This window comes from Perna viridis, chromosome 4, assembly GCF_037379345.1.
Source record: "Perna viridis isolate PV_CMFRI_1.1 ecotype Kerala chromosome 4, ASM3737934v1, whole genome shotgun sequence".
NCBI classification, from domain to species: Eukaryota; Metazoa; Mollusca; class Bivalvia; order Mytilida; family Mytilidae; genus Perna; species Perna viridis.
The window spans coordinates 9167022-9224246 of NC_142448.1; the positions used below are offsets into that span (position 1 = coordinate 9167022).

Below are 57225 nucleotides of genomic sequence, written 5' to 3' on the forward strand. Positions count from 1 at the left end.
TATAGGAAATGTGGATTTTTATTAATTACACAGGTGTGCTTTTACAGGTAGGAAAATATATAAAACAAGGACATCTATGAGCAATATTTTGGAAGAAATTTTATTAATAACCATACGCAAACAGAATGTACGTATCTGAAGATTTTCAGTGAACAGTGTATACTTTACAAAAATAAAAGGGTTTTCTAGTTAGTGTTTTGTTGAAATGAAATGCAAATAAAAATCTAATTTTATTTCAATTATAAAAAAATACATTTCCTTCAAATAGTATCATATTCCAAGTATATACCATGTAACTATTATTCTTGATAATTCAAACGGGTATGGTATCTCCTAAAACACCTATCAACACAAAGGCCGGCTTTACACTAAGGACACCACCACTGGTTACGGGATTTCCTGAAACCCTCATATCCGGAGGAGCATACTATGCATTTTTTATGTTTTCCGTCGGTTATTTTTTCTGGGAAATGCTTCTCCGAAATGCGACTGATGTTCCTGTGTTCCAAACGAACAGGTCTCAGTAGTTGATTTTTAGACCCTTCTCTGTGATCACCGATAAGTTCCTGTCAAAGCTTTTGATGAAACCTCAAATTGTCTAGGTCGGGCTGAACCACAAACGAATCTGGGTAGCATATGTAGGCATTGGCTAAAATTGTAAAAATGGAACACAATAAGGTAGAAACTACAAAAGTGATATAATTAAGGAACTGCTCTAATCGAATTTACCAGTTTGATTCAGGGTATACCTATAGTAATGTATACAATGTGAGGCTCCCCGGAAAGACACCAAATGATTACTGATCTGTAGCAAAGATAATATGGGAGGCCTAAGAAACATCCAAAACGGTTAAAAACATATTCAGTATCATTTTGTTCCCGAAATTTTTCACCTGACGATTTCAAACAAAATGTAGAATTAAATAAATGTCTGTAGACTACATGTATTATTTTCTGTCAAACAAAACGCATGTATATACTGTTAGTAGAAATTAAATAAGCATTATAATTAAAACTTTTCTGAGTACAATATTCGTGAATGTGATTTTACGCACCACTGAGAAAAAGATCACTAACGAAAAAACAGACAGCCATAGGGAATCATAAATACATAAAATTTTAGCAAATCGGATTTAAAATGAAGTATAAATAAATGTACCTGTAGCTGCAGTAAAAAATTGAACAACATCTTTCTCCAAATCTTTAAACTGTTGAACTGAGGTTCAAACTGCTGAATCATCTCATCCCCTACATCGACTCCACCCATCGTGTAATTGTATGTCTGAGTTGCTGCTGGTATGGATATATCTGTCCCTCGGCTGTTTGTAGTATCAATCATACTAAAGTTAAGATTCGCATGCAGACCAACTGAGTCCATCATACAATATAATTATCCAATGATCAGGTATAGTAATCCGGAAAAACATACAAGATGAAAATCTTAATACCTTAAAGCACGATAAACAAACGCTTCTATCGTGCATTTAAAGGCAGGATATACGAACGCTCCTAGCGTGCGTTTAAACGCACGATAAACGAACACTCCTTGTGTGCGTTTAAACGCACGACAGATGAACGCTAACAGCGTGCGTTTAAACCACGATAGACGAACGATTTAAAATAATAATATTTACAAATAATAACGAAAGAAAAAAAAATAGGAAATGCAATGAATGAAATTATATATATTTATAATAGCCAAACATATAAATAACAGTTAAATCGAGGAAGTAATCAGAGTATAAAAATAAACGAACGCTTCTATCGTGCGTTTAAACAAACGATTCTATTGTGAGTTTACAGTGCGTTTAAACGAACTCAAAACTATGTGTAAAAGCAAGATAAACGATGCACGAACGCTAAAATGGGAAAGGTGAACATTTTTAGGAGTGTAGCATGTAGAGTAACTGAATTCCTCCTACAATGGTCAGAATTAGAAATAAAAAATAGTAAAATAAATTTCAAAAACATCAACACACAGTATTTTAATTTTCTTATTTAATCATGTCAGTCCCACCTCTCAGTACCTTACAGTTGTTAAAAATGTTTTTATGTGTAAAAGACTATCGCTATTATATGGAAATAAATGAAATATGGACTACATCTGTTTGTAACAAAATCTCACTTGAGTCAAATGGAACCTAGCATATCATCAAATGAAAAGGACTTTCAGATCTTCAACTTGATACTTGCAATAAGGCAGATTTGACAAGACATAAAGTTACCAATCATTGTACAAGAATATTACCTCGCACCAACCGTTGATGAAAGAACTGTGACAAGTCCACGATCTGGTCATAACATTGCCATCACTGGAACTTGCAATTTCACAATCATTTCTCCTTTTGGTAACCGGGCATTCCTGAGACTTTGGGACATTCCCTTCCTACTTTTTATAACAGTTCCCGTGCATAACATATCATTGTCCTTCCGGTCATGAACAAGTTTGGGACTAGTGAAAAACTTATCTACTGTTACATGGTGACATAATCTAAGTGTGGGGTCATTAAGTCCATGACAACCTGGTATCCCTGAAATTAAGACACATGCTAGTAGTCACTACATCCACTAGGACAGAAGAAAAACAATCTAAATACAAATATATAGTTTTTGGTAGAGATTCCTCATACTTTGTAAGAAATAATTCCAAATCATCTTCCAAATCTACAGAGGACAATGTCTACAAAATGCTGGATTTTTTTTTATCGACAACATATTTGTCCAGTGTGGTGGACGTGTTTTTCAACAAACAGTCGGCATTTCAATGGGAACAAATTGTGCTTCTGTACTTGCTGACCTATTCCTTCACTCTTATGAGGTTGACTTTATAACTGATCTGATCCAAAAGAAAGAATATCGTTTAGATAGATACTTTAATCTCAGTTTCCGCTATATAGATGAAGTTTTATCTTTAAACAATCCCAATTTCGGGGATTTGACAAACGTGATGACTTTTTATTCAGAATTGTCAACTTTTCTTTCATTAGTGCCAACATCCCTTCGGTACCTGTTCATATCACAACTCATACGTTATTCAAGAGCTTACCGAAACTATGCAGACCTTTTGTATCGCGCTAGAATTCTAACAAATAGGCTTCTGGAACAGGATTATGTTCAAGATTGAAGTCATCACTACAGAAGTTTTATGGTCGTCATCATGAACTCGTGGATCGTTATGGTGTATCCATCAGCGCCATGAAAACTGATTTATTCAACGTGTCATAGTTTTCTTTTCCTTTTTCGTCTACCCCGGACTTGACTTTTTATGATCAACTCGGTGGGTCTTTCTAGAAAAGCAGAGGACGCTCACCCTACCGGTGCATCTGGTCTATGTTCCAAGTTTTAAGTGGAGTCCGAGTTGCACATTTGAGTTTGTTACTTTGTAAGTGTGATTTTAGTTACTGTGTTGTGTACGTATGTTTTCCATGTCTGGTCTTTGTCCCTGGATTACATTCTTTTGGTTACCGCTATAACCTGGGCTCCCTTGATTACTCTTTAAAACATTAGTTATAAATATAAATAAATATTTTTTGAATAGATGTGAGACATAAATGTTATGGCGAATATGTCGCAGAGATAACAACCCCACTGCAATGAAAAATGTAAGCTAATACTTTAATGGAACTAGTCAACATATTCTCTTTATAAATCAATCGACAGTAAAACACATGTAAAAAAACTAAAAAGTTGAATGTTCATTCAAAAACTGTTGTCGTCTTCCTATAAAACATACAGTAAATATGTTTTATAGACAGAATTCGTTATAGGCACATATATCAGGAAAATCGTAATTAATAGGCCAAATATTTTAGAAAGTTTCTTTATATGTATAAATATAAAATATCTTATTAATCACAAACACGAATTGATTAAATTCGTAACATGTATAACTTGCTATTGATAGAGATATGGTGAATATGGATGGGAAAGTGGTTAAATCCCCCGCACCAAATAGAAGATCTGTAAGTATCAATTAAGTTACAAAAAAATTGTTTTTCCTTTTCAGGGAGAGATATAACTGTTGTTCTGGATATTCACCTTTTCCATACCGTTACTGTTAAGTATTGAATAAGAGAAAAAAAATCTTGATTATTAGGCAGCTTATATATGCATACATGAAACAACTGATGCAGTATTTTGCAGCAGATTTGATAATCTGTAAATAATGTGTATTTTTTATGTCATTTCAAAAGCTTTGTAGAGAAATACATTGACAGAGCATTTTTCCTACGTCGAATGAAATTCACTGTCGTTAAAACATATTTATGTGATCTTTGCATATAAAGGTCATTCAAGAAATGTAATATGTAATATGTAACTTCAATCGTTAGACAAATGTTTATAAAAAATATATGAAATTAATTTTGAATGTAATACGGATTCAAAACTACATATTTTGATAAAGCAAAACATATATAAGAGTAATCAAGGGAACCAAGTTTATAGCGGTAATCAAAAGAATGTAGTCCAGGGACAAAGACCAGACATGGAAAACAGACACACACAACAAAGAACATAAAGTAACTAAAATCATACATACAAAGTAACAAAAGTAAATGAGCAACTCGGACTCCACTAAAACTGGGAGTATGGACCAGGGGCACCGGTAGGGTAAGCGTCCTCTGTTTTCTAGAAACACCCGCAGAGTTGGTCATAAAAAGTCAAGTCCGGGGTAGACAAACGAGGAAAGGTAAACTATGACACATTTTCATGGTGCTGATGGATACATCATAACGACCCACGAGTTCATGATGACGACCATAAAACTTCTGTAGTGATGACTTCAATCTTGTAGCAACATAACCCTGTTTCAGAAGCCTATTTGTTAGACTTCTAGCGCAATACAAAAAGTCTGCGTAGTTTCGGCAAGCTCTGGCATACCGTATGAGTTGTGATATGAACACTCCATAAGCAGGAGCCGAAAGGATGTTGCCACAGATGAAAGGAAAGTTGACAATACTGAATGAAAATTCATTACGTTTGTCGTAAAGTTTGGTCAATAGTTTTCCTTTACCATCGATTTCTAAGTGTAGGTCAAGATATGAGGCTGACTTCATAGTGTCTGTAGTATCCTTTATCTCAAGTTCTTTTGGGTAGATGCGATGTATCAAATCCCCGAAATTAGGATTGTTTAAAGATAATAGGTCATCTATATAGCGGAAACTGAGATTGAAGGATCTAGCCCAACGATATTCTTTCTTTCTGATCAAATCAGCTATAAATTCAGTCTCATATGAGTGAAGAAATAGGTCAGCAAGTAAAGGAGCACAATTTGTTCCCATTGGAATGCCGACCGTTTGTTGAAAAACACGTCCACCACACTGGACAAATATGTTGTCGATTCGATTAAAAATTCCAGCTGTATTCCTCTGTATATTTGGAAGATGATTTGGAATTATTTCTTACAAAGTATGGAGGAATCTCTACCATGAACTATATATTTGTATCTAGGTATACCATCTTTTTTGGAAAAACAACGATGTATAATGTTTTTAAGTCGGGATTTTAACTGAGTATGGGGAATAGAAGTATACAGTGTTGAAAAATCATAGGTTTTAAGGTTATAAGAAACAAAACTGGCACGTCTAAACGTGTCATTAGTTCAGACAGATACACAGTACTTCGTTTGATGATCAAAACGCAGAGAAATGTAGAGAAGATTGATCCGATTCATAATTTCAATCAATGTATATAAAGGTACGAGATCAGAATTATCTGCCCTTAGCTTTTCGTTGTATATGAATATAGTTCCTATTTTAATAGGGTATTTTTTAAAAATTATTCAGACAACCTTACCTTTAGAATTTAATATTCTTTTTTTGGTTCAATTGAAAGAAGAATAATGGAAATAATTTAATAGATGTCTTGAATCAATAAAACATACTTATAAAGTGTGATTTGGTGAGGTCAGAAAAGGCAAATTTTTTGGCCTTTGGAAGCCATTTTGGGTAAAATTTGAGGGGTCTCTGTGTTGAGGTAGTTAAAATTGAAAATGATGGTGAAAATTTCTGATTTTTTTTGTGGAAGTTTAGGTAAGAAGGTTTATTCAGCTCCCAAAATATCATTTGATTAGAAGCGGTAGATTTTTTTAATTTGAAAAATGCTATAATAAACTCTGTGTGAAAATTAATTGTGTCCTCGTACCTAATAGAGGAGTGTGTTTACATATAAAATCAGCTGTTATTGCTCCAGTACTGATTATTTTTGTATTTGTTTTTATATTTCTGTGTAGATAATGCATTTGGGTACTGAAATATATAAGAAGAAGATTATTCTTCTGAAATTCTGGCTATTTTGGGGGAAATTGGATTAGATTTCTAATTTATTTTAATTTTTTTTTGTCAAAGGGGGTTTCAAATTGAAGTTTAGGGGTAAATTCCTACACACCCATGATGACAGTTCATTTCAGCAAAATGGAGGCATTTTATCAAAAGTACAGCATAAAACTACAAGATAAATCAGACCTTGGAGAGAACAGGGAATGTATTGTATGGACAGGAACTTCAACACCCAATGGCAAATATGGGATAATAAATTGTAGATTTCCTGGTGCCGTTGGGTGGAAATCAGTTTATGTGCACAGGCTAGCATACATGATAGAGCGTCAATCTGCTTATTTACCTGCATTTGATGTTTCTCACTTGTGCCACAACACTAGGTGCATTAATGTTGCCTATTTGGTGTTAGAACCTCACGGTTTTAACAACAGTAGGCAGACATGCGTGTCGAAAGGGGAATGTGTTGGTCATATTGCCCCATTGCCACCATGTTTAGTAGCCCTCAGGATGACAGACACTGATTTAGGTATTTTTGACAAATTACGGGAGGAGGGAGAGCAGGCTAGGGGAAGGCAGTCTTTATTTATTTTATTTTTTATTTTTTTTTTTGCATCAACTAAGAATATTTTTGTAAGATTTAGGTGGTCCTTAAAAGGACCTTTATGTTTGATTTTCAACTTTCATCTCTGGGGCATCTTCTTTTTGCAGTAACTGCTATGCTGCAGCAATCCTGGTACAGAATCTAGTTGGCTCTTTTTGTTGTGCTCTTTGTAGGCCATGTCATCTTTTTTTTTTTTTACCTCAGGACGTTTTCCATACTGCTGGTGGTAAACAAAGTCTTTGTCCATCTTTTCGAAAAGAGTGTTACAGTCATTTTAAATCTCTATTCAAATTCTTGCTCTTTTTTATTGCTGATGTACCAGGCCTGTTGTTGTTGCGATGAACTGCAGAATGTAACCTCACCTCCATATTTTTGCTATGGGTTACATTTTTAGGTAGGCTTACACTCAGTGCACGGTGGAAACCTTCATTCTTGTTCGTCGTGGGATGCATTTTCGTACTATTGATTTTTTCCTCACTTAGTATCATCTTTACCAGCTCAGTGACTAATTTTTTGTCTGTTTTGTTCATTTTTAGCATAGTGATGTTATAGCAGCTGAGGTAGTAGGATCGCAACCACCAGTTACTTGTTTCTGTTCCAACACACACCACAGAATCCCTGAAGCAAGATGAACAGTCCCCAAAATAGCACTTTAGAATAGCAGTTACAATTGCAGGTAAAATTTTACCAATTTTTTCTATATTTCTTTCATGATCAGTTGGTTTAAAATCATCGAACATCGACATCTCAAATCAAGGCTAAATTTCTGTTTCAATTCTTTATTTTCCACCTTTGTTTTACCGTGAAACATGGTCTCACTAAACTCGGCACGTAATCCTGTACGAAACTGATGTTGGCTCAGGTGCACCGGGTCAGCGAGTCTCTGCACTTCCGACAAAGGGACCAAGGCTTGGATAGCATCTTCAACTCCTTGCGCCGACCCGGCATCTCTATCAGTAGTAACATACCGAATTAAAATACCCTGTAGTGCTAGTTGGCTTCCTACATCCTTTCGCATCTCATTTTCTGACACAGGTGCCAATCTTTTGTGAGATGCAGTACATCCTTCATGGCATCCAGGACACACTACTTCAAAACCATCCTCGTCCTCGTAACAACGCTCCCTTCCAAGATAATAGGTTTTGGGACACTGCGACAATTATGTATTTTCTGTCTATTTTTTTCTCTATCACCAACATCTGTGTCTGAGAAGTGTTAAGCCCTGTTCTTTTTCGGCTTGAGCGGCTTGAACCAGGATATCGACCATCTAGTGTCAAATCTACAAGATTTTCAGGATTTTCCTTACTTCTGTTATCAGCTTTTACTAGTTCTGCTTTCTCCTTCATGTCTTCTATATTCAGGTCTATCATCTCCTTTGCTACTATAAGTTTCTCTGCATGATACTTATGCTAGGTGGTGGAACATTCAAACGGGCCAAAATCTCTCGTGTCTTCCTGTTTACTATATTCTAAGCCTACTGATGCCAATCCAACATTTGAAGTTGAAGGATTCGGTCCCGGCTGGTTGTTTTCGATTTCTTTGTTGAACTTCACTACTTCATTGGACACAAACCAACAGTTCTTGCATTTAAATTTGTGTATAATGTATCAGGCTTTCGTAAGACACAAATACGGAAGTCGTTTCTAGGATTCCTTAGTTATTTATTGAATGCTAAATTTAAACACCAACTACAAAGAAACAAAAATATATATAAATATAAGCATGTATTCATATATTGTCATAATACATAGACATTAGGTATAAATTATATCAAATTAATAACTTTGAAAATGAAATATGAAATCATTTCAGTTATAACAAATACTTGTAAATTCTGATGGAAATTTACAGATCTTCTCATATTACAATTATACATATTATACGAAATTCATTTAAAACAATAAGATAAGGAATAATATAAAGCATATCGTACCATCCGTGTGACGAAGTGAATTAGCGTAATATATGCGTCATGGATTTACATCATCTCTAAATACACAGATCCAATATAATCCTATGTAAAAGAAATCCTATGTCTTACTGTTAAACAAAACAAGCATTTACAGAATAAACAATTCAGACTAAATAAACATTAACACTTTATATTCAGTAGCAATATTTATACAAAGTACTATATAAGAACTTTAGCCATTGCTATTGAAATACATAAAGCATTTATCTTGCTAAATTAAAATCCTGAAATTATTTTATAATAAAGTTACAAAAGTTACAAAAGTTCAAAATAAGTACTTACAATCACAGTAACAGTATATTCCAGAAAATAGTAGTTTATTAAACAGATCCAAAAAAGGCACTGATACAAGTTTTAAAAATGCACAGTTTATAAAGCAAATACAAAAACCAGATAGAACTAGATATTTTACATAAGACTACTCAAAATGTCTTAATATTAAAATTAGAAAAACTGACCATGTCTATATATGGTTATAACCTTGAGGTTTATAAAAATAGCCAAAAATTATTCTCAAATAAGGATAAACAGAAGACAGGTTAAAGTGTTCTAATTAGAATAACACTAAACATACAAAGTGAAAAACAAGGATGAAAACAGCTCACGAACTCAGTCAACTACGACCAAGTTTACCTGCAATTAAATGTAGTATTAATTATCTATGTGATATAAAATAATAAAGTAATTAGTTTGCTGAAATAAAGATAAGAATGATTAATTTACAAATCATATAAAATAATCATAATCATTCTGAAATATGATAAAACAATTGTCAAGAAAAGAACACATATGTATGATAATATACATGTACATGTATGTACATATAGAGGCTGCAAATTCAAAGTTTAGTTAATAATCTGAAATGGAATTGTACATTTCAAATGCAAATAAATATTTATTATATCAATGATACGAGAATTTGAACTTAATGTTGTCTGTGTCTTGTCTCTTTTCAGGTGAAGTGGTCGCAATATCATCCTCTGAGAATTGTAAACAGCAGTATCATCATCATTTCCAGACTGGGAACAGCTGTCACTGCCAATGGTATGCGGTTCTTCTATATCAGCTTCAACATGCTTATCGTCTTGTTGGTGACCTTGCAAATTCATTCGGTTGTAAGTTTTTGAATTATCTTCATCTGGTGAAACTGCATTCTCAAACACAAGACCTTTTTTTTCAACCACGCAGTATGACTTTTCTTTTTTTTTCTAATATTTATATTATTCTCAAGAATCAATTCATTGTTACATTATATACATATACATACTGTACATGTTACAAAATATGCACATACAAATATAAATTTAAGTTATATGCTTTTCCAAACTAAATGTTATTTACTGTTTTACAAGTTTAACTCTACAATTTCATGATAGAATTTTCAACGATATATTGTCACAGCATATAAAGTTATCATAGTAATGACCCAAGGTAACAATGTTCTGATTCTTAAACATTTTCTGATTCTTAAACATCCCTTCGGCTCCTGCGTATGGAGTGTTCATATCACAAATCATACGTTATGCCAGAGCTTGCCAAAACTACGCAGACTTTTTGTATCGCGCTAGAACTCTAACAAATAGGCTTCTGGAACAGGGTTATGTTCCTACAAGATTGAAGTCATCACTACACATCACTACAGAAGTTTTATGGTCGTTATCATGAACTCGTGGATCGTTATGGTGTATCCATCAGCACCATGAGAACTGATTTATTCAACGGGTCATGGTTTTCCTTCCCTCGTTTGTCTACCCCGGACTTGACTTTTTATGAGCAACTCGGCGGGTGTTTCTAGAAAAGCAGAGGACGCTTACCCTACCGGTGCACCTGGTCCATGCTCCCAGTTTTTAGTGGAGCCCGAGTTGCTCATTTACTTTTGTTACTTTGTATGTATGATTTTAGTTACTTTATGTTCTTTGTTGTGTATGTCTGCTTTCCATGTCTGGTCTTTGTCCCTGGATTATATTCTTTTGATTACCGCTATAACCTTGGTTCCCTTGATTACTCTTTCACACCACTGGGTCGATACCTCTGCTGGTGGATTTTGTCCCCGAGGGTATCATCAACCCAGTAATACAATTTTTAAAATTAATGGTTTTAACAAGAGTAATGAAAGAAAAACTGGCTCGGACGTCGCCCAGTATAAAAAGGTCCGAACCTGACAGCAGATCGGACAGTCTGTTGTCTTGTAAGTATGTGGTGTCCCCAGATGGGAATCTTAGCACACTCACATCTGGTATGGAAAGTGCCCCGACCAATTCAACTGAAAGTACCCAATCACACGTTCAGTCTGCAGACCATCTATTCCAGTACAAAAATTCTGACCATTTTAAAATTATCAAACCATGTTCCATCACTTTAAACGATATATTTGACTACAACGATGACGAACCACATTGTACCATATCAAAATGTGGTATTAAAAATTGCAAAACATGCAACATTCTTATAACCGACCCTTACTTCTCCAGTTCCCTTACAAACAAAACCTTCCATACAAGAAGTCACGATGACTTAAATTGCAAATCAACAAACTTAATATATGGATTAGAATGCAACTTATGTGGTTTAATATATGTCGGAGAAACGCAAGAACGATTAAATAAAAGAATGTGCGGTCATCGTTCGGGAATTAACACCACCAAATTCCCGACAATTTATCAACAGTTTAATCAACAAGATCATTCAATCCTCTCCATGAAAGTTCGTATTTTAGAAAAAAATTTACCATCCTACGAACAGTCCCGTTCTAAGTAAAAACTATCGTAGGGAAAGAGAGGAGTACTGGATACGCAGACTAGGTACTGCAATACCTTACGGATGCAATGACAACATCAAAAGCATATGAAACCTTTCAAGCCAATATTACAATAACATAAATGTGATGAATTTATTTGACAAAAATCCAAGACAGGAAAGGAGTCATGGCCATCTCCACTATACGTCACCTAAGTTACATGATGTCTCCATAGATGGTCTCCTTCCTTTCATACAAAAACGTCTTGGAGTTCATCACATTGGAACCAAACTTAATTCTATACCTCTCACTCTACTACACTCCCTTTACAAAACAAGACTTGACACTCCTGTTTCTGACCCCACCTCATCATTATACAGACTTGTTGCCATCATTTTGGATATTGGTTTCCACAGACTCTTTAAACCAGTTTGTGTGAAAAGTCAAGATGAAGAAAAACGATCATTTCTTCCAATGTCAACAAATGTATAGGTGCAATTAATTTGGCTAACATACTCCATCATAAAAACGTTACCAACAAAATTCCCCCATATTTCAAAGACAAATCCATACCAATTATTTCATATTCCTATACTTCACCCATCGCATCCAAAATTTTCAATTATAAAAGGCTATTGCAGAACCTCGAGATTGAGGACTTCAACGCTAAATCACCTGACTGTTCTTGCAAAACCTCTCCATTCAAATATGGTCCTTCTGGTCACGTCGTTACGGGAGATTTAACCATTATCGACAACGAATCTCTGCGTAATATCCTTTCTTCAGGTCACAAGTACCGTGAACTACGCTCCATAAATTCGAATTATAACTTTAAAGTTCTTATGGATGCCGTCGAGGACTATGCAAGAAAATGGATAAAACGAGAACAAGAAGACATTGATTCTCTGTCAGAGTGATTAAAGGCCGTGAGGTCTTTAATTTTGAAACGAATGAAAGTTTTAAGTAGGTTAATGACTGCCAAGGCTACATCATTTTTCAAAGACCCCGATGTAGCAAAGAGTAATCAAGGGAACAAAGGTTATAGCAAAAACATTGTCTACGAAACATGACAAATATGTTGTCGTACCAGCAGACAAAGCCCAAAACAACATTGTTTTTGTCTGCAAAACGTTTTATATCCAATATTTATTATCAGAGGTAGACGTAGAAATAATAGCAATGATAAGACCTACACTGCTACCACTCTCTCCAAAGAGGAGATTGTGGAAAACCATAAATCTGTGCTATCCTCTTTTGGTCTCTCTACCAAGGACGATGATTGTGATTTACCGTCTATGTACTGGATTCCTTAACTTCACAAGAATCCATACAAACAACGTTTCATAGCTGGATGTGCAAAATGTACCACCAAACCTCTTTCAAAACTTTTAACTTCTATACTCACAACTGTCAAAGAGGGTCTGCAGTCCTACCACAACACTTGTTTCACCCGTAGTGGTATTAATTCAATGTGGCTGCTGAAAAATTCTAAAGATCTTTTTGTGACATTCAGTTCAAGACTATTATCTGAATATAATAGCATTAAAACCTATGATTTTTCAACACTGTATACTTCTATTCCCCATACTCAGTTAAAATCCCGACTCAAAAAATTATACATAGTTGTTTTTCCAAAAAAGATGGTACACCTAGATACAAATATATAGTTCTTGGTAGAGATTTCTCATACTTTTTAAAGAATTATTCCAAATCATCTTCCAAATAAACAGAGGAAGATGTTTACAAAATGCTGGAATTTTTAATCGAATCGACAACATATTTGTCCAGTGTGGTGGACCTGTCTTTCAACAAACGGTCGGCATTCCAATGGGAAAAAATTGTGCTCCTTTACTTGCTGACCTATTCCTTCACTCTTATGAGGCTGACTTTATAGCTGATCTGATCAGAAAGAAAGAATATCGTTTGGTTAGATCCTTCAATCTCAGTTTCCGCTATATAGATGACCTATTATCTTTAAACAATCCTAATTTCGGGGATTTGATACATCGCATCTACCCAAAAGAACTTGAGATAAAGGATACTACAGACACTGTGAAGTCAGCCTCATATCTTGACTTACACTTAGAAATCGATGGTAAAGGAAAAGTATTGACCAAACTTAACGATAAACGTGATGACTTTTCATTCAGAATTGTCAACTTTCCTTTCATCTGTGGCAACATCCCTTCGGCTCCTGCGTATGGAGTGTTCATATCACAACTCATACGTTATGCCAGAGCTTGCCAAAACTACGCAGACTTTTTGTATCGCGCTAGAACTCTAACAAATAGGCTTCTGGAACAGGGTTATGTTCCTACAAGATTGAAGTCATCACTACAGAAGTTTTATGGTCGTTATCATGAACTCGTGGATCGTTATGGTGTATCCATCAGCACCATGAGAACTGATTTATTCAACGGGTCATAGTTTTCCTTCCATCCTTTGTCTACCCCGGACTTGACTTTTTATGAGCAACTCGGCGGGTGTCTCTAGAAAAGCAGAGGACGCTTACCCTACCGGTGCACCTGGTCCATGCTCCCAGTTTTTAGCCCGAGTTGCTCATTTACTTTTGTTACTTTGTATGTATGATTTTAGTTACTTTATGTTCTTTGTTGTGTATGTCTGCTTTCCATGTCTGGTCTTTGTCTCTATATTACATTCTTTTGATTACCGCTATAACCTTGGTTCCCTTGATTACTCTTTGGATACCATAAAACAAAAATAAATCATTCGGGGAAAAAAAAGCAAAAAGAAAAAAAAAAATAAAATGAAGAAAAAATAACAAAGAAGAATAGAGAGAATGATTTTTAATAGTGAAGAAGAGAAACCTGATGATGAAATTTCTATAATTGTTTGTTTCCATGCGATGGGTATTTATTCTATCATGATATTTTACATAATATATAATCTTATATAATAAAATTGAAACAATTCCATAAATTATCAAAATCTTCCGGTTTTTTGTTTCTTACTGCGATTGTTTTTTCAACCATGTATAAATCTTTTAAAATATTTTGTACTGCAGAGAGGGATAACCGTTTTTTGAAATATTTGGTTGTATAGATATATTGTTTTGTTTTGAGGAAAATAAGATTGAATACCTTGCTCTTTGGTCCTCTAGAAATATCCCCAAACAGGAAGTTCTTTTTAGTTAATGGAATACTTATTCCATTGATCAAAAACCATGAATAAATTTCTGTCAGTAGATCTTGAATCTTATCACAATTCCTAAGTAAATGTTCTAAAGTCTCAATTTCCTCTCCACAGAAGGTGCAATTATCATCGTCTGTGGCATTTATTTTTTTTAAGAAACTTATTTGTTGCCAAAATTTAGTGGTTTATCCTATATTGGAGCCACTGCAATTTTGTTATCTTGGTGACCAAAAATGGAAGTTTGAAGAATTCCCCCCATTCGGATTCATCTACATTTAATATCTCATCCCATTTTCTCTGTCCATTTGGAACAAGATAATTTTTTATCAACACTGTATACATATCTTTTGTTCCTTTTGTGCTTTTCAAAAATAAAGCTATAGATGTCGGAATAAAAGGACAAAACGTGTTGAAATTTTCAGAAATAAATTGCATTTTGGCTTTACCTAAGGCAGACAATAAACTGTTATATTTCATAGTGTCGACAATTATATCATATTTTGCTGTACTTCTAAACGGGAAAAAATTTTTCCATCATCCTTTAAAATATCATTGACATAACATATACCCTTTTCAAACAGCTCTTTATAAAAGATGCAATTATTATCAACTGTGATTTTTGTATTATACCATAATGGACTTCGAATAAAATATTCCCAATTTTCATGTCCATCAATATCAATAACAATATTCCATGCTTTAAACACATCGTTCCAAAATTTATTTTTACAATTTACAGTCATTGCATATTTACTTCCACATTTCAACAAAATGTCTTTATTTACAGAATTAAATAGTATGGTGAGCATGTGTTAATCAGGGATCTTATATTTGTAAGTTTAGCATTGTAATTCATATCAGGCATATTTTCCAAGTTAACATCAAAATTAATTCCCAATAATGTGAAAGAAGTATTACCCCAAGAAAGCCTTCGCCCTGGACATAATATGTCCTCACTAAATTTTTTGCTACCCATCCAAATGACTTGAGTTTTATTAAAGTTTATCTTTAGTCCAGAAACATTTGCATACCAATCAAGTTCTTCCATGGCAGCCTTTAATGACTTTTCACTACCATCTAATATCAAAGATGTATCATCTGCATATTGTGACAGTTTGTGTGTCACTTGTGTGACTGTAATACCTGAAATATTCTCATTTCCCCGAACCTTTATGGCTAGAATCTCTGCACAAAGGATAAATAAATAGGGTGACAGAGGATCTCCCTGTCGACATCCCCGGCTTATATTAAAGAAATCAGAGATGTTTCCCCCTTGGACAATGGCTGACTTTATATTTTTATAAAATACTTTAATCATATTTATAATTGAATCACCAAAAATCAAAGAAATTCAAGACATTAAATAAGAATTTTCATGAAATTGAATCGAATGCCTTTTCAAAATCTATCAATAGTAAACGACCTGGTATATCATTCTCTTCTGTATATTGAAGCATATCATAAATCATTCTAATATTGTCTCCAATGTATCGACCACTTATAAAACCTGTTTGGTCTAGATTGATAAGTTTATCTAGGAATTTGTTTGTTCTATTAGCAATTACCCCAGAACCAATCTTATACACAGTATCCAGAAGAGTTATAGGAACTGTCTCGGTTTGTTATCTTTTGGCAGACAAGTTATTATACCCTGTCGTTGTGTTACAGAAAGTTCACCTTGTCTAACTCCATAATTCAATAATTATACAATAAATACCTTCAAGTCCTTAAAAAATTTAAAAAAGTCCGCTGAAAACCCATCAGAACCTGGGGATTTATTGTTTTTCATATTTTTCAGTCTCACTAGCTTCAGACATTGTTATCTCCCCTTCCAAAGACATTTTTCCTTATCAGATAATTTGTTAAAAGAGTAGTGCTCATGATCACTGTTAAGATCTTGAAAATCATAATAAGTTAATGTACTGTCTTTACATGTGTAAAGATCTTCATAAAATTTCTTAGTTTCATCTAATATATCAAACTGTTTTATTATAAGACTACCATCCTTCTTTTCAATTTTTGGTATGATTTGAAAAATTTCTAGACTCAAGACCACAAAAGTATTTCGATGGCTTTTCCCCTTCCTCAATTCATTGTGCTCTAGCACGAATCAGGTTACCTTTCAATTTTTCCTTTCTCAAATTTTCCAACTTTTTGTTGTCTAATTCATGTATTAAGTCATCAGTTGACTGTGACTCTATTCGTTCAATATCATCAGTAAGTGGAGGGGACCAAAGCAACATCAATAGAAAAAAAGATATGGGTTGCAACATCTATGAAATGGAAAAAAACATATTTGATTTAGAAATTTTCTTAGTGTTTTCATTAAAAACATGTTCTAAATTTGCCTTCCTGAATTTTATTTCCAAATAATGAATAATTTTGGCATTTTGTTTACTTTTTTCATCATTTTTCTGTGTAAATGTAACAAAATGTGATAAAACCATCTTTTTTTTTTATTAAAAACATAAAGGAAAAGTCAATTTCTTTTAATTTTGTCTAAAGAAAATGTCGAATTATGCAAATGTCCTGTAGAGCAAGCCAACAAGTTGTGAACTTCTAAATCATGGGTTTTTGCTCAAATCAGCTGTTGTGAATAATATTTATTTACACAGGGGATAATAATTTTGTCCCCACTTTTTGAATTGTTTCTGGTTTTTGTATCATTTTATTTTTTTATTACAATTTTATATATTTTTTTTTATATCAAAGAAGTACTTTAAAAATTGCTTTTATTTGTTGTAATTGTGTTTTTTTTTCCACATTTTTACCATATTAAGAATTAGATAATTCATGCTTATTTTCTAATGAGTGTTTTTGTTGAAGCAGCTTTTATTACTGATAAGATAATTATCTAAGAATAATTACCACTTTAGATTTTGAGAAAATCTTTGTTTAGAAGAAAGTTTGAGAAGTTTTTTTTATATAAGTGGTCATTTTTAGATTTTTTCTAGTATAAGAAGGTAGTTAAGCAAGGATCACAGTGGATGTGCTTGAATCCAATTTGCCGGATCAAAAGTTGCTGGATTTAACCGAAACTTGTCGTCAGAATGATGGCATATATATCAAAATTGTCAAAAAACTTCTTTATTTTGAATTCCAGAACTTGACCGCAACTAATAGGTACGAGATCACAATTATCTGCCCTTAGCTTTTCGTTGTATACGAATATAGTTCCTATTTTAATAGGGTTTTTTTTTTAAATTAGACAACCTTACCTTTAGATATTATCTTTATTTTTTGGTTCAATTGAAAGAAGAATAATGGAAATAATTTAATAGATGACTTTAATTAGTAAAAAATACATATAGGGTGTGATTTGGTGAGATAAGAAAAGGTCAACTTTTTGGCCTTTGGAACCCATTGTTAGGCAAATTTGAGGGGGTGTATGTGTTGAGGTAGTTAAAATTGAAAAATGATGGTGAAAATTTCTAATTTTTTTATGGAAGTTTAAGGTAAGATAGTTTATTTAGCTGCCAAAATTTCATTTGATTAGAAGCGGTAGATTTTTTTTAATTTGAAAAATGCTATAATAAACTCTGTGTGAAAATTAATTGTGTCCTCGTACCTGAAACTGTAAATTGTTTATTTTAATAAACCTAGCTGACCTATCACTTAGACATACAACAGTCGAAAGCGGAAGAAAATATGTAAGAGGTATACGAAATGTTCAAATGCAATCGTACAGAAAAACGTTTTGTGTCAATTGTAGAGGAGGAAAATTTTCCAAAATGTTGTAGATCTAAGATTTTTAAAACATTTCAACAAGCTTTGTTTAATTGTGTTTTAATTGATTATTTATGATTTCTGTAAAAATAAATCTGTACAAATCAACAAAATAACAAGCAATTGCAGATTTCCAAGGGAAATAGTGCGCTGAACCCTTGTGAAATATTTTTACCCTTATTTGCAACATTATGCAATGTTTTTTGGTTCATATGCACTTATTACGTATATTTACAGTTTTTAGCATAAGTTTTAACGATATTAATCGGCATGCATTTTATATGGGTTTAACATTTACTTCTTGATTAATCTTTACAAGAAGTTATTGAATTAAAAAAAAACCGGCTTTCGGATTAGATAAAACATATTGCTTATAATCTAATAGACTAATTTTTATTATATGACTGTGACGTCATCAATCTTTTATTGGGATTGATCTTATTATCAAATTTTGATACTGAAATTAAACATGAAGAATGGCTATTTATTAGTTTTATCTCTTTTTATGACATTTCACACACTGCCGTCTTGCAAACCTGCAAATAACCCGTAGTTCCGGGTATTGTCATTAATCTGTTTTGACTTGATTGGACCATAAGTGTTAAAGCCAAGATCACAAATAATTTTGAAACCAATGCACAGATAAAAAGTGTATACATCTTCCATATATTATAAAATGGAGATCAGTTACTTTGAAATTGAAAATAAAGGAATTTTAGGAATTCTTAATTTCATTATAAAGTTTTTTTAAGTTACATTGAGTTACGATTTAAATGGAACCTAACATCTCCTTAAAACTTATTTGGCTCATTTTATTTTCTTGAAATTTTATTAAGTGTTTGACTTTGATGAAAAAAAGCAAAATATATAGATTTGAAGAAATCTTACGCATATTTTTCATTGGAATAATTGTAAGGAACATATAGTAGCTTGTTCAACAAAATTATTTATCACTAAGATGTCTTGAGTTTGATATCAGAATGTCTTAAAATATTTTTTTTTCTGATTTCTACCGAGTTATTCCCATAGGTTTTGTGTTTCCCTTTCAAAGATTTTAGTATACTCAATCGATTGGAAGTTTACGTCCCCTCAAATTTAAAAATACCATAATTTATACACGGATACAACACGGATACAACACGAAGTGTAGTAACGGTAGCATTGTTTAAAAACAACAAAAATACCTTGACTAAATGTGATGTATGATAGAGTGAGATACTCATAACAACATTAAAATAAATTGATAGCCGGCTGTTAGATTCTTTCTTTCATAATAACGATGGTATCCATATATTTAATGGAAACCGCAAGTACAGATTAAATTAGCTCGTTTAATAGTGATACTCTTAAATAATTGGAGAAAACCATGGAAATAAGTGGATGACAAGTCAAATTTATCATAATTCGTAGATTTTGGCTTTTTAGTTGATAGATTTTCCTATATCTTCTTTCTCAAAGATTACATTGAACGGACACACTGAAAAATTGTAAGACATAGGTCACCGAGCTTAGTTTCGAGATTAATGAGCCTAAATAAAGGCGATTTAGACATAGGTCACCGAGCTTAGTTCGAGATTAATGAGCATAAATATGGGCGATTTAAACATAGGTCGCCGAGCTTAGTTTTGAGATTAATGAGCCTAAATAAAGGCGTTTTTTGCATTTGAAATATATTCTGTAGGGAATTGTCACTGTTTTGCTTTCTGGTGAATGAAATAGTTCAACAGTTGTATACAGAACACTTATCTAAATTTATTTCATATTCTGAAAAAAAAATTAGGGTAGCTTAACTTTTTTCTTGTAATATTAAAACACCTAAATCCCATTTCAATAGAACATGTTCGCGCATATAAAGAGGGTTTATAAAATCAATGTTTGTAATTTTACATTTGGTTTATTCCGAATAGCCTTTTTGAATAATTAAAATAAAAAAAAGAAGTTTTTTTTCACTTTTTAAAACTTTATTTAACATTGAAAATACATACTTTTTTTATTTTGCAAGATGACATAAAAATGCCTCGTGCAATAGATTTGATCGAACTTAAGTGCAAATTATTAAAAAGAGAAAAGCGTTGGGAAAAACGAAGCAAATTAAGAATAGTTGATGCATCAGATTAAACTCGATGGTAACTTTTGCTATTAAATTTTATTAGAAATCAATGAAAATGTTTTCATTTGTGGGTCGTCCTAAGAATGATGTATGAAAACCAAATCGCATATATTTTTTAAAACAAAAAATAAATAAGTGAAACTAAGAGGCAATATCCAAAAAATGTGAAAAATAAGCAAATATTGTTGAAACTTTTGCGGGTAATGTTTCAATTAAAAATTTCAGGTTAGAAGTTTTAAGATGAAATAATCAAATTGGACTTTTGATAAAACATGATAATTTGAATTTCTCCATAAAAACAATATAGGTTATTGTGACTTTTTCGTGTTTCAGCTGTTGCAACGGACTTACACTTCTAAACAATGCTTGCAACGAGTCTAATTCGTCCGATATAATAAGGTACCGTACAGGTGGTTCACGTAATAGTGGAGAGGGATCTTGTTCATCTTCTGGAAATTGTACTGTCAGGATGGTTTTTACCAATCTGGAGGACAATGCTGAAGTAAATATTCAATGGTCTTTTCATTTTTCTGATAGTTTCAACGATTAAAGCCAAACACGTACAATATATATATATATATTTTCATGCAGACCGGTACCATTCCATGATGAAAAAATCAGTTTCTCTTTTTTTTTGTGTATTTTGAAAAATAAAGAGGTTGTTTAAAATTTTAATTTCTTTTTTCTGTACGCACCGTCTAACCTCAGCTGACTTTGATTACATAACTTTATGCATATATTACAAACGTAATGTTCATAGCTAAGATCAATGGTAATTTCAAGTTTACGCTATACATCGTTTTTTGTAATTACTCGATTATAAATACCACCCAAAGATTAATACAAAACTCAGTTGTTAATAGTAAGGACACAATACTATTTATTGTTCATGTATCACTGAAAAATATATTATTGGAATAATTTTTCAAAGTTCTTTAAATGAGACAGCTTAAATTTTCTACTATATTTACTATAATAAGTTTAAGTACCTTAAAAACCATATGTATTCCTAATTACATTTTTACTGTTCTTTAGTTTGTCCAAGTATTTCCAATCTTAACCATCGAAGGTGTATCTCAGTAAGTGATAACTATTGTGAATGGTGTCAGTACGAGATAATGGCCAAGAGGTACTACAGAGGGTATACACGTAATTATGATGGTGCCATGAAACACAGTAGAAGTAAGTCAAAGAATGTTTTGTAAGTCATAAACTGATTAAATATATAAATGAAAGCGACACAATATCCAACATAAAAACAAACAATCAAAACAAATGATAGAAGATAAACAAAGAAAAAAGCATAAGGAACATGCATCCAAGACCAATCATGCTTACCAACAAATTTAAAAAAAATCGACATGTTCCATTTTGTTTATTAAAATACAGTTGAACATGTCTAATTTGAACCCTAAAAATAAAACATGGTAAAACCATACTTTTCAATGGCCCATTCTGTCGATACACACACACACACACACACACACACATATATATCCACGAACATCTGTCTTCACTTTACATGTTTAGTCGCAAGGTTCCCTGTATATGATAATTGCACATTTAGGTCTATCAGAACTGGGTATGATGCCATTTCAATTTTAAAAGAAACAATGTGATATCACTAGCTTTTCAATTGTTATTGCTGTAAATAAAATAAACATAATGTATTGAAATATCGTTGTAAAATCTCATTTCAGAGGCTTGTTTATGGAGATCAGATAGCACCCGATGTTATCCAGGAAACTGTACAAATGAAATAGTAGAATCTTGCTCTTGTATCTCTGGCTTTGGAGGCAATCAATGTGATGAAAGTATGTTCGCAGTTTTCTATGAATCGTTGTCTCACACCATTCTTACCATTCTTATACTAATTAAATTTCGTATTATTTATATGCTATTGACGTACAAGCCATTCAATGAATGAGGAGGAGATAATACAGTTTGTATTAACTTTTCCTTATCACCATAGTTTTAAGGGTAACATAATTCTAATTTAATTTGTGTGGACTTTAACAAGTTACTAGTAATCAATTGATGAAGTCCGATCCGATAAGATTATTGTTCAGTCCTTGTATGGTAAACAGAACCCTCTATGTCAAGTTTATACTTTTACGCCCTCGGATTGAGATGCGTGTTTATGTATTGTTGTTTCTTGTATTTTGTTTACTTCACTCACTTAACCATGATTTGATTGGTAGCACGGCTTTTAGAAAGACGTTTTGCTGGTATATGTTCCAATACAATATAATTCTATGTAATTGATAACTTTTGTTAACCTCTCAAAATTATTAAATGCAATAAAAACCTTACCACCCTCTTAGCAACGGAGTTATTTTAGCTATACCATATATAAAATGGTTGTAGTCGAAGCAATAATACACAGAATATATGAATAATAATGAAAAATGAGAAATAGTATAAATATTATAAATTGTAATTATATCAAATTATCACATGACATTTTTTATATCACATGTATTATTAGCACAAGGTTTGATATTGGCCCAAGAGCGATAGCACGTTCATATCACTCACAGTTTTACGTTTTGTATTATAATATTCTTCATAGACTCTATACATTCCATGGCATCGTCAATCTCCATTTCCATCCTACTAGGTTGTTCGTCTGCTTCGTCGCTAGACGCGATATTGTAAACAAATACGATAATTGCCGAGCCTTTAGGGAAAGGGGTGTAATATCACTTACGGAAAGCCATGTAATATCATTCCGAAGCATGTAATAACATTTTGATATCAGCTCCTTAGACAATCTTGAAAAATATCAAATTTTGGCCCTACAACTTGCTTTATTATACAGTAAAAAACGAGACTTATTTTCTATAAGTATATGATAAAACTGAATACTTGTCATCAGCGCGGGACTGACTGCGACCTATGGGACGAAAATGAGCCCTATCCTAGTCCTTAAACAAACAAACCTTTATGTATCTATATAATAATACAAGTATACAAATACAATAATATTACTGGGTCAGTGCATGAATACTGGAGAATATCATCCGAGTAGATATTTATATTGCACGAGTTTACGAGTGCAACATACATTCTACGAGGGATAATATTCCCCGGTTTTGTTCGTGATTGATCAATAATCCTTTTAGAGCGTACTTCATCAGTTGGTTAACCGAGTAGAAGTTTATACTGCACGTGTTTACGGGTGCAATATACACTCTACGAGGGATCATATTCCACAGTTTTTAAACAATAATAGCAATATAATGTAATCTTGTTTAAAATTAAATTTTGTCATGGATAACGTCATAAATTTATAAATTTAATTAATTTATATTTGCACTTTAGCAATAAGGAAATTTATTGCACGCTGACTTTGCATTGCTTTCTATGGGGAAATCATATTTCCATTCAATAAAACTATAATACACTGTATTTATCGCGCAAGAAATTACTCAGACGGATACAAATAAGCATGAAAAGACATCTGAGTAATATTCAAGAAATGACGAGAGTAAAACGTTTTCGTAGCCTTTTATTTATATCTTACATAGATATGATTTCTTAAGCTTTGAAAAATCACTAATACAAACATAACTTATGATTTTCTTGAGAATCAAACCTACCTGAAATTGTAATTTTCAATTATCCACCACTGATGTAAACATACAACTAAAGTTATTATTATGTTACAAAACAGTTACAGAAGAAACATCAATCCTATATGCTGAGATAAAGTTATATAATCCCTCTCAAGAAACTGTGATGACACCGACAGATCCAAGTGAGACCGGTCCACAGCCGATGACACCGATAAGATTATTGTTCAGTCCTTGTATGGTAAACAGAACCCTCTATGTCAAGTTTATACTTTTACGCCCTCGGGTTGAGATGCGTGTTTATGTATTGTTGTTTCTTGTATTTTGTTTACTTCACTCACTTAACCATGATTTGATTGGTAGCACGGCTTTTAGAAAGACGTTTTGCTGGTATATGTTCCAATACAATATAATTCTATGTAATTGATAACTTTTGTTAACCTCTCAAAATTATTAAATGCAATAAAAACCTTACCACCCTCTTAGCAACGGAGTTATTTTAGCTATACCATATATAAAATGGTTGTAGTCGAAGCAATAATACACAGAATATATGAATAATAATGAAAAATGAGAAATAGTATAAATATTATAAATTGTAATTATATCAAATTATCACATGACATTTTTTATATCACATGTATTATTAGCACAAGGTTTGATATTGGCCCAAGAGCGATAGCACGTTCATATCACTCACAGTTTTACGTTTTGTATTATAATATTCTTCATAGACTCTATACATTCCATGGCATCGTCAATCTCCATTTCCATCCTACTAGGTTGTTCGTCTGCTTCGTCGCTAGACGCGATATTGTAAACAAATACGATAATTGCCGAGCCTTTAGGGAAAGGGGTGTAATATCACTTACGGAAAGCCATGTAATATCATTCCGAAGCATGTAATAACATTTTGATATCAGCTCCTTAGACAATCTTGAAAAATATCAAATTTTGGCCCTACAACTTGCTTTATTATACAGTAAAAAACGAGACTTATTTTCTATAAGTATATGATAAAACTGAATACTTGTCATCAGCGCGGGACTGACTGCGACCTATGGGACGAAAATGAGCCCTATCCTAGTCCTTAAACAAACAAACCTTTATGTATCTATATAATAATACAAGTATACAAATACAATAATATTACTGGGTCAGTGCATGAATACTGGAGAATATCATCCGAGTAGATATTTATATTGCACGAGTTTACGAGTGCAACATACATTCTACGAGGGATAATATTCCCCGGTTTTGTTCGTGATTGATCAATAATCCTTTTAGAGCGTACTTCATCAGTTGGTTAACCGAGTAGAAGTTTATACTGCACGTGTTTACGGGTGCAATATACACTCTACGAGGGATCATATTCCACAGTTTTTAAACAATAATAGCAATATAATGTAATCTTGTTTAAAATTAAATTTTGTCATGGATAACGTCATAAATTTATAAATTTAATTAATTTATATTTGCACTTTAGCAATAAGGAAATTTATTGCACGCTGACTTTGCATTGCTTTCTATGGGGAAATCATATTTCCATTCAATAAAACTATAATACACTGTATTTATCGCGCAAGAAATTACTCAGACGGATACAAATAAGCATGAAAAGACATCTGAGTAATATTCAAGAAATGACGAGAGTAAAACGTTTTCGTAGCCTTTTATTTATATCTTACATAGATATGATTTCTTAAGCTTTGAAAAATCACTAATACAAACATAACTTATGATTTTCTTGAGAATCAAACCTACCTGAAATTGTAATTTTCAATTATCCACCACTGATGTAAACATACAACTAAAGTTATTATTATGTTACAAAACAGTTACAGAAGAAACATCAATCCTATATGCTGAGATAAAGTTATATAATCCCTCTCAAGAAACTGTGATGACACCGACAGATCCAAGTGAGACCGGTCCACAGCCGATCAAATTCACAAACAAAGGCGATTTAAATGAAGCAGAAATAGAATTTCATGCAAAATTTGTCGCTTTTGGTACACCTCCACCTCTGGATCCTGAACATTTTGTGACGTATTTTACTTATGGCATTGTTTATGGGCAGATGAAATTGGAATATGTAATAGGTAAGTTTGTACTCATTATAAAATAACAATTGACATTTCTAAATCAATATTAGTGAAAATTTTTTTTTTCTTACATTGTAAAGCAAAAGGAAAATAGTATTTCAGGAATGTTTCTAGTTTCTAGCTTTTTATGATCTAACCAGATGAGATAGTTCATTCCTTATAACTTAATTTCTAATACGATTCTAATAAGGTTCATTGTCAAACGTTGTCTTTTTTTTCTTTGGGCTAATTGAATTTCGAAGTGCGGTCCGATCGATGTTCATTACGTCACAGTACCAAAGCAAGTTATACACAAAAATTACATGCAAGAAAAACAACCAATTAAAAGGCATGCTACGAATCAAATCAGATTATTATTCAGTGGTTTAGAGAACTTTACCGAATGATTTTTACCGAGGAAAATGTTTACAAAATTCTGCAATTTTTAATCGACAACATATGTGTCCAGTGTAATGGACGCGCTTTTCAACAAGCGGTTGGCATTCCAATGGGAACAAATCGTGCTCTTTTACTAGCTGACCTATTCCTTCACTCTTATGAGGCTGACTTTATAGCTGATCTGATCCGAAAGAAAGAATATCCTTTGCCTAGATCCTTCCATCTCAGTTTCCGCTATATAGATGACGTATTATCTTTAAACAATCCTAATTTCGGGGATTTGATACATAGCATCTACCCCATAGATTGAGATAAAGGATACTACAGACACTGTGAAGTCAGCCACATATCTTGACCTACACTTAGAAATCGATGGTAAAGGCAAACTATTGACCAAAATTTACGACAAACGTGATGACTTTTCATTCAAATTGTTAACATTACTTTCATCTGTGGCAACATCCCTTCAGCACCAGCGTATGGAGTGTTCATATCACATACCCCGTACTTGACTTTTTAAGAGCAACTCGGCGGGTGATTCTAGAAAAGCAGAGGACCTTACCCTACCGGTGCACCTGGTCCATGCTCCCAGTTTTTAGTGGAGTCCGAGTTACTCATTTGCTTTTGTTACTTTGTATGTATGATTTTAGTTACCTAATGTTGTGTATGTCTGTTTTCCATGTCTTTCTTTGTCCCTGGATTGCATTCTTTTGATTACCGCTATAACCTTGGAAGCGCGCAATGGAGGTACCTGAGATATTTGAACAGAAGAGAAATCTTTTTACATCTACAATAAGAACATCACTCACGGGTATTACAACAACATTGAGTTACACGGTACAATGGGATTATATTACTCCTTATTATACCTGTCTACAAAAATTATTCGGACTCACAAATAGATGTAACGGATGTCACCGATCAGGTGATTATAACTTTGCTAAAGCCATTTATCATTAACAGTTAGTTATCTTATTCATTAAATTAAGAAATTCTCTTGAATTTTCAGTAAAGTTCGAAAACCCAGCGTACAATAATATCAGTCCTAAAATGAAAAATGATATTTGAGTCAGATATATGTAGCACATATTTAAGAATTCCGTCTATTCTATGTTTTGATTGAGAAACATTGAGCATTAACGAAAGGACTAAACCTTTAATAAATCCCGAAGAACTACTTTTATTGGAGTAAGTGTTACTGTTATTTAAAATTGTTGTCCTTCTGTCCTCACCTTGTGTTTCGTGCTTTGTTGTATGTTAGTTTCTTTTGACCTCTCCAGAAGTTAATAATGTTTAAATGGAAATCATGGTCAGATGATTTAGTTGGAGTGGATTTTTATGAGTATGAAATATACAGCCTAGCTAATTATGGACCAGTTCTCAGAGAAGCAAACAAGTTGTTTCATTCCAACGGGACAAATCTTAAGGAGGTATGGATATTGCAAAAAGTAACAAGAAAAACAACAAAAACAAAAACAAAAACAAAACAAAACAAAACAAACAGAAAAAAAAAACAAAAACAAAACAAAAAAAAAAATAAAAAAAAATAAAAAAACAAAAAAACGTATCATTGTCTAATACCAAATTGAAAAAAAAACTTGTTAACTGCGGTTACAGTTGTTTTATCTGTTCCTTTTGTTGTGTTATTAGGCATCTTCACTTGTACTCTTACTTTGTAGCGATGAAGACGCTTTGTAATGAAATTAAGCATTGTCATACCGATAAATTGAAAACTACCCCAGATGAGGACTCTTGAAATTAGGCATGGTCATTTCGATTTTTTATCACTCCCCCTAGGCATGATAATGGTGTTTGTATGTACGGTGACCCGTGCCCACACGAGCTTGTGTGGCACAAATCTACCTCGTACCAAAGTCCTTTTTTTGTCATATTCTTGGTTTTAAAGCTACATATTTTTTTTCTTAAGGGTGAATTTAATGTAACACAGCCAGGCATGTACTCCATTATCGTCACAGCTTTTGATAAGGCTGGCAAGTATAAGTCCACGAGATCCTTATTGTTCTTTGATGATCAGTCAGTAGTAGAAAAAATTCAGGGAGAGCACCCTGGATACCAACCGGACATGGGTAGTCTTACAAACAAATCTACTTCATGTCACGTGGCCTGGAAGATTTATGAATGAACGACATGATTTGAATAAATGGCTATTTCCAGTGGAAAACAACAGTCACGTAGACAACTTATATGACGACTTCTTTGAACGAAGGACTGTTAAGTTGTTTACTAATGTCAAAGGTATTAGTTCGCCAATATTTACACTTAACTTTGGCTTAAACATACTTTCTTGTATATCTAAAAGGAAAAAGAAACGAGCATTGAATTAGAAAAGTTTTGTTATTTTGTTTTATACATGTTGTGTACATAGGTACAAGTGGTGAAACAAAACTTTTTAATGTGGTTTCTTTAATCTCCTATAACCAATCGAAAAAAAAATTGTCTTGAATGATTTTGAAATACACAATGTTTGTTTTGCATATCGCCAAGACGCAAGACTAACGTGCTTTTTATATAATTTGAACTGATATCTACGTGAATAAAACCCGATAATATAGATATTTAATTGTGCTTCGGTTGTAGGAGTTGTTAAATTCGACGTTAACTATACAGTATCCGGTGAAGATGTCAAGTCGTACAAAGCCTACACCAACGTGATAGATATTTTACAGGAAACGGAAGTGCTTAACGTCGTTTGGGAAGATGGCGAGAAACTAGACATCTTCGTTAAAGCAACAGACATAATTGGAGAATATATTGAAGATTTTATTACAGTATATCGGGATGTAACCTATCCAATTATAGGAAACTTATGGTTGTCATATGGGAATAAAACAGAATTATTTGTACACCGTTTGGAGGACTTTACAGAAATGACGTGAGCAATTTTAAGTTTTCTAAAACAAATATACAATCAATTATTCTGATTCTTGAACACAGAGATCGCTTATTTTTAAACAGAATACTGTAAAATTACCACTGGATTGAAACTATTTTCATTGTTTTGATCTTGACGCAAAGTTAAAGATTAATCTTAAATATGTACTCTTGTAAATGCTGAATTTCACGTTTTTGATCTTGATTCTTCGGTTTTTATTTCTTTCTAACAACAGGTTTGAATGGGATACTTATGATTACCACAGTGGTCTCCATAGCGCTCATTGAAAATTATACGACAATTTTACAGGAGGTGAAATTCTGCATGGAAATTCCCATCTCCTCGCTCAAGGCAATGCAGATGTTTATATTTTCAACTCAAATTTACATATGCCTTACTTAACAATTATAGGTTAAAAAAGTACGACAGATGGAACATGCATGACTAAATTCCATTGGGTGAACCTATGAAGAATTTAATCTCTATTAAATGTACTACTTTCATGACTAAGATGATCAGATAACATCGTTTTTACATAGATTTAGAATATTTTTTCGTAAACGCAGATATTTCAATTCACTCTTTACAGTGGGAGAGACTGAATCTTAGATCAATATCATTGTTTGTATGATTAAACAAATTCTAAATATTCCTAATTTCGTGCCATTGTAAAAACAGATTAAACTTGATTAAATCCAAATATCTTGACCTACACTTAGAAATCGATGGTAAGGAACTATTGACCAAATTTTACGAAAAACGTGATGACTTTTCATTCAGAATTGTCAACTTTCCTTTCATCTGTGGCAACATCCCTTCGGCTCCTGCGTATGGAGTGTTCATATCACAACTCATGCGTTATGCCAGAGCTTGCCGAAACTACGCAGACTTTTCGTATCGCGCTAGAACTCTAACAAATAGGCTTCTGGAACAGGGTTATGTTGCTACAAGATTGAAGTCATCACTACAGAAGTTTTATGGTCGTCATCATGAACTGGTGGATCGTTATGGTGTATCCATCAGCACCATGAAAACTGATTTATTCAACGGGTCATAGTTTTCCTTTCCTCGTTTGTCGACCCCGGACTTGACTTTTTATTAGCAACTCGGCTGGTGTTTCTAGAAAAGCTGAGGACGCTTACCCTACCGGTGCACCTGGTCCATGCTCCCAGTTTTTAGTGGAGTCCGAGTTGCTCATTTACTTTTGTTACTTTGTATGTATGATTTTAGTTACTTTATGTTCTTTGTTGTGTATGTCTGTTTTCCATGTCTGGTCTTTGTCACCTGGATTACATTCTTTTGATTACCGCTATAACCTTGGTTCCCTTGATTACTCTATCACTTTTATTGTAACTATTATTTCATACTTATCAGAAAAAAATGTAACATTTTTTTGTCAAGAATATAATTTCATGTGAAGACCTCTACGAGACTGCTCCTGGTGGCCCTAATTGTTACTGTACATTATATCATGTATGTTCCATCGACATTTCCATATTAAACCTGAAATAGTATTCGAAACTGGGCTTGGTCAAGGAAAAGACAAGGGACTCCTCGAATCGGATTGTTTTATAGAAGTTACTGTTCTTAACCAGGCAATGTTGACTTCAGTACTTACTCGAAAGGTAAATAATTTGATTTCCTTAAAGGGAAAGATCACCTTTGCATTAAGTTATGAAAAATCATACACATGTAACCAAAATAAATAGCCTTTAATGCAAAATGCAAAATCTTTGATGTATATATGTGAATAGCTATCTTGTAAAACTCTTTTATTTTGAAGGAATCGGTAATGTTGATCACAATCAGACTTGGTTTTTACCGATAGCTTCCGAAGTCGGTTTGGTACTGATACAAGTACGACACGTACGATATATTTATATGTAAACAAATAATATTCAATAAATATTTTTACGATCTTGTTTTTCTCTTCACCAAAACAAGCTGTCTTGTCAATCTTATGATTGCACAATGATATTACAGAAATATTCAACCAGTTTTTTGACCGGCAATACGAACACTCTTCGGAAGTAACCATTAAAGTTTCCTAAGAAATACTAGTCTTCTAGCTGCAAATACCATTGTTCGTCAATATTGTCTGACATTAGCTAAGACGTGCTTTAGTCTCTTCTTCTGTGTATTTTGGATTGAAATTATAAGGGAAAAGTCTTAAATTTGCGCTTTCTTTGGACATAGCAATGGGTTACCTATGTAAGGTGTAATCTTGAGCGGTCAATAATTCCTTACCAAGTTAAACTTGGATTCATAGTAGAATATGTTGTTCACAAAGAGATATGACAAATGCTATCTGCTAGTCACGATGAGGAATTAAAAAATATTTTCTTTAACTATACACCTTGGGTTTTGCTTTACTTAACACATATAAAGGTGGTTAACTATACACTTGATCTAGCAAACACATCAATTGTATCCCCATATATATTGGAATTTTCAATATCAGTTATAATATCTACTGGCACTATCAATCAAATGGAATAACAAAGTCCTATATCACACACATTCTTAGGCACAAATTAATAGAATAATCAGATCCTTGGAAAACGGTATACACAATACAACATGAATGACTGAACGAAATGCTAGCAGCACAAATATAAACTAATGAAGATATTCACTTCGACGCTACAGTATTCACAACACAATATAAATCCAATGGATAGTTTCACTAAATTCTGAATCTTAGAATTAAATATAATTGTCTTTTATCTCATGGAATTCACTATTAAATCTAAAGGAATTACTTACACAGCACAATATAACACACAAGTGAATACGTCAGGCTTGATCAGCACACATTGACACTGAATCGCTGATGATTTACCCTTTTATACTACCAGGCTAGATGACCATCATCCGGTTTAACACAACTCAAACATGTCAAGGGTAGCCAGGATAGAAAAATCAGTCGACTTCACAAAATGGATGTTTTGCTCTATTACCTTTAACGTGCTCCGTAATCAGTGGAAAAAAAACTTTTAAAATATTAGAAAGATATCTCGAAATCCCGTATCTTTCCCCCCATTACAATAAATAATATAAACAAAACGGTAAACATACAAACAAGTAAGTCTATTATCGCTACACCTATTTACTTTCACTTTACAAATCGACATCGTTACGTCACAGCTCAACCGGTGATTGTGGCACCCATATGCGCGGGAACTTCATAATTATGAATCGTGATTAATTAGTGAAGAAAAGGGTTTTAAACCTTTTTTCAATTCCGATTCTCATGAACACTTTACAGATTAGTTTCGATATTCATAATTTGCATAATAACATAGTTTTCTCCTTTAGCAACTTAAATAAAAAAAAAAAATAAAAAAGCTTGTTATCCAAGCTCGCCTTTAATATATTGGAATTGAAAGACATCAATTGAAATATTTACTTGTATATGGAGAAGCTGAACAAGTGTCGCCACTTTTTGTCAAAGCCAATGGACTCATATAACTATAATTTATTGTTCGGAATTCTTTTAAGGAAAGCTTCATTTTTATTTAAATGTTTTTTTCTCTCGCAAAAACCTAAGGCTTACTTTTGTCGTCTATAAGTTATAACCAAATCCCATATTCATTTTGACATTAACTTCAATTTCAAGTGTTTCAAGGAAATTATGAAGATTCAAAAGGAAAGAAATTTCAATAAAAATATATAATCGTATTTCAAATTAAAAATAACCAAGACTGTGTCAATTTCTTTGGAAGATAAACCATTTTGTTACAGATAAATATTAAAACTAGTCCACCACAACCACGCAGTGTACATGATGGTGTAACAGGAAGTCCAGAAGTCGACTATCAACAAGGATTTAACATTAAACTTTCACTGGGACGGGTTCTTTGATCCAGTGAGTGGAGTAAAGTCTTACAAATACATAGTGACAAACAGAATGTTTTAACAAGTAATCAGGTACATAAATTATTTTATCTAAGGCATAGATGAAATGGTTTAGAACATCGATGACCAACGTTTTGCGCTTTTTCTTAATTATTGAGGTCTTACGTTGGTTTATTTGATAACAAACACACAAAACGCACTTGAAGGAAAACATAGCGATTTCAAGAGTTGTTTACTTCATCTCTTGTTGTTTCAATAATTCTAAAGCCATAACTCTGCTCTTAGTTTTTACATATGGATAAAGATACCAATATTTACTTTACAATTTTTATTGTATGTCATCGATTCATTTCGTTGATAATGTCAGTATCTTTATCCGATAAAAATTATATTAACATGCAAATAAAACTCAAGTATGCGTTTTGCACTCGTCAAATACATTTGTCCTTATCTGTTCAACATTATTTTATTATAGAAAGAAGAAACCACAGTAACCTCTGTCAGCCACACAGCCACTGTAGAGGGTGCATACTTTATTACTGTGGTGGCTATGAACAGAGCAAACGATGCTTCGTATGTTGTATGTTCAGATGGTGTCACCATAGTAACAATTACACCATCTGTAAAAAAAATGTCGTTGTTTAGGGAGGAAAAACAGCCCCGCAACTCATTGAAGACATGGGTGGTAAAATGTGGATTTTGGGAAAGAATATGACACGAGCCCCATATAATCATTCTTTAGGCTGTAGGTAAATACATAATAATCGACTTACTTCCCTGACTTTTAAAAGTTATATTTTAATAAACAAATTCGTCGGATGGGTTTTCGAACATATTAAGTGTTTCCAGAAACTCGGTCATCTTTAGTGACATGTAAGCAGCAGCTTCTGACATCCAATTCTAACCTGTTACAGATTATTCCCCAAACATCTCAAGTTTGTATCATATCTTTATTAGTTTTATTGGTTTTCATATACACAAGCCTATGCTAACTTCCTTTTAAAACTAAAAGATTTTAGAAAATATTATATTACATGTATGCAGACAGATTTTCTAATTCACCGAATCAAGTATAATATCATTCGTTCGTTTAAGAATATATATATGTTATTATAACTAACATTTAAGTAGAATCATAACGATTTTATATTGATATAATGTTCATAAAGAAAATACAAAGTATAAACATTCTATATAAGTTTCCTTACCTCCTTAATTTCAAATTTTCAGTCGGTAAATTTTACTAAGCTCTTTATTTCAATTGTTAATCGTACCAAAAGTACATTGTCAGGAAAACAATACTTATTCTGTATAATCTGTTAACTTTGAGTAAAGTGTAACCAGAATATGAACCTATTGTAATTGCCTGAGCTATAGTGGAAGGTTTGGACCCATTGCTGTAAAATATACCCGCTGCAACGTTTGCTCCAGTCCCTAGTCAGGACCCTCAAGCTTATTTAAGGACCATTCACTGAAATGGTATATTGGCAGTACCAAGGGCTATTGAAAATCCAACTATACCTTATCTTCTGTTTTTACGTAATTTTATTCTACTTTGTTTGCCACATTGGTCTGTTTCATTTTTCTCACACCTGGAACATTTACTAAGGTTTTAATTCACCTGAATTGTTCTTTTAATCACAAAATCAATCAAATAATAATTTTTATCTAACTTAAGGACACACTAAAGACCGAACAGATGTTGCAGGATACCAACCACTGAATTATAACTCTAAATGTTTGCCAACACTTTCACCAGCATGTACAGCTATCGATCTATCTGTGTTAGATTCTGAGTTACACGCTCATCACATGTACTATGTGACGATTGCATGGTTAAGCACATCAAAGACGTCTGAGGGTTATATACATGATGTCCAGGTGCCTTCAGTGGGTGTTGTTTATGACATTAATCCAAACGATATTAACAATAAAGATGTTATGGTATGTTTCACTGTGTTGAACCATTAATGTGATAAACGCGATAGCTTTTTATTCCTTATTGTCAATTTTCCTTTCATTTGTGGTAACATCCCTTCAACACCGGCGTATGGCGTTTTCATATCACATACCATACTTTATGCCAGAGCTTGCTGTAACTACTTGCTAGACTTCTTACAGCAATGCTTCTGGAACAGGATAATGTTGCTACGGAAGTTGTATGGTCGTCATCAGAAACTCTTGGAATGCTATGGTGTAACCATCTGGACTATGAAAATCGGTTTGTTCACCGATTCATATTGTACTTTCCTCTTTCGTCTACCCTTGACGTGACCTCCTATGAACAACTCGGTGGGTGTTTCTAGATTAGCAGAGGATGCTTGCCCTACCGGTGCATCTAGCAAATGCTGTAAGTTTTTATTTACTAATTTGGCTCAAACGGCCACGTAAGCTATTGCAATCAGTTGGCGTCTGTCTTGGTCGTCCATCGTCGTAACGTATTTTTTAGCTCTTCTCTTCTGACACTACCAAGCAAATTAGAACCAAAATTAGTAAGGATGTTTCTTTTTGTATTCTGTATCGAACGAATATTGGGATTTTTTATCAGTCGAAAAAGATGGCCATCACACTAAAATAGAACGTAGGAGGCAGACAGAAGTTTTTCGCACATATCATAAAAATCGCAAGGTTTAACCCAATATTTACTACTATGAAATATTTCTGATCTGTCGAAAAACATGGCCGCCGTTTCTGAAAATAGAATAAAGAGGTCAGACAACAGTTTTTTTTTTCAAAATGGTTTGGTTAAGTCAAATTCTGACTAAAGTAAATGATTTGCATAATGGGATCTATCTGCGGTGAAATTTTCATGTAGATCTGTTGAGCAACGTTAAAATAATTGCCCTTCTTTGATATGTTACTATAAAAATGTTCTTCTTAGTGGGAGAATTTAAAGAAAACTGATATGATTGTTCCTTAGGTATGAGCATTAGGAGAAATTTTATCAATGAAAATATACGACAGATTTTACAAAAATTTAATGTTGATTATCGAGCAATGTAAGAGATTTAGGCCCTCTAGAGCCTCTAGTTGTCCGGGGAACTCATTTACTTTACTTTTGTTTCTTTGTACATATTATTCAATTTATGTCATGTTCTTTGGTATGTGTGTTTATTGAGTTTATTTCATTTTACTGATTGAACAAAAAATGAAATGTATCAATGTCCATGCAGTAGGTATATACATCTGATCAGATGCATAACCCAATTAGAACAATTGATTTATCTTACATGAAGTAATAGATGTCGATTTTCTGGAAGAATCTGATGCCTTGGCTGTACAATGGAAAGGTTTTCGTCATCCTCATCTTCCTGTTATGTACATAGTCTGTTTAGGAACAACTCGTGGGGACTGTGATGTCACCAAAAGAGAAAACATTGATGATTCTATCAATCGAATTATATTTACGAACCTGAAAATTGTCTTCTTTCTTTGGTATGTTTGGGTTTACGAATGAGATTTTGAACGGGATGATAATTTTGGTGGTTACGGTGTGAATCAAAGTTCAAAAGTTACAAAAGTTTTGTACAAAAACCGTACAAAAATATTATACAGACAAGGAATTCATGCAGAATGAGCATATTCGATGAAATGTATTACAAACAAACTTCCGCCTTCTTATTGTCTCAATACCCTTCTCTATTTCACATACTACCTAAAGGTTGAATAAAAGTGAGATCTTATAGTTTATCCATAATTTTTTTCAAAATAACTGTCTGTCGATGTGTTGTTATTGTGTTCTTTGTTTTAGTTGGTTTACTGATATTTGTTCATTATGGACCGTATGTATGCTATACCTCATTCTACTTAAATTCTATATGCATTTCGCACGAACTAAAATGAAGTGTAAACATTGACATGATTAAACTCAGAAATGATATCAAAAAATGCATGTAACTATAAGATTTGAACTGAAGTGGGTTATGTTTAAAATTCATGAAAAAAATGTTTCAGAAATATTATTTCAATGTGAAAGCCATTACTTCAGCTGGTATAGTCGAGTCATATTCTGATGGAGTAATGGTTGTTGACATCGGAACTAAACTATCAGGAATCTCGATACACGACGGTCCCGTTTGCACTTGTACGTAGAAACATGTTATGTTTAGAGTGTGCGGAAGATGATAAAAAGTTGTTTTGAATTTGCAGACTATTTAAAAAATCATTCAATAACAAAGTTTTTTTCAATTTAACACAATAACCGACTTAGTGAATCTAAAACAGGCTTAGTATGAAAGTATAGAACGCGAGATGAATAATTTTTAAAGTCACTTTAAGTGATGTCACAAGCCATTAATTGACTCATCCGTGAATATTTCCAATAGAAAACCACATGAAAACTGAATATGATTCATCATTTAAACTTCTATACAATTCAGTTAAACCAGCCATTCTGGTTCGAAATTCATCTGTTATTTTGAGGTCAATAGTATTAAAATATAATAATAAGTTCTATAGATTATTCATAAATACAGAAACAGTATTCCATTCAGAAAACTATCACATACATACACACAAATATATTAACAATATACCAATAATGATTTCAATATGTCCATGAATAATTTTAGTTTGACTGGTAACAACCCCCGTCATATTTCATTGAAGATGAAACAAGACTAAATAAAAGTCATCATACAAATGTAAGTATACAAATCAAATTATTTTTATTTAAATTTGAGCCTGCGAATATTATTACTTCAGAAGTTCACGATACACAAATTCATTTTCATGTTTTACCCGTTTTACTTGCACAAATCAACAGCTACATCAGTAAGCCATCAATAAAGCAGATAAACTTTAATACATGTCATTAAGGTTTAATTGTTCCAGATTTGTACTGTGATAATTTGGTTATAGGGTATTTTGAAGGACTGTCTACAAGATATTGACTACCAAACTTCAACGACTACGTTGTTTGCTAAGTGGGATATTTCCAGAGCTTTACACGATGTTATCAGAAATTCCTGGATATATGTAGATATACGATCACCTGTTGGAGGTAAGGGAAATAAAACAATATGCATGCACACAATGTTTATCTTTGAAAGAATAAACATATTGTTTAACTTACATACATGTATATTTGCAAAGTGCGGCCTACATTTAAATCAACTTGTTTATGTGAAACAAGCCTTTTTACCAGTAATAATAGACGTTATTACCCATACATGTACCATGCATTTTACACCTATTGACCTATTGCTAATACACAGACCAACATCAACATTAAAACTTGAAACTGGCTTGAAATGATATGACCCACTCTATGTTCATATAAACATACATACTTTTACACAGACTACTGGAGTACATTTATTGAGTATAGATACATTGGGAGTCATCATGTATCAGTACTGCGGAATTTAGATATTCAGCCGGGAAGAACATACCGGTTGAATATACAATTTTGTTCCAACAATCTTTGCTTTCCTCCATTGAGAAGTGATGGTGTTACAGTCATACCTACTGCTTCAGCTACAGGCTCTATAAAAGTTCAAGGTAATAATAATAGATAAGTTGAAGGTAATACTTATCAATATGGTAAGTAATGACTTAGGTTACAACATTAAAATTTTGTTAAAGATTGATATTATTCAGTTATTTAGAATTTTAACCCCAAAAGTGTACAATAATAGACATTATCGATAGCTTGAGTTATTTTTAATATATTCTGAATTTAATGAGGGAGGTTTTTTCTAAATAAATTAAAAAGTATTTTTTATAATATGATAAAATTTATTGTTGTTATTTTTTATTTTACCTCACCATTAATCAAAAGATTGCCTGATGAAAGTGTTTCCATGGATCAAACTGATTCCGCTTCCAATTCAGACACCGTATACAGTTTACGGTAGCAGACATAACCTGTTAGTTGTTATGGGTGTGTTTTTATCATACCAATATTTATATTTTGTTATTATTTTACTACTCTATTGACCTTAAATATAGAAACAAAAGTATTTATGCACTGGAAACAAATGATTCAATAAACTGTACGTAATATATCTCTTTCCTTATATTTGTTTGAATTAATTATCTTTAAGATACCAATGACTTAGTATTTAGTTTGTATTGTAGATGACAGTCCTTACTAAACAAATGTATGACCCTTATATAGATGACACAACGGAAGCGAAAGAAGCGATCGACTTCTATGAATGGGCAATTGTCGACGATTCAAGAGAAGCAGGTGTTTATAAAAAGTGGGAAAGTGTTTCAACAGTACAACGTATAAATAATGCTCCTGTGAGTTATTTTAATTTTGAATTGCCATGTAATCAAAATATTTACCTTTCTGTAATATAGTTTTTGTATGAACGGTATTTTATTTCTTCTTACCGTAATTAAAAAGAAAGTGTGAGTAACTATCAATCAGTCGATAATATTTCTATCGAGCGTTTACTTAAGATTGAAAACATGACTCTTTTTTTTTCATTTTAATAAAAAAAAACCAAACGAAAAAAATGAATTTCTGATACTAAGAGTCATTGAAAAGATTACGAAAAATACAAGAATTGATTTTTAGGTAAACTTTGCCATCATGCTCGGAGAATGTATAGATTTTACTAAGTGTAAAAGAATTGCTTTACGAGGATACAATAAAGCTGGCGTATGGAGTGGAGTTCAGACAGAAATAAAAAAAAATGTCTCATAAAAGATGACTATAGCCAGATCATCCCAAAGACAGTAATTGACGTCACTGGAAGAAATGGTAGGTACAATATGTATGCTTAATTTACATTTATAATGTGTTGTCAAATTCATGTCAGCTATATTACGTCTGCCAATGAACCTATATGCGATACAGTGTTTGATAACATAAAGAATAGAAAAGAATGGACTAAAATTGATATTTTCTAATAAAATGTGTTAACATAGTTTTACGACAAATAAAATGAGAAGAAATAGCTTTGGAAAACCAAATTACTAAATAAAAAAATCCTCAAAGGAAATTGAAATGAGGTAAGCCACCATGAGCTGATTGATAGTTGGGTTGTTTTTGACCATGGCTCAAATACACAGGTTAAAAAGGGCCTGTCCGGCCATTATTTATTTTTTTAATAAGTCACATTTGTTGGTACAAAGAGCATTACAAATCTTAAATCAAAAAACTTAAGATATTCTAATGTAGAAAACAAGATAATGATATTCTCTTGTGGAATTCTTCTGTGAAATATAACTTCTTGTATCTCTCAAAAAAGCTTGAGGTTAGTTGTAAGGAGAACCTGTGTCTAATTCAGAGACAAAATTGGTCAAACTTAGGTGAAAGTCAGTTACAAATTGAAAATAAACAATAGATTGAATAGAAAGTAAATTTGTTTTCTTTATGAATTCGAAAATTTATGTGAATTAAGAAATTAATTATAGTTTATGAGTCAATTTCATGGGAATGCAGATCTGTCACCGTCCAGATTTATCAATGTCAATTGCTAGTTTTAATTGGTTGGATTTACGAGTTAAAGCGAGACCTCAATGTTGCAGGTGCATATGATTCAGTTGAAGTTTTAAGTTGAAAGTTAAAGCTTGTAGTTTTTTCGTCAGAAATTTCTATACGTACTTAAAAAGAAATATTATTTTCTTAAGATTATACATATATACATATATAATGTCGTGTAGAAAATGAAAAGGCGACAATACAGACTGTTTATCATTGCATCCAACTAAAACCAATAAGTTGGATTTACAGAACAAACTTTCCAATATGGGAATTAATGTGCCAAGTAACTTTACACTTAAGCAAATGGAGGCCCTGATTCAGGAAAATAGTAGAACCTCAAGTAATAGTGCGGTACCCGTTGAAACTGAAAATTTAGATTATCTTCTTCATGTGACGCAAACAGTGACACAAAGGATTTACTCACTACCGTAAAAAAACTCAGTGAAACAGTGAAAAGACACGAGGAACTTCTTGAAGAGAGGATTAACATCCCCATGGCAATAGTTCGGGAAACTAATTCGGTAAATTCAATGATAGATCCATTTGCTGTTCCATCGCAGAACAAGGTTACGGATGGAATGTTCTCGCATTTGCATCCAGTGTCAACAACTCAAAGAAATCAGATCAAGGAAGGCAAGTACATTAATTTAACTTGTGACAGCTAATGAAACCAATGACATTAGACAGATAGAAGCAGATGGAACATTTATAACACTTAAGACAAAAGACGGCCGCTTACAAAGATATCTTTTACTTCAAGAATTTATCGAAAGCTTCAAAATCTACAAAAATGTTGTATGTGAAAATGAAAATCGACGTGTAGAGCTGGATAACTACATGCAAGATGTCATGACATTGCAGTAAAATTCCAGGGAAAAACTTTCTATGAATACCATAAAACATTTCTTATGAAATCCATCAAAAGCACAAATGGTTTGACAGTAGATTGGTCGGTCCGCGACGAAATATTTTACAATACCATTTGTATAGGAAAACCTATAACATGTTCTCACTGTGGTACCTCTTTGAACATATCAGAGATGTGTCAAGCTATGTCTTCCTACTTAAGTACTGTTCATCCATTTAGATCTAATGGGTAGATTAAGGCACGTCAATTGCCTCTAAGCAGAATGACACCGGGAGATACGGTCGTCCATAATTGTTTTTGCAAAGGTAAAGAGGTCTGTAACCATTTTTTAGCCAGCTATTGTGCCAGAGGCAATCTTTGTCGTTATTCGCATGTTGAAACTAATCAATTGAACAATAAGTCTGCTAATCAACAGGTATAGCCTTTTATACCCCAGTCAAAATCAAGCAAGGCACCTGCATCTAAACGACTTCTTGCTAGTGATGTAGCTTTCAAAGCAAGTACTCAAGTTGACGTCTCAAGACTAGGTTTTGAATTACGAAACCATCCCAACACTAATCTAATTCAGTTTGTAATTCATAGTTTTACCAACGGGTTTTTAACAGGCTTGTCAGCATCTACTTTTGAATGTAAAAAATTATTATCAACTTAGAAATATCCAGATGACGTATCTCGGCTAATAGAACCGGAACTGCAAAATGACTTTATCTTTGGTCCATTTAAAGAATCACCTTTTAGAATACATAGAGTTAGCCATATTGGAATCGTAGAAGGAAAGTATTCAAAGAAAAAGCGACTTATTCTCGATTTATCAGCTCCCCATAATAATTCCTTACATAGAAGTCTAAATGATCTCATAAACAAGGAGGACTTCTCTCTTTCTTACATTCGAATTGATGATGCCATTAAGATTATTAAACAGTGCGGTAAGGGCGCTAAATGTTACAAAACAGATACATCAAATGCGTGGAAACTTGTACCGGTTCACCCTAGTCTATGGCATCTGTATGGTTTTAAATGGAATGATTATTATTATTACTTCTATACGAGACTTGCTTTTTGTTCACGTTCAAATCCAAAAATCTTCGATTATTTTTCGTCATTAATTTGTTGGATTTTGCAAACGAATGACAATAATCTTTTCAACGCAAACAGAACAATGCAACGTTTACTTTATGTGTTTGAACGTTCCACTTGCTTCCCACAAAACAGTTAGACCGGTCACAAAAAATGAATATTTAGGTATCATATTAGACACTGACAATATGCTTGCAAAGCTACCTGAAGATAAATTATGTCGAATTAAATACTTTTTGTTCTCGTTTTTGAACGACGGACATGTACCAAACGAGAATTTTTTATGTCTTTTATACGATTTTAACTCTTCAATGAGAGTAATTCCAACAGGAAAATCGTTTATTTCCTTTCTATTGAATATGGCACATTCCGTCAAAGAACTACGTCATCGTGTATCAATCACCACTGGGTGTCGACAAGAATTTGGATATGTGGCTTAAATTTCTCGATCGATGGAATTGTGTTTCTGTCGTCATAGACGATGATATAATTTCATCCGCTGATTATGATGTATACACTGATGCCAGCTAAAAATGTAGTTTCGGGGCATACCTTCAAAATCGGTGGTTCCAAGGAGCTTGGCCAAAAGAAATTATTCTTAAAACAAAAGAATTATCGATGGCTTACATGGAATTATATCCAATTGTTATTGCCGCTATGATATGGGGTCAGGAATGGACAGGAGAACGAATCCTGTTTCACTGCGATAATAAAGCCACAGTGTTTATTATCAAAAAATCTAGATCGAGATCTTTAGAAATTATGAAATTAATGAGAAGCCTTACGTAGTGTTCTGCAAAATTTAAATTTGTTGTGCATGCTGAATTTGTTTATGGTAAAAATAACAACATAGCTGATGCCATGTGCCTTCCCGTCACTCAGAAATTCTGAATAATTAAATCGTGCAATTGATAAATTATGGGATAGTAGTATTAATGATACTACACGCAGTGTATATTTATCAGGATTTAAGTGTCTGTGTCAGTTTATGAATTCCAAATTCCCGGCTCAGGAAGTTAAAACGTGTTTTAAACCATATTTCAGAGGATATCCTAATTTTATTGTGTGTCACATTGTCATTCGGTATTAAATTTGAAGCTATATTTAGCAGGAATTCGTTATTTTTGTATTTTTATGTAATCGTAAACCATTACTTGATATACATGGTTATTTTTTATTATGGCTAGAAAATATCATTGCTTATAATAGTGTTAACCAAAAGTAACCAATAACATATGATGTCGAAAACTGAGGTCATTGGAATGGTGTTGTAATTAAATTTTTTAAGACAAACACAATGATTTGTCCTTATTATCAACTGAACAGCTACATTGACTATAGACATAAATGCGGTGCATCAGATGATGACCCTTTATTTGTTTGCAGTAATGGCTATCCTCTCGATAGATCAACTTTTATAAGTAAACTAAAAACTTCCCTAAATCATTTGGGATTAGACTCGAATAAATACAGTGGACATTCCTTTAGATTAGGCGCAGCTACGAGGTGCAGTTCTAATTTCGTACAAGATAATATGATAAAGACAGTAGGTCGTTGGAAGTCAGACTGTTACATCAGGTATATTAGGACATTAGATAAAGATATTACTGAGGCTCTTCGACAAATGTGTAATTAACATTTTTAAACAATGCAATATTGTTACAATAGCAGAGACGTAATCTCCTATCTACTACATAAAATACTGAAATAATTTGGGAGATATTCGTTGCGTTACATGGCATCACCAATGTAACTACTCGTTTGGGCATTGTAAATGGATGTTCCATTCATTTATTGTTCCAAATTATTCACCCGAAATATTAGACGGCATATGCCTATAGGTATAAGCCAATCGATATAAGCCTTTAGGTATAAGCCCTTGTCTCGTGAAGCGCTCCGATGTTAATTCAGAACAAAACTGGTTACATTAATCAATTCACGAAGGTTGTCCCAAGTCGGGTGGTAAGATAAGAACTGGGTACTAGGCTGGGCCAGTGCTCAATAGTCCCACTATAATTTACTATCACTTAATTACTAGAGTTCTTACTTTACACTTAAATTCACAATGTTAGGGGTACCCCGTCCTGATACATTCGGGTGTCTGCTGGGTATGTTATTTCATTCCTCGTTACCTTTATATAACGTACACAAGGAATGTGCATTCTGAGCACACTGTCAGCGACAGAGGCCCATATTTGTGAATTTAAGTATTGATTTTATAAAAAATGTGTATTGTACGATTGCAGTTAAATGCATATTTGGTTCATATCAATAGAAGTTCAACCAAATGATGCTTTGACATTTTACAGAAACTACATTGATATTGTTATCCCCGATCCTTGATCTCATCCAGACATCATCAAATGTGGTCATACAGGTAAATTGTTACTATTAGAGTTGTAATGTTGATTATAAAAATAAAATATTACCATAATTATTACTAATAAATTTCATACATATACGATGTTACCAGAAGAATCATCTAGCGTTGAAAACTGCTTCAAGTAGTATCATCAAATGTGATCATAGAGATAAAATGCTTCCAGAAATATTATCAAATTTGGTTATTCTTGGTAAAATGGAACAATCAAACGAGACATGTTCCTGATAGTTTCATCAAATTTGTTCATTTTGCTAAATTAAGTAATAATATAAAAAAACATTGTATGAGTACATACATATATAATGGTATAAGCGAATAAACAAATGTATTAATGTAGGTACAACTTATTTACGTTAATTGGAGTGGTTTAGAAAACTGACTTGTCTGGAAATAAAACTATTATAGGTGTTTCACAAAAGGTAAAATACAAAAAAAGTATATTTTTTGAAAGATTTACAAACCTGAATAATAGGTCAACTTTAATAAAACTATCAAAAACAAACCACTCACATTTAAAACCCTATTTTCAAATATTGCTATTTTGATAATTCTTCGAAATTATTCTTTAAAATTAACTAATAAAGCTGTACTGTTACAAACTCAACTTAGGCCTGACGTGAAATTCAATAACATCTGAATTGACGGCATATAATATCTTTCAATTTTAGGAAACAGATATACAAAAATGAACATTTCAATGATTCTGATGAACTTATACATGGAAAACGATACGCTGTATGTGTCCATGCTGAAAGAAAGGAAATTCAACATGAAAAATGGACAGAAATATTAGATGCTGTATCGACCTGCAGTGATGGTGTAGTAGTAGACCTTACAGCTCCAATTGGAGGAAATGTCTGGGTGGGAACAAATAAGGATTTATTATATCAGGTGAATAGCTTATTAGCAAAATTCATACTACCCAAAGCTTTCAGAGATTAGCGGGAAATAAATTTGAAGTCATTGAATCGAATAATGAAACTCAATACACATAAACCAGACATATATAGACCAGACAAAAATAACATATATTAAATAGCATAATATTAATACTCTTGGCAACAAACAAAGGCATAGTCTGACGGGAGATATTACAAATATCATTATACCTGGTAAGAAGTTTATTCCAAACAAGGTTTTAAAGGTAGTTATTTGGTCGATATAAATAATGATATTTTGGATGCATATTTATGACACAGTGAATATAATGTTCCATGACGAAGGTCCGTTTCAGTCATAGATGATTATGATGTTCCTATTTACATTTCTTCAAACAAACATTACAATGACGCCAGAAAATGAAATCGTCAAAAAATCATACTAAATTATTTTTTTAAGCAAATAATTTTCGGCGGCCAAAGATAAAATCGAATACAGAACCTGAACACTAAGGAATGATGAGATCTTTCTGGCAGACTTTGAGCCTTTATCTGGTCAATTCATTGTCGTTTCAGCGTCGTACTTTATTGATAAGCACCACGTCAGCACTAACACTTGCCAAAATAACAAAATAAACTTAAATTTGTATTTTAGATTTTAAAACAATTTTTTGTCACAGACATCCTCGTCAGATATTTACGTTACATGGGATTCCTTTGTTGATGTTGAAGAAGAAGGGCATTCGATGCACTCATCCGGGATATCCCATTACTTGGTCTCTGTTGGTTTGTATCGTTATATAATGAATTATTAGATATTTACTCCTTGAAACTCGTGTACAGCATTTCGAAATTTTAAATAAATATAATCGGTATTACCTATAAATCGTATTAGTAACCTTTCATAAGCGTACACACATTTTAGTAATGTCTTTGTGTGCGTTTGGTTTTATTTTGTTTATGTTTAATTAGCATAGTTACTTTCCTGGTAAAACTTTATTAGGAAAACGATGCAGACGAAGACGAAATATTGTGTTGTGTTTATCAACAGTTGCGCGTAATGTAAATTTATCGAACTGGCCATTATTTTAGAACTGAAAAGCTAACCCCAAAAAGAAAATCCCAATTTAAGGAAATGACTATGTTATTGTGCAAGTCATAAATATCGAAACTACATGTAATCAGTTAAATATTCATGAAAATTAAATTGAAACAAATTAATTTCCTTTTCTTAATTAATAAATCGAGATTTATAATTAGGAAATTTGAATTTCCCGCGCCTATGGGCGCCACCATGACCGGTTGAACTGTGACGTCACGAAGTCGGTTTGTAAAGTGAAAGTAGATAGGTAACTGATCACGATGTCCGAAGATATCGCAAATTTGGGACTTTTCACCTATAATTTCAACCCAAAATAAAAGAAGGAGAGATTGAGGCACAACATGTATAAGCAAATGTCAGACATCATTGATGAACAACGGTATTTGCAGCCAGATGACTAGTATTTGTAAGGAATGGCTACTTGGGAAGAATGTTCGTGTGGCTGATTAAAAAAAATTAGAACATTTCTCTTTCACCATTCGTGCAATCGTAAGCTTGACAAGTCATCGTGTTTTTGGTGATTAGATAAACATGATCGTAGAAATATTTACGGAATATTCTTTGTTTATTTACTATTTGCAGTACTTGTATCAGTACCAAACCGACTTAGTGACGTCATAAGCCAATCGGAAGCTATCGGTAAAAACCAATAAAATCTGGCTATGATCTTCTTTCAGGTAGAGGAGTTCTGCAAGCTGGCGATCCCCTTATATTTCAAGGATTTCGAACTTTGCAATGGCCTTGAGCATTTTATAAAAGCGCATTTTGCATTAAAGGTTATTTATTTTTGTTTACGTGGGTTGATTAATCATAAGAGCCTAACTTAATGCAAAGGTGGTCTTTTCCTTTAACAAAAAAGATAAATGAAAAAGAAATAGTCATACGCATGACTATTAAAAAAAATAATACAACATTGTATCTTTTAGATTAGTGATAATTGTTATCTTGTTTGAAGGCTCTGTTAAAGATGGTGATGATGTTATTGACAAACGAAATGTTGGCATTATCAATCACGCGTCTTTCCACGGCCTGACCTTACAAGAAGACCACACATATATCATTTCTGTATCAGGTAAGTTTACTTTAACTGATTATCAAAATTGTTTAAAATGAGTTCAACTGCACTTTTAAGTCTTCGCAATGGAAGTTTGAAATCTCTGTCTAAACTTCTTAATTTCTGGCCAGTAGTTTAATAAGCATACAATTACATGAATGTTGTTGAATTTTATCATCAGGTGTTGATTTCATCAACCGAACGACAAAAGTCTATGCCAATCCCGTAACAGTAGATACTACACCCCCAGTAGTTTCATCAGAATCTATGTATATTGGTGGCAGAATTTGAACTAATTTAAGCCAGATAGAGATTTGGTAAATATAATTGCAGTAGAATGGCCTGATTGTAATTACTTAGAAATAATAAGTTCAAACGTATTTTGTTATATGAGACAATATATGAATTTTCTACTCAATATAAATTATAAATACATACATTAAAACTTGACTTCGTAAGGACAAGAACGTGCGGGTAACTATGCATTTTTTGTCAGATTATTTGAAAGGTTCCATATTAAAGAGTGTTCAATTCTATTTTGGTTCCATAAGATCGCCAGATAATACTTTTGGAAAGATCAGCTCTGTATTTGATATACAATGGTCATATAGAAGAGTCATCTTATCTAAAAAGCCACATTTACAAGAAGGATTCAAAATCGAAATAGTAATTGTTCTACACAGATCATAGTTCAGAAATATTGCTGAACAAACCAACTGTATAAGAATTATAATGTACGTTGACCGTGGTTCCTTTGCATCAGTTCGACCACTTGTTTTAGTACACTAAAATACCTGTTCAAACCCGATATTAAAGTTTTTTTTATACTTGCGTTTAATGTATCATTGTTATTAAAAGTCAACCGAAATATTTATTAGAATTGGTTATTGGAATTCATTATTGGAATTATGAATAAATGATATGAGATGTACTTAAGAACACTACAATTTCGTTCTAATCAGGATTAAAATGCATCATCTATCGTTTAAATTATTCATCCAATTATCATTAAAAGGCGGCTCTTAATTTCTGAACTTTCCGTTTGAATGATGAATGAATTTACAAGAATTGAGCTCTCCAGCTTCATGAAGATGCCCCGAATAACATTAAATTTGTATGTTCGTTGTATGAAGTAAACTAGTAAAGGGTACTTACAAAACGCTTCATACGTATTAATTATGTATTTGTTGCTTTCATGTGAAATTCATTTCCTTCTTTTTGTAAAACAAATATACACAACTAAAATAAATTTGTATCCTCCATTTTAAGCTGTGAGAGACAAATAATCACCATATAAAACATTATGTATGCTCATCATACGACATTACATGACAACTACGTCCATTTGGAATTATTTCATATATGTAACAATGCTCTTATTTTGAAGGCTGTATTACAGACAACCTGTTTATTTGAATATTTCATGACTGATTTTGTTGTGTTTAGGCATTCAACAAGGTCGGACTTTCAGCCAGTAAATCATCCGTAGCACTCATTTACGACATTTCATCTCCTGTTGCCGGACATGTCTATGATGGGAAATCGGACACAGTATCGCCTCACTCTAAAGATATAGATTACCAGACAGATATGATACATTTATCTGTTTACTTGGAGGGCTTTTATGATCCTCATTCAGTTATAAAGTGCTACCGTGTTTATATCGGAACTTTTTTCTGGATGTGATGATATCATGAAGGAACAAGTTGTAGGTGCTCAAACATGTAAGTATTTCAGTCCCGCACTTGTTTCTCACATTGAGTTTGGATATGTAAATACACTGACCTTAAAAGTTAAGCCCCGACCAAAAAATAAAACAAAAAAGAATTTTTCTATCTCATCGTTGTTGGAATGTATCAAAACATTGACTTCGATATTTCAAACAGACCAAGTGCAATTGAACAAATAAATGCATGAATGCAATCGTTCTTCATGAATTAAGAAATATATTTGTAGGATAGTAACCTCGTATAAAAATGTGATATAAGCCAAGGGGTATTGTGAGCACAGGTTAACATTTAATATTTTTTTTCAGATTTTTCCTGGTCTAATCATGTCGCCCTGGAGGCTGGTCGTAGATATTATTCTACAGTAACAGCATGTAACACCGGAAATATGTGTAAATCTGTGACATCAGACGATGTTGTTCAAGATGGCTCTGCTGAATATGACATCGAATTCTTGTCGGTTAGGTAAGTAAGCGTCTCTTTTATTCAAAGTTCAAGATAATATGTTTCATAACTACCTGTCTTGTAATAGATAATTTCTTTTTATTTTTGTTAAGATATTTTTTCAAATATCTTCCACAGATATAATTTCAAGTAAGTCCAATTTTAGTGTCTTATTTTGTTATTTTTGTCCTAATATCTTTCCAGGGATTACATAGCGGTAAAATGGTTCGGATTTAATGATCAACAGACTGATACAGATTACATTGTGGTTCGGGTTGGTACATCCCCAGGATCATTTGATGTTTATCACCCACGTATTATAAGTGAAACATATATGGTGATTATGACAGACCTACCAGCGCCTCTACCTCCAGGCCAGAAAAATAAAGTTAGCAAAATGTTGTAATATAAAATAAATTCAGTTTATGTTTTCAGATAAGTTAACATTCTCTTAGTTTCATATTTATGACCTCAGCTGGTTTATAAACAGAATCTACATCAAAGGGATTTCTTGTTGATGTGTCACCCCCAGATGTTTTGGAGCCACCAAAATTATCACGTGATATTGGCTAAATAACTGACGACACATCTGTCTTGAGATCTGCAATAAGATTCTAATGGGATGTTGAAGATAAACAGTCATCTAAACTTAATCTATAATTATTTTCCTTAGTACATTTGCTGTAATACTGCTATATAAAAATAACTTAAACGGTTATTCAATCACAGCAGTTCCCGTAATTTACATGAATACAAAACAAAATATCATTGTCGTTGGTACTTTATTTAAATAATAAGACGATGCAATGGATAACACAATATACAATGTGTCAAATTATTTTACATAAATGGAATACTGAGAGAATATACGCTGACTGGTTTAGAGTTACATGACGGAGGAACCTACTACTTCAAACTGGTAGTTTGTAATGGAGCTTAGATCTGTAAAGAGACGGAATCAGAAGGAGTGTTGTTAGATACAAAGTAAAAACGAACAACATCGGATAACATCGGATAGTTGATATCACATAAATCTCTAATAACAATATACAGGGATATATAGTTAATATTCGTTTAAATTTGTACTTTTTATTGCAGTTTCTAACAGTGTCTTTTCCTGCCTGCTAGAATTGAAAAATTGCATTTGTTACAAATGTATAATAGTTTAATAGTCATTAAATTCAAGGTTAAAATTTTTTTATTGAAAATCATGTATTATTTTTACCATTTTGCTTCAAGGTATGCTTGCTATTGGTACTTATCACGCTGCTGAACTCACGAGATATACAGATGGGTGGATGACTTGGTCTGACTATACACTGAACTAATCATGGGTTGGATTTTCTGATCTTCATACTGGTATAGACAAATACTATACTTGTTGAGAGTCAGTTCATGGGGAATGATTTAAACAAGGGATGATACACACACTGGTATGAACAAATAATGTTTATCTTCTGAGAATTATTATGTGGGAAATGACTTCAAGAAGATATGATTTACACACTGATATAGACACATTCTAAAGGAATGAATAAAAAGACAACATTGTAATTACTAACTTATTACACAAATATAAGACTACTTCAGTACATGTTAATGTGTGTGCACAAATATTATCTAATACTCAGTGCATCACATATCCTTGGAATAAGCGGACTTCCCATTATACAAATATAATATAAAAGTATAAAAGCACTTTCAGTTTCTTGATTAAAGCTGGTGTTGCTCACACCATTTTTGAAACAAAGTCCGATGGATTTATTAAATGCCCTTAAAAATTATTACAATTTTCAAATCCCCTGTCTATTATGGAACCTTGTTCTCACAAATACAGATAATTTATCCGTAATTGTGACCCTACGTAAAAATTAAGTCTTTTTTTGGTATTGCACCACCTCAAATCTTGTCTATCACTTTGATAGTATTTGTTATTTTATAAAGGTTATACGATGATGTTTTTGTTGCTTTGTTCCTTTTTTATTACTCCTTGTTATCGTCAGAACGTATTACAAGAACAATAATATCTTAGCACTTTTTAAAACTAAATGAGGCTTATTCAGTTTATTGGTGACATCACAGTCGATCAAAACCTAACGTTTATAAGTTGATATTGTGTTTTTTTAGACAAAAAAAACGATAAGTTGTCGCGAAATAATCATCTGTTGTCATAATGGAGAGCGATACTATTTTAAGTACCGTGAAAATTAAAATGAAACAGACACATAAATCAACAACAGAATAGAGCACACACTTTATCCACGAAAAATTTATGGTTGTATTTGTAAAACAAAATGTGAATAATTCATTACTGGCTAAAGACCTCGGAGTCGATATCAGGATTTCGGGCTTACAGCAAGGGCAAAATGAAAAGACCATGTATTAATCTATAGATAGTTTTCAAAGAAATTACAGTTGGTCAAAATACAGACCCATTATAATTCAGTCCTTTTGTTTTTTGTTTGTACCTGATCAAAATGTTTGATTAAAAAAAACTCTATACTAATTCATTGTAAAATTTGTCGTTAATAGGTACCAGGAATCCTTACAGAACTGTCGCATAATGATTCTTCTGTAGAGTAGGAAGACAAAGGTCATTTACAGTATTTTGTAGTCTCTACTCAGCATCTTGTTAATTATGAACATGTTTTCATTAGTGTATGGGCAACCAATAAGGTAATTTTGTATAGAAAAGCATTTAACAAAAAGTTGAGAGTGCATTGAAATCACCATCCTTTTCACGAGTTCACCCATAATTCTTGAAAACCAGTTCAGCATTTAGTTTCCTTCTTATCAATCTGGAATCTGAAAGAATCACATTTTTACAAAAACACAAACTGTGAATTTTATCGAAAATAGAGAAAGTAAAGTAAAATTGAAGTCCAAATAGTTGGTTCACATTAATGAAAATTTATTTTCTTTATTTTTCCCACCACAGCAGATCACTTCATAACCAATTCCCCTAATATTTTCAACCTTCTGCACGACTTTGAGTAGTTTTTAAAGCCTAATATCGACCATACATGATAATAATATATCTATAAATATTTAATTAATCTATTAAAAAGTTGACGAATGGTACAAACTGAATTCCTTTTTCAAACTAAACGTATAGTATAATTGATGTCAGGAAGTATTTTAACATAAGTTTGTACAGATTTTAATTGACTGTAAAACGTGAAATTTACCTTTGGTAATATGTACAAAATCGTTCTTAATCAAGAAAAAACTTAAAATATAAAAAACACCTCAATGAAGGTACATCTACACATGAACACATATCTCTGCAGAATTTATTTTATCTTAAAACCCCCAAACATCTTGCTTATGACTATGCATTAGTGACAAACTATAGAAAAGTGTGTATGGGCAACGAATAAGGTAATTGTATATAAAAAAGCATTTAACACAAAGTTAAGGGTGCATGTTAATCATATTTCTTCTACAACGTTTAAGAAAACTAATTGATGAATATCAATAAAAAGAAGGATTCTATAAGAATAAAACAAACATATTATGATCCTTAAATGAAACTGTACTTCCGTTATTAAGGTGAATAATAACAACCATAATTAATTGTCAGGTATAATATGCGTAATAATATCAAGAATTAAAATCTGATATCAACAGTTTTTCAAGACGCCTCCGTTTAAGGGAAGAATTCGGATTTAAGAAAGACGATGACAAATCTCTTGTAAGAAATAAATCAGATTACACTCCCAAACCGGGTAAAGATGTATATTTAGACTCTTCCATTGAGACTATCTCAAAATTACCTATTAATATACAGAAATGTAAACAAAGACAAGAAATTGTCTTTGTGAACGGGTACGTGTTCATGAGGAACAAATAAAACATCCTGCATACAGGAATACACCAGTAAGTGCCCATCTGGATATATGTGGCAATTGACACTTTAAAATTATGCCTTTTTTAAATGTTACCGGGATGAAACATATCGGAAAGAAATGAAGCGATATTTCATACAAACTTTCAAGTCGAAATTGAATCCCGAGAATACAAAAACTTAATGTACAACAAACAATGCTGGAACGTCATAAACCTCCGTAACGACGTTACCCATAACGACGTCAATTCAGTTATCCTGAAGAGTCCCTACAATGAAATCTCCCCTTCATTTAAGTAACGTCACGATAACGTTACTTAGCTACAATAACTATAGATATCTGTACACACCTGAGGATTGTTTGTAAACATGAAAGCGCTAGAGTATATTACAGATTTAGAAAACTCTGGTCATGTTTTATTTTATAACGATATATATATATATATGGGTTGGAGCAGAGCCAATGTGAAATCTAATCATTAATGGATGCTCATATACATTTTTTAAAAAATTATTGTTTTTGATGGTCATATTTCAAATCCATTTGATAGAAGAGAACACAAAGATAACTGTTGATGACATTCTAGATCTCTCTGGATCTTCTCAATCTGGCGTAAAGTTTACACCTAGCAATTCTTTATTGGCAGCGAAATGGAAGACCACAAATCAGTAAGGCTTACACCCTCAATGGTATTTGGTTTTTCATTATTATTTTAGGTAATAAAGGGGTAAACTACAACGAGTGTAATTGCTTCTCAGTTGTTTTAATATTAAAATGAAGAATAATAACAAAATTACCAAACTGATAAATGCTAGGCAACAGTTAAATTGAATAGTCAATAGGAAAGTCCGTATAACAAATGACAATATCAGGGTTAAAACCAGAAACCAGGAACCAAATCACTGATCCTGTCTTGGTTCATGCATTTCCGATAGAAATGGTATGTTAAACAATATTTTCTAGCCAATTAAACCACTCGCTTTCATTTAATTTATCTTCCCCCGGTATATTTAAGGTATGAGTGGAGTGTTGGTCTGTCGTCTCAAGATTCTCCAGAAGGTTTTATTGATACATCAACCGATCCACTGTGGAGACATTCTGGACAGAAAGCACAAGCAATATTTTGTTTAAAGCCAGATTTGTTTACGTTTTGTACTCGAAAGGAAAGCTTTGAAGTGTATAAAAAAATTATGACCAAACAAGATTTTCATAATTAAAAATTAATTCAGATAAAAAACAATAATTTTTTATCAATCATTCAGTGGCAAAGGTGATGTACGAAAGAATCAAACCTTAAACCTTCCTTGATGGTATGATTGGGTCACAGTGAACTATAAAACGATTTGTTTCCAACCCATGTCTGTTTAATTTATTGGTCGCAACTACACAAATAATAAATGTATTGACTCTTTGCTTGCTGGACAAGAATAAAAAGAACTGTATACGTACTCCATCTTTGTTAGAGTTTGGTATAGTAGTAATAAGAATGCTATATTTAAATCCAATGGTATCACAGTTCAATCTCGCTCTATACATGTGCATGACCGACGTGGAACCGCAGGAAGTCTAAATTTTAAGGGTTTGTTTTTATTTTCAGGTTCCATTGTAATTGTTATGTAATTAGAAAACATATTTAGCAACGTACATTATAAAATAACTAAACGTTTGATTAAATCTACTAATATGGTCTAAGCTCCAATAAAGTAATGTTGCTACAGAAATTGTATGGTCGTCATCATGAACTCGTGGATCGTTACGGTGTATTCATCTGTACTATGGGAACCGATTTGTTCACAATCAATGTCATACTTTTCTTTTCCTCTTTCGTCTTTCCCGGACTTGACATGCCCAGTGTTTCTGGAAAAGCAGAGTACGCTTACACTACCGATGTACCACGTCCATTCTTTAACTTATAGTTGAGTCCGAGTTGTTGATTTCCTTTTGCTTCTAGGTACGTGTCATTTTAGTTATTTCATGTTCGTTGTTGTGTGTGTCTGTTTTTTTTCAGTCTGATCTTTTTCCTTGGATAACCTTCTTTTAATTTTTGCTCGATCCTTGGTTCCCTTCTTATCAAAATACTTTTAGTTTTACAAGTTAATATTAGAACCTGGTCCGTTCTTCTCATTTTTGGTAGTAGGGTCCAGATTTCATTTTCTTCTATAAACATGTTTTTTTATTATTTCGTATGGGTTATTTGTTATGATTGTGTATTTTAGAATATTATAAAAATCTAGTATAAAAATCTTTAACGTGTACCTAAGTACTTATCCCGAAGGCAACTAGCTAAAACCAGAAATTTTTATGATGTGTAGATTTTTAATATTTTAAATAGATTAATCATTTAAGGTGTTAAAGGATGCGACTCATTATGCATAGTTCAAACTCAATCAAAGTGCATTCCATTCTATGATCTACATCATATCACATATCTAATTTTAATGTGTTTTTTAAAAAGCTGTTAAAAAACACATTAAAATTAGATATGTGATATGATGTAGATCATAGAATGGAATGCACTTTGATTGAGTTTGAACTATGCATAATGAGTATTTACATGTAGTCGCATCCCACTTAAGGCCTTACATGGTGTATTCGAAAGAGTAATCAAGGGAACCAAGGTTATAAGGTTATAGCGGTAATCAAAAGAATATAATCCAGGGACAAAGACCAGACATGGAAAACAGACACACACAACAAAGAACATAAAGTAACTAAAATCATACATACAAAGTAACAAAAGTAAATGAGCAACTCAGACTCCACTTAAAACTGGGAGCATGGACCAGGTGCACCGGTAGGGTAAGCGTCCTCTGCTTTTCTAGAAATACCCGCCGAGTTGCTCATAAAAAGTCAAGTCCGGGGTAGACAAACAAGGAAAGGTAAACTATGACCCGTTGAATAAATCAGTTTTCATGGTGCAGATGGATACACCATAACGATCCACGAGTTCGAAGAAACCCAATTTGTGTTGAATATTAGGTTTATGAAACGGTGTAGGATACAGAATGCACGATGAA

At 32.8% G+C, this 57225-nt stretch overlaps 1 long non-coding RNA gene and 1 pseudogene across 1 annotated transcript; one reads left to right on the forward strand and one right to left on the reverse strand.

The window, feature by feature from the left end:
* Nucleotides 1–263: 263 nt before the first annotated feature.
* Nucleotides 264–1618, reverse strand: LOC148618753 (uncharacterized). Its single transcript, XR_015921294.1, has 2 exons — nucleotides 1160–1618; nucleotides 264–649 (listed from the first exon to the last, which is right to left on the reverse strand). It is a non-coding gene; the product is annotated as an uncharacterized LOC148618753 (long non-coding RNA).
* A 12770-nt stretch (nucleotides 1619–14388) lies between these two features.
* On the forward strand, nucleotides 14389–50933 carry LOC148618754 (uncharacterized; annotated as a pseudogene).
* The last annotated feature ends 6292 nt before the right edge of the window (nucleotides 50934–57225 follow it).